This window comes from Sinohyriopsis cumingii, unplaced genomic scaffold (assembly GCF_028554795.1).
Source record: "Sinohyriopsis cumingii isolate HCF-2022 unplaced genomic scaffold, ASM2855479v2 utg003021l, whole genome shotgun sequence".
NCBI classification, from domain to species: Eukaryota; Metazoa; Mollusca; class Bivalvia; order Unionida; family Unionidae; genus Sinohyriopsis; species Sinohyriopsis cumingii.
The window spans coordinates 40,789-102,500 of record NW_028316369.1 but is presented as its reverse complement, the minus strand read 5'-3'; the positions used below and the strand labels follow the sequence as shown (position 1 = coordinate 102,500).

Sequence of the window (61,712 nt, the reverse complement as noted above, 5' to 3'; positions counted from 1 at the left end):
AGGGATAGGCTGAAGTTAAAAATAAACATTTTAACATATAAGAAGTATGGACTATATTTTTAGCTAAAAGAGGGAATTAATACTTGCAGAGTCATAACACTTCCAGAACAAATGAAAAATTGGATGAACGGATATAAATGTTCGTGTGCTTCTAAAACCTATCACTTCTGATTTTCAATAAAGCAATCGAAATGTAATTATCACATTTTAATCATATTTCAAATTATGTTTTTTTTTTTTTGCAGGATGGAAACCTGAGATATATGCTAAGGGAGAAAATGTGACCGTACTTAAAATGAATGGAAAACAAAATTTAGAAATAACCTTCTTTGGTTTCACCAGTAAGCTACATGTCACTAACGTAATGGTCTATGACTCAAGGACGAATGTTAATGCGGTCATATCTATTAACAAAAATTACACTGGACGTATAATCGAAATGAACAATGGCACTCTCAATTTTCTCTTATTAAATGTCAATTTTATGGACAGTGGAAATTATACAGTCTCTACAATGGACAGTTCCGTGGAGATAGGGAGAAAAAGCATTTTTGTCCCACGTAAGTTTTCTTATTATTTTGTATGCAAGGTAGCCAGAACAGGGGCGCCAACTGTTTTAAAACTATTTTGTAAATAATATTTATTGATGCACCACAAACTCATGGGATAAATATTATCCTGCCCTAATGGAAGTCTCGCTCTCTCACCGTTTGCTCCTGGCTGCCCATCCCACTGTTTCGTCGCCACTTGAATGGTAGGCACACATTTAAATCAAATACAGTCCCGTTTCAACGGATTAAAATGTACATTCATTGTTAAGAATCAATTATAACTGATCACTCTCACATCCCGATACTTCAGTAGTTTGTACCAAAAATAATTGTTTTTATAAAAAAGGAAACGTTCAACACGTATTTTTTCGTTCCTACTGGATATGAAATGGCCATATAAAGATACAAGAACCATAGTCCCGTTTAAAGCTGAATCGACAGAACCAAACAAGTTTAATCGTCCAACGGATGCTAGTACCCATCGACTTCCGACAAAGCAGAATCCATTAGTGGTAACGGACCAGCAGATAATGGAGCCTATTACAACTTGATGGGTCCATAATGTTATGTTCTCTGCTCAGATGCGAGTTGATATTCGTGATAAAGAAGACGTTGGACACTCCTTTGCTGTTGGTCCTTATTTACTAGTCAGAGAACGCAGCCATTTCATTGTATCTTTCAGCTTTATCCTTTGGTACGCTTGATTTTTTTAGATTGAAATGTGACACAGAAGCAATTGTGCAATATTCCTAAATGTCCCGAAATATTTATATTCTACATACAAAATTTATCAATTATACACAAGGACAGTAGTTGCTATAACTAGTGAAATGTCGTGTTCCCCCCACCCTTTTCACTTATTTAAAATACATGTTAATTCACTTAATTATAAAAATATATGTTTATTTCGTTTTTCATTGAAATTGCTTGCATTATATTTTGAGTTGAAATTTTATTTTGGTCTTTCTTCTATGAAATTCTGACATAACGTTATGTATACTCATGTTTTTGTCATTTTTATTTCTATCAAAGGACCTCGATAAGTGAATTATTGCTTAGTTAAGCAATAATACAATATGTTTACAAGCAACCCTTAACCAGAGTATCATAATGGTCATTCACTCAATCAGAACGATGAGAGACATATACGATTCAGAATACGATAATGTTAAAGTCAACAGATCTTTGAAATTTTTTACAGGCTGTCACACTTATTACTCTTTAAACAAACATTCGGTTGCAGATATTATTTGTTATAATACCTTGAATTTTATGTTGTAGGTACGGTGATACGTGTACAAGACGGTGCATCGTTGATTGTTCAGTTTATGTGTAACAAAACGAATATATCTTCAATTAAAATTGAGATGATCGATCCTACACATCTTCTTATTGCAATCTATGACGTGAAACAGGCAAACTGTTCAGAGTATCTGTATACGGATCGAATAGAAAACTGTGTATTGAATGAAAACATTTTTTCTTTAACGTTGCAAAAAGTATCATGGTTAGACATTGGCACGTATGTTACCTGGGATGATAAGGGATTTCTTTTGGATTCAATACATCTCGCCCTTCAAGGTAAATGTGTCTTGCAAATTATATGATGCACCTATTAACTCTTTGCTCGAAGAATATCACATAGTACAAGTTCATTTGATACATTTTCCATGACAATTATAGTGGTAAAATTTATAAAGTGTTAGTTAATTGTAAGAGATTAACGACATTATAATAGTATTTTAAATGTTTTGATGGGTGTTTGATATTCAGTGAGTCAATATGTAAATAAATAAATAATTAAAAAATCTATTGTTAAAAACTAGGCGATAAGAAAGATGTGAAATTAGTTTTATGCAGAGGAAGAAGGTCTTTGAGATATTTGAGTACATTTTTTAATTTACTAGTGTCCGGTTCATAAGCAATTGGTATATATATATATATATATATATATATATATATATATATATATATATATATATATATATATATATATATATATATATATATATATATATATATATATATATATATATATATATATATATATATATATATATATAAAATCTCGTTTTAATTTTGTATTCGCATATATTTGTCCCTCTACCGTTTTGTTTAGTTATGTATTTTTCTTCAGGTATTTTCTTAGCTTTTAAAAGAGATCATTTAATTTGTAAGAAAAAATGAATGAGTTTTGTCTTGGCTTTTTCATAGGGTTATGTCCCTTATGTGATTTACACTTGACTGCTTGTTAATTAAGATATTTGGAACAAAGTAGGATCGTTTCAGATGTGTTGTGTCTATACTAAGTGGTATGTTATTTAATTTGTACAATAATAAACAAGTCTGTATGCAGTATTCCTTTATATTCTTTAAATTCTCTCATGATTGGCAATGATGCGATGGGTTGTGGTACATCTCTTTACCATACAAACAGTTCGATTGAAAATTACTTCCACCATCACCCCTTTTACAACGAAAAATTTAAACACGGACTGTCTTGATTATTACACGCAGTCAAATCTAAATCATGTAAGGGTCATAATCCTATGAAAAAAATCAAAGGAAAACTCATTCAGTTTTTTTCTTGCAAACTAATTTATATTAAAATTTGATTTAGGGATTCTAATTTATTTCAACAAATGAGGTGATACCTGTAAAAAAAGACGCAAACAAAACGATAAATGAACATGATCATTGTACTAAATACCCGAGTTAGAGTGGATCTTTCAGGAATTCTTTTTTCCCCATTAGTATAATTCTTTAATTTTATTTTCGCTTAGAAGACACCACAACATCAAACCTGGAAACTACAAAAGGGTATGTCACTGTACCGTCTACTGCAAATGCAAAACAAGATGGTAAGTATTGAAGTTGAAACGAAAATTAGTGTCTTGAACATTTGTTTTTCTAACTGTTCATTTAAAGAAAAGAACATAACGCCTTAAAACAAATAGGTAAAGAACTATAAACATAGAAAGAACTCAAAACGGGCACAAATTAATGTAATTACAATACAACAAAGACCTTTATTGCATATTTTTCAAACATGATCATTTATATCTTCATTATACTGGTTGAAATGTTGTAATCTTTAACATAAACGTTTATCTCTTAAGTTATCTATATTATCATCCACTGCATTATGATTATTCTGAGCAACTTGATAGCTAAGTCTCCATTTTGAGAAATGTGGAATGCCCATTAATAAATTGTTCAGTTTATGTGTAACAAAACGAATATATCTTCGATTAAAATTGAGATGATCAAGCCTACACGTTTTCTTATTGCAATCTATGACGTGAAACAGGCAAACTGTCCAGAGTATCTGTATACGAGTCCAGTAGAAATCTGTGTATTGAATGTAAACAGTATTTCTTTAACGTTGCAAAACGTATCATGGTTAGACAAGGGCACGTATGTTGCCTGGGATGACAATAGATTCCTTTTGGATTCAATAGACCTCGACATTCAATGTAAATTTGGCTTGCAGATGAAATGAACCATGTATTAACTCTTTGCTCGAAGAATGTCACATAGTACAAGATCATTTGATACACTTTCCATGACAATTATAGTGGTAAAATGAGTAAAGTGTTAATTATTATAAGAGATTAACAACATTATAACACTATTGTAAGTGTTTTGATGGGTGTTTGATATTCAGTGAGTCAATATGTAAATAAATAAATAATTAAAAAAATCTATTGTTAAAAACTAGGCGATAAGAAAGATATGAAATTAGTTTTATGCAGCAGAAGAAGCTCTATGAGTTATTTGAGTACATTTTTTAAATTTTTTAGTGTCCAGCTCACTATCAATTGGTATGTATATATATATGTATATATGTATATATATATATATATATATATATATATATATATATATATATATATATATATATATATATATATATATATATATATATATATATATATATATATATATATATATATATATATATATATATATATATATATATATATATATATATATAATCTCGTTTTAATTTTGTATTCGCGTATATTTGTCCCTTTGTCGTTTTGTTTAGTTATGTATTTTTCTACAGATATTTTCTTAGCTGTTGAAAGAGATCATTTAATTTGTAAGAAATAATGAATGAGTTTTGTCTTGGCTTTTTCATAGGGTTATGTCCCTTATGTGATTTACACTTGACTGCTTGTTAATTAAGATATTTGGAACAAAGTAGGATCGTTTCAGATGTGTTGTGTCTATACTAAGTGGTATGTTATTTAATTTGTACAATGATAAACAAGTCTGTGTGCAGTATTCTCTTATATTCTTTAAATTCTCTCATGATTGGCAAATATGCAATAGGTTGTGGTACATTTCTTTACCATACAAACAGTTCGATTGAAAATTACTTCCACCATCACCCCTTTTACAACGAAAAATTTAAACACGGACTGTCTTGATTATTACACGCAGTCAAATCTAAATCATGTAAGGGTCATAATCCTATGAAAAAAATCAAAGGAAAACTCATTCAGTTTTTTTCTTGCAAACTAAATTATTTTAAAATTTGATTTAGAGATTCTGATTTATTTCAACAACTGAGGTGATGCCTGTAAAAAATACACAAACAAACAAAACGATAAATGAACATGATCGTTGTACTAAATACCCGAGTTAGAGTGGATCTTTCAGGAATTCTTTTTTCCCCATTAGTATAATTCTTTAATTTTATTTTCGCTTAGAAGACACCACAACATCAAACCTGGAAACTACAAAAGGGTATGTCACTGTACCGTCTACTGCAAATGCAAAACAAGATGGTAAGTATTGAAGTTGAAACGAAAATTAGTGTCTTGAACATTTGTTTTTCTAACTGTTCATTTAAAGAAAAGAACATAACGCCTTAAAACAAATAGTTAGAGAACTATGAATATAGAAAGAACTCAAAACGGGCAAAAATTAAAGTAATTACAATACAACAAGACCATTATTGCATATTTTTCAAACATGATCATTTATATCTTCATTATACTGTTTGAAATGTTGTAATCTTTAACATAAACGTTTATCTCTTAAGTTATCTATATGATCATCCACTGCATTATGATTATTCTGATCAACTTGATAGCTAAGTCTCCATTTTGAGAAATGTGCAATGCCCATTCATAAATTGTTTAGTATATGTGTAACAAAACGAACATATCTTCGATTAAAATTGAGATGATCGATCCTACACATCTTCCTATTGCAATCTATGACGTGAAACAGGCAAACTGTTCAGGGTATCTGTGTACGAGTGGAATAGAAAGCTGTGTATTGAATGTAAACAGTTTTTCTTTAACGTTGCAAAAAGTATCATGGTTAGACAAGGGCAACTATGCTGCCTGGGATGACAATGGATTCCTTTTGGATTCAACAGATCTCAACGTTCAATGTAAATTTGTCTTGCAAATGAAATGGACCAAGTATTAACTCTTTGCTCGACGAATATCACATAGTACATGATCATTTGATACATTTTCCATGACAATTATACTGGTAAAATGTATAAAGTGTTAATTATTATAAGAAATTAACGGCATTATAACAGTACTTTAATTTGTTTGATGGGTGTTTGATGTTCAGTGAGTCAATATGTAAATAAATAATTAAAAAATCTATTGTTCAAAACTAGGCGATAAGAAAGATATGAAATTAGTTCTATGCAGAGGAAGAAGCTCTTTGAGATATTTGAGTACATTTTTTAAATTTATTAGTGTCCAGCTCACTATCAATTGGTATATATATATATATATATATATATATATATATATATATATATATATATATATATATATATATATATATATATATATAAAATCTCGTTTTAATTTTGTATTCGCGTATATTTGTCCCTTTGTCGTTTTGTTTAGTTATGTATTTTTCTACAGATATTTTCTTAGCTGTTGAAAGAGATCATTTAATTTGTAAGAAAAAATGAATGAGTTTTGTATTGGCTTTTTCATAGGGTTATGTCCCTTATGTGAATTACACTTGACTGCTTGTTAATTAAGATATTTGGATCAAATTAGGTTCATTTCAGATGTGTTGCATCTATACTAAGTGCTGTTATTTAATTTGTACAATAATAACCAAGTCTGTATGCAGTATTCTCTTATATTCTGTAAAGTCTCTCATGATTGGCCAATATGCGATTGTTCGGGTATATTTCTTACTATACAAACAGTTCGATTTAAAAGTACTTCCGCTATCACTCGCGTGTCAAAAAAAGGTTAAAAACGGACTGTTTTGAGTATTACAAGCAGTCAAATCTAATTCACGTTAAGTGTCATAATCGTAGGAAAAAATCAAAGAAGAAGCATCATTCAGTTTGTTTCTGGCAAACTAAATGTGTTAAAATTTGATTCAGAGATTCTTATTTCTTTCAACAACTGAGATGATACCTGTAAAAAATACACAACGAAACAAAACTATAACGGGACCAAGCAATTTGGATGAACAGAAAAAATATAATTTCAACGCTTTTGTGGAAGTGATAAGATTGCTAATGACCTGAGTTAGAGTGAATCTTTTAGGAAATCTTTTTTCTTGATCCATATAATTCTTTCATTTTATTTTCTCTTCGAAGACACCACAACATCAAACCTGGAGAATGCGAAAGGGTATATCACTCTATCGTCTACGGCAAATGCAAAAGAAAATGGTAAGTAGTGAAATTAAAAAGCAAATTAGTGTCTTAAACATTTGTTTATCTAACTCTGCATGTAAACGAAAATGAAGTAACGACTTAAAACAAATAATTAAACAAATATAAATGAAGAAAAAAACTCAAAATGGGCAAAATTTAATGAAATTAAAATACAACGAAGTCCTTTATTGCATATTTTGCAAACATGATTATTTGTCAGTTGTATAGAGGGGCGGTATAGGGTCTGTCGAAATCACAGTCAAAAATGTGTCGCAAAACTATGGGGTCTATGGGACTTTGACATAGTTGGGTCTGTATAGGGTCAAGGGGAATTTAACATAGGGAAAATGGATTGAGCCTGTATAGGGTCAGTAGGATTGGAACAGGGGTGACTCCACGGCAAGTGGCTGACTTCAATCGGGACCAAAGAGCGGGAAAAAGCCTAGAACGTTTGGCGGGACATAGACATATATAACACATACAACATACAACATACATATATAGAATATCAATCCATCACACAAAGAACTATTCAACCGACTAAAATATTTTTAGGGTAGAAAGCAAATTTTTTTCTAGGCATATCAGTGTCCCTTAAAATTGCATTTTGGTTCTTCTTCTGTTTTCTCCCCTTCTGTTTTCTCCCCTTCTTCCACCATCTCCTCACTCTGTCTATTAACCCCTTCTTCGTTTCTTTCTCTGGCATTCAGTCAGAATGTCCTATGGATATAAAAATTTCCTGCACCTTGATCCAGTTTTGATTCAGTCTTTCAAAGTCCTCTTTTTCTTTCTGTTTTCTTTGTCCTTTCTCTCCTTTGAACAGTTATCTTTTATTTTCTTCACTTCCTCTTTCAATACATTTCTCAGCATTTCTTCAGCTTTCTTTAATTGGTTTAATCCCCATTTCACAAAAGACCAATCTGTCAACTTTTCTATATGCTTTAAAACACACATGACTTTCATCACACCATCAAGTGCCTCGTTTACTGTTTCCAACTCTAATATACCTAGGGTGAATGAAGCCTCTTAAACTCTTCACTTCCTCGTCTATCATGTATTTAATCAGATCTCTCGCTACTTTCGGACTGGTCACAAAGTCTAGGCTACCTAGATACTTCCATTCATATGCAAGCCTTTCCACTACACAAGCCAGCCAATACCATCTCTCTTTTAGGTTGTTAAACAAATCCATTTTCCAGACGTGTTGACCAGTCAACGCTGGGTAGCCAGACTGATTGACTGACTAATTGGATTTAAGTGGTTTTTCGTACATATGCACATGTACCGCTGATTTCTACCAGCAATGGATGTTAATTAATTACTCCTGAGGGACGGAGTTAGTTCCACATATCTCAGGCATTTATGTGCTCACAGAGCACAATTTAATTTAGCCTTCTGGCCGTGGGACTAAATGTCTCTAACGACCTGAATGAAGGACTTTCATGAGTGGGAATGGACCCAACACACACTCATGTTTAAATATGTCATTTTAGTCTGGTATCTACTTAGCCAGGAGTCTACCAAAGCAGTATGTGACGCCCGTAGCGATTGGTCGCTACTATAACGTCACATCGGGACACCTTTGTCTGGAGGGGTGGAAATGGTTCCACATCTCCGTCACGGTACAGGAAGTCCTGGAGAGGGAAGGGAGGAGAGGTACACGGTAGCAGGCGAAAACGCACATAGCCCTATCATGTGTTCATATAAACACGTTTTTCCTGCCTTTCCTGCCTATGACCTAGACAGCCCTCCTAGTAAGCCGGTCCTGCTCGCTCTGTGTCCATTGCCTGAATGGAATGGAATGAACGGAATGGCATTATAGCTATTCCATGATGATGATATTTGATTAGCGTCGCTTGCGTGCATAGTGCATGCGCGACGATTTAAATTTCGCAATAGCGGACTAAATTAATTTTTCTAGGTGGATGGAAAAAGAGCCTCATCCCCCAACGCTTTAATGCATACAAAGTGTATTACATAGTTGTGTGGGATTTCGGGATAATGTAATCCCACGGGACAAACGACGAGTGGGAATAGGAGCACCCAATCTCGGCGTTTTTAATCTGTCTCAGTTGCTTTGCTTATTGGGTGAATTCCACACCACATATAGCGCTACCTCAGTTATTCCTACGACGGCTATGATTTAAATACTTCAAGCACGGACGGGAAGGAAAACACCCCTTACACTCAATTCACATATAATCTACTATCCACATTCGATTCAAGACCACTGAAGGGAGTTGACCGTTAACCAGACGTTCGGACTTCCGGACTTTAAATTTCGTTATACCCGTCTAGGCGCGCTCTTGTCTAGATGGATGGTTGTTTGCCTGAAGTTGTGCACTTTTTTTTTAACCGCCAAATCCTGCAGATATACACGCAATACACAAGAAAGGGAGACGAACAAAGCCGACTATAGCCGCTATCTTCAATAAAGGAAAACCAGCCAAGCAGCCTGCCTAGCAGCCCGCTCAGCAGTTAGATAGGATATATAACACCTTGCTTTATTTAATTCATACATAGAAGGTAGGAATATTATTAAGCCTGCGGGCAATCAAAACCTCTGTGCTATTATCATACTCTCTTTTCCTAAAACTAAAACTCCAACTAAACCATTTCTGGTAATTTACCGACTATTTTTTCAAACAGGATCTAGGAATCATACTAGAATGCCCTGGATTGGATCCGCACTCGATTAAGCACCATAACCGCTGTGCGATTTTCAATTAGAAGAAATAACCCCGGCAAATTACACTCTTCTTTCGATATAACGCATAACCCACTCTAGCTGTTAGCACCATTCCGAAAACAGGCACTGGGAACCAAACTAGTACATGCCTAGACAGAATCCTTACAAAGTACAAGCTGATGTAATTTTGCAAGATTTTCTGTCAAAGGATATCAAACAGCCTTACTTCGCCTTTCTCTACACTAACAACATACCCGTAATTAACCCTCAATCTCTAATCGCTTCACAATTAGTCAACAAAAAATGCATAAAGGAAAGAAACGTTAAAAATTACAAAGAGAGCAAATTACGAAAAAAAAATGACAACCCACAATGCCTCATCCACTAAAACTCCAGTAAATCCGACAAACATAGGAAAACTAAATCTATTTCATAACCCACACAAAAAACAGAGATTTCACGAGTTGCCATTCACTTTCTCCACTCCAGATTTTGCATTAATTAAAGAACAAGCGGAAAAATTGAACCCGGATTCACCAATACTATTCCATCTTTTTGACAAAACTGTGGGGGAGGAAGTATTGGATGCATCCTTGCCTGTAGAGTTCAAAGAACTCATGAAAACTCAATCCCCCCCCCAAAAAAAATCACCCGCCCCCAATTACATAACACCGGCGCTATCACCAAGGAACAAACCCATACCAATTAGCATTGAAAACTCCGGTATGGAGAGGAAATAACACAAGGGAGAACTCTTCTTACGATAGGAAACCTATAACCACACAGGTAAACAATGGCAGCGCTGTAACAGCGCCTAGAGGCTCAACCCCAACAAAGAAGCTAATCCAGGACAAAGTAAATGACCGATATACCACAATGGTCAAACCCCAGGGCCATCCAAACCATTAACGGAGCAAGACCTGATATATGACAATTGCACTAATGAAGATCATATCAAACAAATATACCACACTACATCTGGCATTTAAACAAAGAACAACAAAGGGACATGGAAGGGAAGGGACGGGAAAAGGCTCTCATAACGAAAACAAAAAATTAGTGGTCAAGAAATCAACACAAAAACCCGAACCTTGGAAAAATACTTCCCAACCCCCTAGCATGCTAATACTCACAAATGGAAAGAAAACCATTAAACAGCCCCACACCAACCCACCGATTATCACAACAAACCCCCCTCAGGCAAAACCAAACAATAAACCAAACAAATTTCACCCGTTGGAACTCACTCTATTTATAAAAATATCCCTCATCAAGATTGTTAAATTTAACCACAAGTAGCATCGCAGGAGCACTTCAAAGAGTAAAAACAGGGCAATTTAGGATTATCAGACCAAAAACAGGATATATTATAATCCATTGCAATAATGAATCGCAAATGGCCAAACTCTTAGAAATAGAGACAATCAACAAAATTCCAGTAATTATCGAAACACACCATAAAGCCAAAAACAAGCAAAACAATCATTCCAGAGGCAATTAAACAAAAACAAACCACTTAGAAATCCACAAAGCAACCCAAAATCCCAACAACACCTAAACCCAGTTCTAACCCACTTTCATACAAAGCAATCCTTAAACTGAACGGTAGAATTACAGAATTAAATAATGAACAGATAACAACACAAGTTAAGTTAGGTGGGTCACCCATCAACATGGCATTTAGGCTTAGGGACTATAAAGGGCAGGAAACGGACACAGTAGTGCTAGAGTCCCAACTCCCACTTAAATCACCGATAAGACTGCACCCCTATGGGATACGATACCGTATCGAACCATTCATAAATAAACCAAGGCTGTGCAGCAACTGCCAACACTGGGGTCCAAATGTAAATTCAAAAAAAAAACCTGTAAACAATGCGGGGGGAACCATCAGGGGAAATGTAACAGAATCCATCCTAAATGCACTAGTTGTAGAGGCCAACACTTACCTCAATCATTAGAATGCCCTCATGCAATCAGAGAAAAACAAATTACTGAACACATGAATGCAAATAACCTCCCTTATTATATGGCAAAAAAGGAAATTTTGCAATATCAAACCGCCCACAATATAAACATTAATACCACTAAACCAAAAACATCAAAAACACTAATCCCACCTAAAACTAAAAGCAACCCACAAATTAGTAAAACTAAACAAACCCAACATTCAGAAAAGTTAAACCTCAACCACAGTGCAGGACAGGAAACCGTAACAAATAACCCAATTAAGGAAATATGGACAGTACTCCTAAACAACCCGATAGTACCTGAAATCAAAATAGGACAAATAATGACTGAAATTGAAAAAATCCTGTCCAGAAAATAATCAGCACGCCAACAATCAACCAGCAAATAACCCACACCAATATAACTATCTACAGTAGAAATATAATAATATGGCAATGGAACGGTAGAGGGCTGTCAGGAAACATAGATGAACTCAGAATTAAATTACAAAACCTGACTGTAAAACCTGATATAATCTGTATACAAGAGACTAAAATCACTAATAACATCATGTCTCTACCAGAAATTCAGGGATGCGCCCCAGGTTTTTTTCAAAATAGGATTAAAGGGCAAGGTGGAGGTTTAGCAACCTATATTAACAATAACCTACCTAACGTAATCCCCGTCCCCATCTTATCTATGCCCAACAACAAATACTTAGTAGAAATACAATTCCTGATAATTAACATAGGCCAAAACAATATACAGATTTTTAACCTCTATGACCCAGGTGGTAGCTCCAAGGACGCAAACCTTAACACATATAAATTAATTAATCAAAACACGCGAGTTTATCAAATAGTTATTTGCGGAGACTTTAATGCACATAATGAGCTATAGGGAAGCAATCGAACAGATAAACGAGGCAATCCTCAACAACGGCACCAAAACTCGATTAAATCCCGAGGAAGGATCACTCTCTGTTATCGATCTCACCATATGCTCTCCAATAATCTGACAGGTGGCCGCATGGGAGGTGGATCAAACCGATACTATTGGAAGCGACCACTTTCTATTAAAAACCACCCTTCAAATAACCGTTCAAGTAAACCCGCTTAAAAGCAAACCTAAATGGAAATATGAAAAAACTAACTGGGGCACATATAAATCACACCTAAACCAAGTAAACACAAAATAAATTGAAAATGAAAATATAGACATCTACTACGAAAACCTTATCAACACCATTAATCAAGCAGCTACTATTAGCATACCAAAAACTAGCTGTATCCCAACCAAACAGCCGGTACCATGGTGGAATGAACATTGCAAAATAGCGCATAGGGAGAAAAAGCACGCCCTTAACAAATTTGGAAAAACAGGAAACTCTGTAGACTTTAGCGACTATAAAAACAGAGAAAGGAATCTCAAACACATCATCAAACAAGCTAAGGAAACAACATGGCAAGAATATTGCTCCAGCATGGACATCAAAGCTAGCACTAATCAAGTCCGGGACAAAATTAGAGCAATAAGAGGGAAGAAAACCTGCACGGCCTCAAAGATACCTGGCGCTAACTCTAACCAGGAAAAAGCTAACAAATTAGTAACCTACGTCTCTGAAATGAGTAACAACTCCAATCATACCAAACCCTTCCAGCAACATAGATCCAAAGTAGAACAAGTACACACAAACTTATCTCTAGACCTAGTACTTAAAGACGATGGGACCTAGCACTAAGGTCCAAAAAGGATACATCACCTGGAGAGGACCAAATTGGATACATAATGTACAAAAACCTACCAAATAATATTAAACAAACCACACTCAAATAAATAAACAAAATATGGTCAACAGGCATACTACCAAAAAATGGAACACTGTCGTACTTATTCCCATCCTAAAACCTAATAAAGATCCCAATAACATTAGCTCCTACAGACCCATCTCACTAACAAACAATATATGCAAAATCATGGAAACTATAATTACCAACAGACTGAAACGTCACCTAGTAAAAAATAAACTGATATCGGAAAACCAATGCGGATTCAGAAACAAAAGATCCACTAAGGATCAGCTTATACGATTAGAAAGAGCGACAAAAATTGCATTCAACTCAAAAAGAAAATCAGATAGGAATCTCATAGCGGTATTTATTGACTTAGAAAAAGCATTCGATCTAGTATGGACGAAAGGCTTACTAGCCAAATTAAACCACTACAACATAACAGGCCGAATGTTCAAATTCATTGAAAACTTCTTGAAAGACCGCAAAAGAATAACCAGAGTAGGGGAAACTTACTCCGAGCTACACCCCTTGGAAAACGGAACTCCGCAAGAAAGTGTAATCAGTCCCACTCTGTTCAACCATATGATCAATGATCTCGACAAAAACCTGGCATCCAACCTAATTGAAATCTCACAATTTGTGGACGACAGTGGACTATGGAGAGCAGAAAACCCCTCCAACCACAAAATAATGAAATACAAACCAGTCTTAACAACATAGGGAGATGGGCTGATAAATGGGGATTTAAAATATCTCATGATAAAACAGTAGCGGTAATATTCACTCCCAAGCGTAAAATAAACCTGTACTGCCCTAAATTCACTATACAAAATCATGAAATAAAATATGTCAAAGTCACACGATTCCTGGGTATGTATTATGACGAATATCTTAACTGGGGACAACATATAAATGAAGTAGCAAGAAGGTGTAATAAGAATCTCCACCTCCTAAAAAACCTAAAAGGTTCTAACTTGGGATCCAACCAGAAAACGCTATTAGCACTTTACAGGGCACTAATTCGATCCGAACTTGACTATGGCTGTCAAATATATAACTCAGCACCTAAACGACACCTTAAAAAACTCGACTCTATACAAAGAAAGGCCCTCATAACCATCACTGGGGCACTCCCCTCAACATCACTGGCAGAACTGCAGGTAATAACAGGAGAACTCCCACTCCATCTCAGAAGGCAAGAACTAATTCTGAGATACGCAACCAGACTATCATCCCACTCTGGTAGCCACCCCACAAAAAATAGCAATAAACAAGTGCAATAAACCATTCAGCACCAAACTTAAACACCTAATCTCTACAGGACAAATAGTGCATGAACTTACAGAGCAACTTCCCACAAAAAGCATACAATCAGAAACGAACAAATTCGTAGATGTGGCACCTTGGACAACCGAAGAACCTAAAGTTAACATCTCAAATCGCCAAATATGGCAACAAAAACGAACAAGAACACCAATCGCACACAATTACTCTAGAAGAAGTCCATTCGAAATACCCAAACTACCTCAAAATTTACACTGATGGATCACAAATAACAGAGCCACCAAAAACAGCAGCTGCATTTGTCATTCCAGAACTAAACATCAAAATAGGAAATAGACTACCAGATCACTGCTCAATATTCACTGCAGAATTCTGGGCCATAAAGGAATCACTCAAATGGATAGAAAAAAATAACTCTCCCAGAACTGTCACCATTAGTGACTCGCTCAGCGTCATTTCATTGATACTCAGCAATAATACTAAATTTAGAGAAAACTACCTAAATCAAATCAACCTCACATTAAAAAAATTAAGCAACAACCATCGACACATAGAATTCATGTGGACCCCGTCCCACATCAACATCCCAGGAAACGACCTAGCTGATCAAACAACCAAACAAAAACTGAATGAAACCAATTACGTACCACCAGACTACAGTGTAAGTGAAATATATAGCCTTATCACGGCACTAATAAATAGAAAATGGCAGGAAAACTGGAATGACAACAAAAAAAGTAGAAAACTATATAACATCATAAAAGAAGTAAGCAGAAATACGATACCAACTTTAGCTAAATACGAAGAACAAATGAAAATAAATAGAATTCTATCAGGACAAACTAAGCTGGCTAGCAGCTATGGAAAATATATACGACCCAAGCCACACAACACGAACTGCTATCACTGTCAGGTCCCAGAAGACTTACCACACATTTTCAACGTAGGTCGTAAGCATAAAAAAGATAGGGAGTTATTCAAAATTGAATAAAAAATATAAAAAAAAATAGGATCCCCAGACACATACTCAGAAATCCTAAACAAGGCCAACCCTAACCTTAACAATGCCTATACAAATATAATATCCTACTTACGAAAAACAGGTTTAGACAAAAAATATAATAGCTAACAATCAACATATCAATAAAAGGTAAAATAGGGTAAACCCAATAGGGACCAACCAGATTGGATGTCCTTGAAACCTCTTAGAAGGTTCGATTAATCGACAAGGAATAAAACCTGGCTCAATAATAAAGCAGACCAATTAACCTCAAATAGGGTACAATGAAAACATGAAAAGTCAAAATCCATTTAGCTAACCATAAACTTACAAATAAATAGCAAAATAAATATATTATAACTAAAACAAAAATAATAAGCTTACAATTAGGAAAACTCAATAAGGACCAACCAGATAGCATGTCCTTGACTCCTCTTAGAAGGACCGATCAATCAACAAGGATGACTATCTGGGATAAAATCTGACCAATTAGCCACAGATAGAGCATAATATAACATTTTAATATCTTTAATAAAAATAAATAAAAAAATAAAATAAAACAATAATTAAAATTAAAAAATAATAATTAAAAAATTATTATCTTAAAAGATATGGACCAGCCAAACAATCAATCTCTCTCCTCCTATCATAGCACTCTATAACAACATCCAAAAAATAACAAACGTAACTACTCCAAACAACTAACACCACCACCTAGGTTACAGCACCATTAAAGTACGTTTTATTATCAACACCCCAAATTAATACGTATTAGGTGGTGAAAAAGCCAAACCATCAAGGCCATCCACATCACAAGATATGACCCAAGTCTAATTATATAAGGTAGTCTAAGAGCCCAAAGACTATCAGGCCCGGCAGCACAAGGCTGCAAATTAAATCGAACTAGGCAGAAGGACCCCAAATTAGTACACATAAGGTAGTCTAAAAACCCAAGACTATCAGGCCCGGCAGCATAAGGCTGCAAACTAAATAGAATCAGGAACCAGGACCACAAAACAACCGATTAACAATAACCACTGCGCTCTTATCAGCAAAAAGTGGACAAAACATCCAATATCAGCAGGGCCGCCACATCAAGTGGCAACTCTTACAACCATAGCTGTCAACCTATACTCTAATAACCTTATTCTAACCAACTCTGTACAAAACAGCACAGAGGTTTTTATTCAAAATTAAGGCGGAATTTAGACCATGGATACCCGGATGTCTAAGCACCACCATCCTGTGCCATTGGCTTCCTCCCGGACTGCAGCCTGACCTCCTTTGCCACGAACAGACACCAATACGTGCAGTGCACGCCTAACAAGCAGCAATGCGACCATAGGATGGGACCATTCCCCCTAGATACATATCATATCATAGCAACTGAAAACTGAGTGTGTGTTGGGTCCAATCCCACTCATTCTGGCCCTACACTCAGATCGACAGGCACACAATAGTACCTCGATCTGTCGGCCCAATTAATAGTACTCCGTGAGTACAGTAAAGCCTGGGGAGGTGGCTCCAATTCCTTCCCCCAGGAGTAATTAAAAAGATGCCTCTGGCATCAGCAACCAGTGGTACATGTTCTATATGAACGAACACCACTATAATTCAATTGACTTGACTTACCAGAAGGGAAGGAAAACTATTATATACTATCCGCAAACTCCAAATCTACTATCCACATACGGAAAGAAGAAAAAACTTATATACTGTCCACAAACACCAAAATATGCTATCCACACGCGGGAGGAGAACAACACCTAAAATATAAATATCCACAAAGACGTACGCGCACGCATACAAACACAATTATATTATCCACACAGAAGGGAAAGGAAAAACCCAATACTATCCACACAAACGTACGCGTACTCATACAAACAGACACTATACTATCCACACAAACGTACGCGCACTGGAACAAACACACACTCTACTATCCACACAAACGTATGCACACTCATGCAAACACACACTCTACTCTACTATCCACACAAAGGTACACGCGCTCATACACATACACACACACTATCATATCAGTAAAGGAGTGAGTGTTTCTAATCACAATACTTCACACTCATACAAAATGGCAAATTTAATAGTCTGCTTTCAAGATATTTGGGTAGCTTTGAGAAGGGCTGTTTCTTTTAACTCCAAATACACCTTTCTTAATGCTTTAACCTCCAAGGCCGGGCACCACAGGCAAAACACCGACTCCAGTCGTTGTCCCAGTTGATTGTTGTGGTTGGACGCGCAAACGGGACTTGAGTGGCTTCACTATTCCACTCCTCTGTTTAAGGGGTAGTGAAGACTTTTTACCTTTATCCTATACCGTACTCGTGGATGCTGTGGCCTTCTTATTTAATTTTCATTGTATTCCGTGTGGGGGATAACTGCTCTTGGTACTGGGGGTAGTGGATGGTGTGGCTGTTGTGGCTGTGGCTGTAGCTGACGTGGGTGTGGTAGTGCTGCTATTGCCTGTGGAGGTATACTGACCATTGGCTTCACCTCACACGGAGGTATTATCTTCAGACGAGGAAGGATCTCTCTCTTCTTTTCCTTCTTGTCTTCTTTCTTCTTTTTTCCTCCTCCTCTTCTAGCCTAACTCTTTCCTGAATTGTCTCTATAGTCAGCTTGTCCAGAAGCGCCTGGCATATTTCAGGCGCATCTGGAGTTCCAAAAGCTTGGTGAGTCTGCCCATTTTCTTTCAGCTGATGAATCAACGATGGTAGCCAGACTGATGAATGTTTTCGATCTATATTTGTGAAGGGCGGACGTGAAAGAAAACAAACTCGTACGGTTCATATGATCACCCCAAAAACATGGAACGCGCGGACCTAAAATAAACATTCACTCACTTTTTCTTTACAAACACTAACTACAAACATAAACACAGACTATCTGACAAGCTAGAGAAACAAAGTGCTTATAGACACACCTCTATCTTTACATAAAACATAGAAACCAATTAATTATATACACACTTCCATTGGCAAATTAACTAGGATGTATTTTTTTATAGAGAATTTGGGTAGCTCAGATAAGAGTTATTTCTTGTGGACGGGGAATGATAGCAATCTTTTATCGTCTAAGATTGTCCCAGTCTGACGACAGGCTTTCCCACATGATATGGTCTGCTTCTTCGGAAAGAGAATGAGAAATCTTTCGTGTCTACACGGCAGTCAACAAATCCTCTGTCTTGTTGCTGTTGTTGTTGTTGTTGCTGCTGTGTATATTTTCTCTGCTCTTTCTCCCTCTGAAGTATGTAATTCTCCGACCACTTTTTTTTGCTCTTTCTTGATTTTCTCTTTGAAGACCTCTCCTATCAGGTATTCGACCACTTTCAACATTAGGATAGTCCCTATCTCTTCCGGTTTGGGTATCATTTTCTTTCCCTTTTTAGCCAGAGAGTGGTGTGCACTTTTTTTAGGGGACATCTTTGGGGGTTCAGGACCGCAAAACACTAATCCCCATTCTTTATCGTAAATATTTGTTATGCTGGAATGCGTCGCCACTGATTGTCTTTACGTCGTATGAACTTGATGACGGCATCGCACGTCGTGGAGGGGTTCGCAACGGACTAAATTGGGACAGTTCTTGTTTAGCGAATCCAGTAAACTCTGTAACATACCCGATTTCTCTTGGACTTTGATTTTGGGGGCAGGTCCTTCGTGAGCAGGTGATAATGCAGCTGAAGAGGAGGAAGGTATTTCTAAACATCCCTCACATTTCGATCCACAATGCTTATTCGGCTGTCATACAAGGCTGTGCAATTAGTAAAGACAACTTTTCATTCACCTTTAAGGACGTATCATGGTTAAAAGGGACCATAATTGCTGCCTATAATGGCAGTAAGGTTCTTTTGGATTCGATATTTATTGATATTCAAGGTTTAAACCTGGAAACTAGAAATGAGTATCAGACATCATCAATTTTGGCAATATTCAGCCATGACCCACCAAGATCCAACAGTAGGTAGGAATACAAAAGTTAAAATTATGGAATAGAATAATACTTTTAATCTCAGATTTGCATTTGAAATACAACAATGTATACAACTTAAGGGACCTATTATGTTCAATACTATTAAATGGAATGTATCGTTTCAATGTTGTTTTCTTGTTCAAAAATGAATCGCTACATCGATTCTTAGAATGAATTTTTCACTTTTGAAATGAATGTATATCGTGTCTCCAAAGTGCATCTTCTGTATGTAATGCATTCTATTTTATTCATTAAAGATAAAACTCTTTGTTTTGGGACAGCCATGTAATATGTGTAGATCATTTATTCAAGCAGCGTTTGGTGCTACTCACATACACATAAATGAACATACAAGTGCATGTGTGTGTGTGTGTGTGTGTGTTTGAATGCCTATATGCACGTTCGTAGTAAAAAAGGTTTTTAACCTATTGCATTTATCGATCTCTATTAGTCTATTTGCAATACCAGCATACGTTATATTTATTGCCTTTCAGACAAGTCAACATTGCTTCTAGTGTCTGCGGTAGTTGTTGTAATTGTGGCGGCTTGCCTGGCCATGATTGCCCTCAGAAAGATTCGACATGGGACAGGTACAAATTTGTATTAATAATGATATATCTTGTTTCTAAAATGCTTATGGAAAAAACAAGAGTGTTGAAATATGTTTGCAATTATTGCTACGACCCTGCAATAGTAACACAGAGTACTGGAGAATCTTTCCTAAAATTGGTAAACGCTAACGATGTGTTGAATACAAACCCCAAGCTGGATAACAATAAATAAAATATAAAGATCAAAATCAGTCTTGTGAAAATACGTCCAGTAGATTTTCAGCTTTACAATACGTGATACTTTCAATAGAAACAAGTAAGAATCAAAACAAAAGAAACCAAACTGAGATTTATGCCATAACACATGTCCATTCATTGTTACGGTTATAAATCTGAAATTGAATGTATGTTGCAAAACATATATAAAATTGTCCATTTTTCCAACGTCACGTTTGAAAAAATTAATAGCAAACATTTCAAGTAAATTTCACAGATATCTACTTCCCGCTTTTGAGAGGCCATGACGCATGGTTTGATTATGAAAACCCACGTCTTTCTTTTTCTACGATACTGCATGTAAATGAATTAGTCCGTATATGGTTGATTGATTGACCATTTGACTAGTGTTTAACGTCACTTGATTACATGCTAGATTATATTGTGCAGAAGAAATTGGAGCAATATGTCCTTGCAATAAATAAAACATGGCGACCGAGAATAAAATAAATTAATGAAAGTATTTTATTAAAAAATAAATAAAATATTTGGTTATATTTCAAAGGATGGCTGATTAAAATAAAACTTTTACATTAGAAAATACATAAACAGCAAAATATGTCTTGAAATCGGCGTTGCCGATAGGCCAGTTCTTAAGCCCAATATTTGAGGCTTTGGAGAAAAAAATGATTTTTAACTTTTAACCTTTTCATCCTTTGCAGTACCAAATACCGAGAGTAAACATATCACATATAGAAATAGAGAAGAACCTACCGCTAACAGTTCTCAAAATTTGTACCAGAACGTCCAGGAAGCGATTCCTCCTGAAGAAACCAGAATGGTTTCGGAGGAAAACAACGATGCGGATTATCTGATCGATAAGTCGAGCAATAAAGGCCAGGTCAAAGTCAGGCTAAATAAAGAAAATATTTACCATAGAAGATTTGACTACGCAGGCTCCTCCCCGAGAATAACACGCAACTTTCAGATAAATTCTATTGCTCATGTATATGACTATATTCATGAAAACCATGATCACTGTTTGTCATATAAATCAAATCTGCGTTCAAGTCCGAATTCGACAGAAAGCATCGCAGAACCTTGTTTTCAATACGATTACGTGGTTCAGCATAGTTTTATGACTTTACGGCCACCAGCACCGGACCCCGTTGTAACCAGGAAGACCAGGGATCGAGGTACAAGGGCTGATTCCATATCGTGGTATCAACGATTAAATATAAAATCAGCATCCAGAGTAGATCCATTAACATTATACAAAATAAGGTCCAGAGAAAGTAATTGCACAGTATCCAGCGCAGAGCCAGGAAGCCGTGATTTTATCAACCAATTAGGTCCTTCAAGATATTTCGAGTTAGAAGGTATTCGGGCAACGGACACCACTATGAATTCGCCAGGTTGGTTAACATATGGTGGAGGTCCAGACTGGAGGAAGGTTGAGAGCGTGAACTCAAGCAACTTTGTTCCACGATCAGAGTTTTCGGAGCTTCGAGGTATGGCATTTGTATTCACTGACTCCCTATTACTTTAAGAACTAATGAGTGTACCATTTTGCTCCATACCAGTAAGAATAGGATATTTTAGCTCTAAATTAATATATAACGATGTTTACAAATGATGTAAACCTGCTAATTGCGAATATATATATATATATATATATATATATATATATATATATATATATATATATATATATATATATATATATATATATATATATATATATATATATATATATATATATGGAACAGACAGATCAGATGTCTTTTTGTTGAGTCTAATTATTTCTACTAAATCCTAGATATTTGTTAAACGAAATATTACTAAAGTAAGAGACAGTTTCTATATAGAAACTTTAGACATTTTAATTATTGTGTCCTAATTCTTACATTTTATTCACAGTTTGTTTTGTTTTGCTTCAGCCAAATCGAAAAGCGGAAGAGTTGCCCAGTTTTGGAACTATGATTATCCTCGAAGTTATTTTGACCATCCCTCTGCCATGGATAGAAGACATCGAAGGAGTCAGTCACTTGGTGATATGATGGCTATAGCAAATGTCCGTTGGTCGAAGAGAAAATCAGCCAGGTCTTGTAATATGACAGATTGTTACGATTCCCTTTAGACATTGATCGTATCATCTTTAAGAGAAACAAAGAAGGGAAAAAGAAGGAAGAGGGCAAAGGATCATATCTGATCGTGAATAGCATTCGGTTTCTTATTTTTATGGACTAGAAAGAAAGAAAGAACGAATCAATTACAGAAAAGAAATGCAAAAACCCCTTAAGACATTTGTTAAGACAAAGTTGTTGTGCACACGGAAAGAAAAGTTTGTTCTGCTGTTAGTTTAGCAATATAAAGAACTTAATTTCTTTGTCAAAATATTAAATGCTCATGGGAGTGGGCCATAGCAAGCTTGAACTGTAGGAAACATTGTCCCGATCATTGGAAAAACGCATCACACCAAGTTTAATTTTTAAATCTATTAATTAAAAAAAAGTTATGTTAATAAAAAAGACGTAAGTTTATTTAAGCAAAATACAAAATAAAGAACATGATCCGGGAAATGGCGCACCGCCCTCATCTACTATCCCCTACTTGGAGGTTCAGTCGATTATGTTTAGAAATCACCTTTTGATCTCGGATTAATCTTGCACGGTGAACATTACAGGGAAGACGTTGCTTTTAAATCTATAATTTAGCTGAGAGTAGAGCATTTATCTTTTTTGCATAATTAGATTCATCCAATAATTATTTAACTCAGCGTGAAACATGCAGGAGTTTTATGTTTTCATTATGATGTAGATATTTTTCTTGCTCCTATAGAAAACTGTCGATCGTATCAGAGATGGAACTTCTTGTCTCTTTTTCAAATGTTACATTTTATGTATGTATGTATGTATGTATGTATGTATGTATGTATGGATGCATGCATGCATGCATGCATGCATGCATGCATGCATGTATGTATGTATGTATGTATGTATGTATGTATGTATGTATGTATGTATGTATGTATGTATGTATGTATGTATGTATGTATGTCTTCAGTCTGAAATCTAGTTGCAATATATGATAGTAGTCACAGCAGAATATAAATATGTACCCCCACATCTTTGTATAACCTGCCAATTGAAGACTTCCCTTGTGTTCCTATAATTGCTATATCGCTCCATAGTTCTTGTTTGGATGGGAAAAATTCAGGAAATTTAAACGACGACCTATTAATCGAACTTGATTTCTAATAATACTACTGGATCTATTATTAAAGTCACGTGAAAAAAGATTTATTAACCCTTATTTACAAGATATGTTTATTTCTGGTGCATTTTACAATGTGTTGGTGACAAATACATTTAATTTGGAACACATATTGAAGAAGTTTCTTTGCGATCAACTTTTTCGATTATTTTTGCAAATTAAAAAGATTTCCATGAGCACACCCAAATCTTTCTTTGCAGAAGAAACTTTATTTTGAGCGAGATATTATAGTTATCCTTCGGATACATTGCCCGATCACATTAAATTATCGATATGAGCTTTCTACCACCAGATCCAGTCCTAGTAAAGGACGCAATTAATCTTTTCTGTCTATATCATATAGACAAAGGGCAATAACTCGTTGCCCACTAGATCCTCTTGCCTCAACTGTTTAAAGCTTGGCATCCTTACAAAGACATTGTACGAGACACATCCCGTCAATCCAAGCCAAATTTGTACTCAGTGCAAACCAGTCATATATGATTTTGGATATTGTTGGATCAATATTCATTCCTCAAAAGATCGTATATATTTATGTTTGAATTTTGCGAATATTTCGTCAAATAATTCACTTTCTCTGGCTTGTTAAATGTTGGACCACGTGGTACAACAGGCTATCGTTGTTGCATATTAAAATCCACTATTTCACGCACATAGCCTATTGCCCGCTCACTTATTAACGGATGGTGTTTAAACGAACTTTTAACACGCTGCATCGTTATAATTTATGCATTTGTGTGGGTTTTATTTTATCTTCTCATTTTAGTTAAACCTATCATCGAAATGTGATAAATGCTATTAGTTCAAGGCCATGAGAAAAAACGTATGCGTCGTAAATTGCGTGTACAAAATGTACTTAGTGGCATGCAGTGTATGCGCCATATAGTCTGAAATAAGTAATTACTATAGAGTATAGGGACAGTTCCCCATTTTTAAGCAGCATAGGTGGCGTAAATCCCCCTCTCCCATATCCGACTATGGCCGGCGGGCTAGTAATTTCGGGACCATGAGGTTTTGACAGATCCAACGGATCCATCCTCTTCTCTCAGGAACCCACCAGGATCTTCCAACTAGTTGAGCTGGCCGTCCAGACTGTCCAGCCTCTCCAGCTGTCTTAATCAGGGTATCTTACTGAAATATCAGTCCGTCTAGCCAAACTCTCGGCTTCATCATTTTACAATAATGGAGATGTCAGTGATATATTTGTCAGTACTAACATGTTACGGCTATTTACAGTTACAATTACGGGGATCTTAGTGACAGATCTGTTCACCTCGCCTAACGTTATTTTACGCAAACATATTTTGAAGTTAGTGATTCATCCGACAGTGCAACCGTGTTTGGTACTGGCAACCACAAGGCAGCATTCTGAACGGCAGGTAACCGTGCCGACCATATTCCCGGCAATCCAGCTGTACATACCGGCATGACAATATTGTTTGCCAGAGCATGATTTTCCGATATTCACTGCTTAACAATTGTTTGTTTGTTGTTTAAATGTGTGTTTGTTTTTACACACACACACACACACATACACACACAGATATATATATATATATATATATATATATATATATATATATATATATATCTTTGAAAAGTGCAAATGTTTCTCTGCACGAAATTGTCAAATATATATTATTTAAACTATCGATCATTTATTTATGTATGCGTGCATGCCTTTGGATGATAAATATTGCATTTGTGTTACGTTATCTTAAAATAGGCGTAGACTTGCAGACTTGCATGTAATCAGACGAATTTTCAAATGTTTTCTGCCTAGTGTCATATACAGCATTTAACGTTGCTTCTCTGAACAATAAAATGTCACAAAATTATTCTGTGTTTTTTCTTTAATGCCAAATTTTTCAACAATATAATATCATTGGAATAATTGTTTAATGAGGATACATTTCAGGGAAATTAATAGAATTCATAGATCAGTTAAAAATCGTTGTTTGCAAAAAGATTAAAATAATTTTAATGTCCATTTTCTACAATAAATTTCTCAGAATCAACGACATTACCAAATGTAGACATGCATACTCAATACTTATATTGATGTTCTATCAAAAGAACGATACAAAGTTAACTCTACATTTACTTGTCAAAATTTCGACCTTTGTTTTATTCATATTCAAACCTCGTTATCATCCAGCTACAGACTAAACCAAAAATTACAGTAGCACTGTGTAGTAATTTGAATATTCGCAATTAATGCACAACATCTAAATTCAGTTTGATTCCGTCTCATTCTCTGTTCTTGGCAAATCTTGTGCATTGCCCATCGACGAAAATATTGATTAACTAAAAGACATTATCTGGCATATCAGGACATTAAAGCACATAAGTAATTGTAGCAAACTACCTTGCTCCGAGACACGCTACCTCAGTCATGGCAGGGTGAAAACATCGACCATTCTGATAGATTATAAGACATGCACACAGAACAATGACCCTACGCGGCTCCAACGCAGATTTCGAGTAAACCGAAATCAAACTTTGTCATCATTACAACTAATACAGTTTAAACTTTGTGTAGTTTGGTTAAATGTTACTATGACAAAATGTTTATAAGATATATCTAGAGTAAAGTTGAGATAGTTTCATGTATATGTCGTCAAAACAATGCTTTGGACACAGTAGTGTTTAAGATTGACAATGCTCTATGCCAGTCTATTCTCTCCATACTTCCTGCCATATCTAAGATGCATTGTTTGCTTTAAAACGAGTTGCCTCCTGTATGTAATGGTTTCACTGGTCAATGGTCAAACGTGACATGATGAATGCATTGGGTTGAGGGACATTGCATTATTATTATGTTTTACGGAAGTTTACTTGGTGATGGTTAGAATCAGCAACACATCAAACTGAGATCCACGAAGTGAGCAAGGAAAACTCTCCAACTGCAATACAACAGGAACAACAACAACAACAACATCAAAAGATACCAGTACAAATGAAACAACAACAACCAAAACAACCAAATAAGGAACAAGAGGGGTCGCAAACTTCAAAACAGGAAAAGAAACAGAACGGACAAAAACAGACACAACACCAACAGCAAAAACAACAGGAAGAGAATTAGAAACAAGAACGACGGAAACAAAAACAAGAATTACAACAACAGCAGCAAGAACAAGAGGAGGAGCGATGAAAAGAACAACTACAGCAACAGCAGCAAGAAAAGGAGCAACAAAAAACAACAAAAAGAACTTCTACAACAACATCAACAACAAAAGGAGAAACAAGAGACTGAGAGAAAAAAAACAACAAAAAACAAATTAAAAAAAAATGAAAACACAAAGCACCAACAAGGATAACAACAACAATAGACCAACAGCATCAACAACAACAACAACAAAAGAAAGTAACAGGAATACAGAAACAAAAAGACATTAGCCAAGAAAACAAAGAGAAGAATCCAAAAAACAAACATAGCTGACCACAAAGAAGGTAAACACACTACAAGAAACATCACAAATACAACCACAACTACAATCAGCCCAATGGACATACGATCAAAGCAACGAGTATCTAGAAGATTTCGAAGACTATGAAAGATACGAAGAATACATGATGGAAGATCAGCTAGAACTACAACCATCAATGTAAATAGAAGATGCAAATAGAGAGAGACAGATAAGAACAGCAAAAAAAAAAAACCAAGAAACAAGACAAGAGGCAGAGATGAATGAAACTTACAAATTGTTCGACGATGAATGCCTGAGATATATTTTTTAAATATAAAAAAATATAAAATTACACTAGAAAATTATATGTATGTATGTATGTATGTATGTATGTATGTATGTATGTATGTATGTATGTATGTATGTATGTATGTATGTATGTATATATATATATATATATATATATATATATATATATATATATATATATATATATATATATATATATATATATATATATATATATATATATATATATATATATATATATATATATATATATATATATATATATATATATATAATAACATCCAAAAAATATAGCATTTACACAAAAACAAGTAGGGCAGGAGGGCCTACCCAAATGCTATGTGAAGATCAACCGGGGAGAGCAGCCTTCAAAAACAAAAATAATAGAATCATCTTGGTGTTAGTTTCTCTGTTGCTAGTTATGCTACTACTGCTTGCAATATATGTATTTTTGAGTTGGTCATATTCACATGTCCATCTATCCGTCAGCATATCCATATGTGAGACAATCATTAGCTTTATGCCACAAAAACAACTTTTTCTAAACATAGGTATTGTGGCAGGCATTTGCATTTGCATATGTAGATTGGAACTGATGATATATATTAAATCAATGTTTATTTTTAATTCAGTACATTCTGGAATTGTAAAGGCTTAAAGACGCAGGTTCATGCTCATGTTCTATAAACATAAATGAAATTTTTCGTTTCTTCAGTTTTGATCGGCACTGTTGATCACTTCTAATGATCATGCATGTTTCCGGGAGGAAATTATATATATATATATATATATATATATATATATATATATATATATATATATATATATATATATATATATATATATATATATATATATATATATATATATATATATATATATATATATATATATATATATATATATATATATATATAAATTATTGGATATGATATGTGACTGGTAAATGCAAATAAAAATAAAATGCAAGCGGGTACCTACTGATGTTTGTTTAGTAAAGACTGATCTTCACAGAATAGAATATTTTTTACGGGCAATTTATATGTGTACAAACTTTGGGACAGAATGCATTCAGGTCAATACAGTTTCACACACTTGGAAAAAGAAGACAAATATATAATTACTTTATTTAGTTACTTTTGGTACAATCACAATCGATGAAACAATCACCATATTAACTTAAGTAGATGCACTGTCTACTCATCCCACTGAGTCATATATACACGACTACATACATACATACATACATAAATACACACATACATGCACATCTACATACATACATACATACATACATACATACATGCGCACATACATGCACACATGCATACATACAGACATACATACATACATACATACATACATACATACATACATACATACATACATACATACATACATACATACGTACGTACGTACGTACATACATACATACTCACACATACATACATACATACATACATACATACATGCACGCATACATGCACACATACATACATACATACATACATACATACATACATACATACATGCATGCATGCATACATACATACATACACACATACATACATACATACATGCAGACATACATGCACACATACATACACACATACATACATACATACATACATACATACATACATACATACATACATTCATACATACATACATACATACATACATGCACACATACATGTACACATACATACATACATACATACATACATACATACATACATACATACATACATACACACACACATACATACATACATACATACATACATACATACACACACACATACATACATACATACACACATACATACATACATACATGCACACATATATGCACACATACATACACACATACATACATACATTCATACATACATACATACATACATACATACATACATACATACATACATACATACATACATACATGCACACATACATGCACACAGACATACATACATACATACATACATAAACACATACACACATACATGCATACATGCATACATATATACATACAAACATGCACATATACATGCACACAGACATACATACATACATACATACATACATACATACATACATACATACATACATAAACATACACACATACATGCATACATACATACATACATACATACAACATACATACATACATACATACATAAACACATACACACATACATGCATATAGAGATACATACATACATACATACATACATACATACATACATACATACATACATACATACATACATACATACATACATACATACATACATATTCCATTGATCCTGCCTCCAATCCATACAAAGTTACAAACGATGAATTATTGTTAACAATTTAAAGTATGAAATAAAATTACAAAATGGATTTTGTTGGCAGCTGCTTAGACCTAATTTATAATTCTGTTATTGGGCACGGAAAGTAAATATTAGTGAACAGTGGTGTAATTACTAGCTGGTAGCCAACATTAGTAGGTATTAAACACGTAGGAAATATAGTAGGTAGCTCGCACCTGTTAAGGTAGGTGGTAAAGATGTCGATAGTACAGGAGGTAAAACGCTCGCTTTAAAGCTCTCTGTCCAGAATCGTATAGACTAGTTCCTTCTACATGCTTCGGTTTATCTTCACCTTTAGAAAAACATAACAGAAGTTAAATGATACTGATATGCACTGTAAGTCTGTTTTCATTTGTTGTGCTTGGGTAGCGAAAAGAGACGCGATAATGGATTCATAATACAGTTATTTGGTATTTTCTTTTAACACTTCACGGCTTTAATACATATACGTGGTAACATCATTTTAGCCATTGTATAGCCAAGGACAAGGCCATCATTCAATGTTTCATATGTGTAACTTGGTCGGCGAAATACTTTCTCAGGTAGGGCTGCTCTTTCCGAGGTAGAATGACTATCTAAATGCGAGTCCAACGTTCTTGAGTAAACGACATCTTCCTCATTTATGTTTTTTGTTGTGGTCAAAAGTACATGATAAATGCATACTGTACTGGATCATGACATAACATTACAACGACGATATCGGCACAATTACGTACACAATTTTGATCACCTTTGGTATAGGTACCTCTAAATAACTTGGTTTTGAATTCAGGAGATAGGTTTTACCGTTGAGAACTCTTGGTCTACCTGTTGTTTGTAATGTTTTAGCAATAGACCTGATCTTATTTGCAACTTAGAATATTCTAGAAATGAACTTTTGACCCACATCCTGGTTCTCATGTTGTGTCTTAAGCTTTTATGCAAAGGGAAATTAATCATATATTTTTTATTCCTATCCTAACACCTGAAGTGGAAATCGCATATTAGTTACTTTCCTTTAGCTAATACCAACTGCTATAGATAATTTAATTTACAAGCTATTGATACATTAAAAATGTTTAAGTTTCTTAATGCTTAAGTTGGAATCTTGTCAGCAAATGTTGTTCTGTGATAAGGTAATTGGGGTAAAGCACCTTACTCCTCGATAACCACCTCAGTCTGGGTAGAGTTCAAACATGGACACCATGAATTGCAAGTCTGAGTCACGGCGGCTCAAATGCAGATTTTGAAGCAAGGAAAAACACAAAAAAAAACAAAGCAAAAGTAAAATCACAAAAACAAAATACAAAGCTAACTGATACTAAACTTCACTAAAATTCAAACAGACTGAATGTAAGATATGCATAGAATGCGTAAATGTGCACGTAGCTAATCGTCAGTACATTTGTATATTTTTATAAGAAAATATGTAAATTAAAGTATAGATAGTTTCATTTATTTGTCATCAAAATAGTTTCTACGAAAGAAATTGTTTACTAAGCTAACTACTACACTTCGTACGTTCTGCTTCATCAAAGTTGCATTGTCTTTCTGTTAAATTACCTAACATGATGTCACTCATATAACATGGTAAATGCGTTGCTTTGGGTTTCGTTCTGTAATAATATATTCTACAATAATTTACTCAGTAAATTGCTAATTACACTAGAACCTTGTTGCAGCACGGACATTTTCATTTAGGCTTGTCTGTCTTTCTATCCATTCCCGGGTACATGATCTGATTTTCAGTATATCCTGAGGCACATTTGTAAAACAGATCTTTCAACAAAACACTTGATGCATAGCAACATAAAATTGGTAGGTTATGCACACTTAATGAACATTAACAGCTTTTTACGGAGCAAAAAATAAAATTATTGTTAGATAACAAACTTTCTGGTTGCAGTACATTTTTTAAATAATAAATCTAGATTTCTTTTATTAATTTTACTCAGGAATTTCATCATTGTGCTAATGATGTTCGTTTTTAGTTAGAAAGTTTGATTTATGTATCAACCTTTGGTCATTGCGAAATGTTTAAATTAAGCATCTTAGGAAACAATAACATAAGCTTAAAATGTGAGAGAGCACTTTACCTACTGTATATTTGTTACAGACTGAACGTCACTGAATTGAAATAAATTTATGTGAAATTATGGACAAATTCATAATTTAAGGCTTAATGGAAGAAATAAACTTGGCGCAAAGCATGCGTTGATTAAATCAATATACATAAAACTATTTTAGTATTCATGGGAATAATTTACATTTGGTACCTAAAAACATGTATCCAATTGGAATTACCTATGACAAATCTTCAATGAGCAATGACAACAGCCTTATATTGTTCTGTGTTAATTTAGCAGTTGTAGCATGTAATTTACTGAAACATTCAATTGGAATTATACGAATAATTTGTGTCAACTTTTTTCATATCCTTATGTCATTGTTGCAACCAAGTTCTATAACTGCTTCGTACTTTGAAAGGTTTTAATACTCTATGCCTTCCCCCTCCATGAATGGTTTATCCTCATTGAAACAAGACACAGGGGTTTCAAATATTGTAGAAAAATGACATTCTTTTAGAATCGAAAACATCTGCAGTATCAGGCAAGAAATAGAGCTGTGAACAGATACATAGTCTGGCAACCATTTTGTCTTTCGAAACCACAATACTCGGTAGAGAAGTAAGCACTAGATTTCACAACCTTCCATGCTTTTAAGATACATAGAATATTAAATATTGATATTAACGTCTTTATCATCAAAGTCGATTATATGTAAATGCTCTAAGGAGTGTTGTTTGTCTCGTATTTTAGTGGTCTGATGCCTGTATATTGTTTTATATAAGAGATCTATTTTATCTAAAAAGAACGTTGAGGAAGAGGACTCGAAACCAATATGGGGGCATTTATTCTTACCTCGTCTTGAGCACAACATTGGTTTCGAAAGTTATTGTTTTCATATATAAAGTTTATTGATGCAGTCATTATATAGGAGGGCTTCTATATCTAAAGGAAACGTTATTTTACTTCGCCTAATGTGTTATCTGACTATGGGATTGAATGCCTCTTAAGTGTTTGTTCGTTACTTGTATGGCACTTTGAAAATAGAATGGAGCTATATATTTTCAAAGAATGTAACGATACAATATTTTGTTACTCTATCAACCTCGCTCTCAAGCAACATCCCTTCCATACCCCGATTGTCTGAGGTATCTATTCCATTATTAGTAATAAATCCATGAGCATCTGCAGATCGGGAGATTGTCTTGTCATGCTTTGCAATATGAGCTTGGAAGAAACAATATTTTCTGGTGATTCGTACTCGTACAGTATTATATACTAAATTGATTTAACTGATTATTTGTTATTATTCAGTCTTATCTACTACACGTATCAAGGAATCAATTCCTGAAAGCACGTTCCTTTGCAGAGCTAGCTTCTAACACGAAAGATAATCTTTTGGACCAAATCTTTCGGTGTCTGAGAGCAGGAAATCTCAATTAATTGCCAATACCTTTTACTTGTTTAGACAGAAATTAATGTTCTGTATAATGTATAAACATGCATATAAACATATAAAAACAGCCTCTCTACCCGTCTCATTAATGTATTAGAAATAAATAGACGTGAGAGTGTATTATCGACCTTTAGGAATATATATTGACCAGACCTGATTTAAAATAAATATCTTGTCGCAGCATTTTAGTTAACACTACAATTGAGTTTCTCGCAAAATTACCGAACGTGTATCTAAAATCAACCAGACAAAATAGTTCCAATGAATTACATATACAAAAAATGTATGTCAGTCTGCAAAGCAAAATTATTTTCCACATGTATTATACCAACTCAGAACTCGGCTCATTCAATCGGACCGTCGCACTTGTTAGCCCATGAAGTCAATTTTTTAAACCAAAAAAGTTAGGGAATACTTTTCAAAAGGTTTTTAGAATATTATGTAAATACATATATTTCAAATGTAAAAAGTGGAGAGATACGTATATTAAAATTTGTTTCAATGGTTCTTACTATGAAAATTACTGGAGGTCAGACATTGTTTTCTTGTTTTTACGTCATTTTACATTCTAGAAGAATCATTTTAAAACGTGGGCACGTACCAAAAATACTAGCTTAAGGTCGAGTTCAACTGCAAACTGCAGAGACCCAGATTTACCATCAAATAATGCCTAGCAGATCTAGGTCTATGCAGTTGTTCAAAATAATCAAGAGAATAAACACTAAAGACCATGATATACTAGCTCATCATGTGACGGCATATTTAGGTGCGTGCGGTTGTACTCGACTTATCAGCGGTTATACACAGTATGGTCTCTGGTAATGTTGGTTACTGTTGGATCCGATATTCAGCTTGATTCTAGGGTATGTGTTCCTTGACCCATTTTCTAATATTGCTGTAACCAAACCACTATACGCAATCAAAGAAGGAATGTACATTATATAATTAAAACATCCAATTATAATTCATTGAAAGAACTAAAGGAAGGAATCGAATTCATTGTGCAGTGATATAAATAAAGTGAAAACCGTATTAAGACTAGGTTTATGGTGGAGCTAAATATTTACTATTTTTATGTATTAATATCATGTTTGGACCATTATGTTATGTTTTAGTGAACTTTTGTTTATTCAAATTGCAAATTATATGTAAAGACAATCACATGGTGCATAAGAAGAAAGATTCGACTGGGAAAAATAATGTAAAGAGGGTGCACTCGAAGGTAAGTTAAAACCTATTTTAATACTTCTTACACTTATTGGGACCGTAGCAAGAATTGGAAGTCAGAATTCGTTTTTGTGACGGCATCACTTTAAATTCTAGACGTACCATTGTTAGACTTGGACATGTAAGCTTCTTGGAATTGGGCTGTATTTGTCTGTTTTCAAGGAAACATTTGCTTGACAATGGGCCATTGTCATTGAGCAGTTGTGTGATATGGAGCAGGAAGATGTTAGTACGCAGTAGAAATCTTGGGGTTTGCCATGACGAGTTATTGAAATTGATCTAGTTAATAAATTCCTTCAGGTTCAGATATTTTTCTTCTTACGCCACTTAATTCTGTTTTAGAACTAAACAATAGCAGGACAAGAGAGAGGATCGATGACGCATTTGTTTATATGCAATAAGAAAGGAACGTATCTTCGATTATAATTGACATGATGTTAGCTAAACAAAAGTCCTCTAAAATAAGTTTTCATGTTGGAATCCACTATACAGTGTTTTGTATAGGGGACTATACAGTGTTTTTGAAACCATGATCTGAGTCGGATACAATGTTGTGTATTGCGTGGAGATATTGTTCCTTTCCAGTTCGAAACGTATCATGGTTAGACAAGAGTAGGTACATTGTCAGGGATGACAAAGGTTTCCTTTTGGATACAGTTCCTATCGACGATGAACCTAAATATTTTACAAACAATTGCTCTTCTGTAAGATAAATTATCGCTAAATTTATTAACAGAATTTAGTGGCTGAAAGCCCCCCCCCCCCTCCAGTCGTCACCAATTATAAGAGTACTTTAAATGAACATGCTGCAATAGCTGTGCGGCAAGATCAAAGGCTTTGACTGGTAGCTGGGTGGGATAATCGACTGATATTTACAGTGCTTGAATCCAGAGGCAGAATGACCCAGAGATGAACATGTGGTCATTTATAAAAGTACATCAAATAAACATCTTTAGCTTTCCTTATTGTATTCATTTCCGAATGTAACGGAATAAGCAGTGCACGTGACCTCGGAATCATGACATGTCGAGATTTAAACTTGAATGAGTATTTTGGGGTTCAACGGCAAACTGACGAAGATTTAATGAGATTCAGGAGAGTGCTAAAGTTGCTAGAACTGGTAGTTTGGAAGGGACAGTAGCCAAGTGTAAGAACGTGTGTGATGGTTAGCTTAATGCTTAGAATAAGACCTTCATTGGATGGAAAAAATTCAGACTCACTCGGATGGACAAACAAGAGCTATGTCAGTGTTATAAAGAATGTAGAAATTAAACTCTATGGCAACCAATAGTTCTTATAATTTGCATAGTTTCCTGGGAGGGGACTGCAGCTTTTGCTGGTGGGACTCATATTTTTACCAAAGTGGGAGCCATTCACTCTTAGTTTTAAAATCCTAACGAGACCTCTGCCTCAAAACTTTTCTTTTGGAACAGAGATATCCAAGAGAGAATACACATTGGGCCATACCTGTGAGATGTTTGAAATTGCACAACCATAAAGAACAGTAACTTGTTCAAGCTAGTTATGCATATGCGTTTCAGACAGCAGGCAATAAAAGGAGTTCACAGTGCATAATAATATTCGTACACAGAGGAGGAGGATCATATTAAATTCAGAAACAATCAACAAATTAATGCCCATAGGGAACTTCAGGAGTCCCCATACAATACAATTAAGTGTGTGTAGATCTCTAGTTGGCAGAACCACTATGGCAACAAAAGAATACAGATACAAAATTTTATTTCATGCGGATGTATGACCAAATGAAGTACATGCTCTCTATGTGCAAAAATGAAATGATATTAAACATAAGAGACTGACTGATCTTTGTAAACTCAAAGCAAGATGGATGAAATTTGTCCTGTTTGTGTTCGGTTCTTCCTATGCATATTTTGATCATGGTGGTATTTTCTGCAGACCTTTTGGCACTTGGTTCCAAGCCATCATTTGGTATTCGTATTACAAATTTGATAAATATAAATGTCTGTTATCTAGTACACTACATTTTGAAGCAGTGTCATTAATGATGAAATTGAAGCAGTGTCATTAATGATGAAATTGATGAAAAAATACTTGATGTCATTCTGATATATGAATTCTTTGTTACACTACTAATCTCTTGATCTTTACCATCTCATTTAGTCTTACTGGTACCAGTGCTTTTAATAAAATTGTAAGTTCTATTTTCTTGCAATCTAAATATTTGTAATGATGTGTTATTGTCAAAAGGTAAATTGTGCTTAGGTTTTGTAAAATCTAAAACTATTAGTCACGGAACTAAGATAAAAAGTGGGCAGAAATTATTGCCATATTACTGTGTTGTTAGAAACAACAGAATAGTTGTACAAGATGTATTTTGCAAAGTTGTACAACTAGCGCTTGTATTGTCACCACATATTCTACTTAAATAATAATATCATTTTGTCTGTATATTCCTATCAGTATTTTCCCAGTGGTAGTAATTTTCTGATCTGATGTTGTTCGTTTCTTGAGCAATTTTTACACATCAAGAATTCTCACAGTATCATTAAAAAACAATGTAATCTGCACCAAATTGAGTTGTTTGAAAAGAAATTAACTTTTTTAAACCCAAATATCACTGAAACTACGAATTCTGGCATTAAAGTCTCACATTAAATAATATTTGAAGTAGCCATGATAGGAATTTGTGATGCAACTGTTCTAATTTCACCTTTGGTATATCCAAATCTTGAATGTGTTGGAGGAACATAGCTCCAAAATAAACACATCAATTTTTAGAACCTGTTCATTGACTATGAATCATGTATTCGAGTCCTACTGAATTGTTAGAAATTTTTTAATTCTTTTGACAACATCGTAATTAGCTGTTAAATATGGAGTAAGCCAATGGTCTTTCTGCCATCCCAACCAAGACCTCACCACGACCAAGTGACCATGCCCTGTGACATCACAGTAATAATCGCTATACAACTAGAGATGACATCTCTTCGAGAATTTTGTTTTCAGTAGAGCCTTATTAGAGGGGAACAGTAAGAAAGAGTGACAGATATTTAAGTGTTACGGAGATATTTAATAATGGCTTTTCCTCCCGTCACCACTTCCTAATTGGAGATCACACACACACACAACTTTGAGTAAATCCTGAAACCCTGGCAGCCTCCCTGCAGGGGAGGTAACCTGACTATTCTATTTGATTTTACTGGTCTCTGGGTATCCCATGGTATTTCTGTCACTTGAACATTATCTTACAGTGTGTGCAGTCAGCATAGTCGAAAAAGGCTTACAACCATTGAGAGTTGTTAAAGGACTCACATTACTACAGATGTGAAAAGAACGAGAACCATACTATAAATCAGTGAAGAAAAAATAGAGTATATATGGGTTTGACTGTCCCTGATTGGTTGATCATGAAAGTAAGATTTTAGTAAAAGCAATCTTTTGAGAGCTTGTCCTACTTGTAACTGAAAAAAGTGAGGGACATTGTTTTATAAACATAATTTCCGTCTCTTTACAGAACTGAGTTTGGACGGCTCATTACTGAAATCAGCAGCTGACTCTTTGGAGCAGTATTGAAAGCACACATTTCAAATTGTGTTGATCCAGAAAATGGTGCGGCTGTTATGGTTTTCTTTTCACAAACGCTGTCGTCATAGATGTGTCTATACTGATACAAATTTGATCATGAGCACTTGCAATTTTAAGTTATTGAATTTTAATATCATGGTATTTTCACAGGTTTACAGTGGGAACTGAATTAGTACAGAGAGTCATGAACTCTTGAATTTTGTGCAGAAATGTGAAATCCAAGCAGAATACATCCAGAAAGATAAAGGTTTTCAGTATTGGACTTAGTCTCCCCGTTGCGTTTCACACCGATATGCATATTCACAGAATATTTGTATAGTAGTAGGAAAAGTGAGAAATTTAGATACATATCATAAACAAGACAAACAGTGTGTGTGTGTGTGGGGGGGGGGGACAAGATCATAAGAACAGGCTGGAATGGAGAAGTATAATAAAAACAATAATGAGTAGAAGTGTGCCTCTCTTTTGATGTGCGCAACATCATTTTCTCAGCTTCAGTAAGAAATTGCATCAAAAGGAAGACAATAAAGGGTATACAGTTAACTAAACAAATATGAATTTAGCTACTGAAAAGATGTATCAAATCGATTTTAACCTTCTGGTTATATCTGTTCTGGTCTGTTTCTGTCCATTCTGGTGATATGTCGACTGAATCAGTATAGTTGGAAAAATATTTGGCAAATTTAAAAATTGAAAAATCTTTTGGCAGATTATGAGTATACACTACTTTTGCCTGAGACATGTGAATACTTTTATTTCTTGGTTTGTTGATTGTGGTTGTTGCTCAGTTCAAAAGCATCATTGCAAAACATTGATGCATTCTCATACTTTGTTACAAATATTTATTACAGATGCATATCTCCAGATATTGTTGAATATAGCTTGAATAAGTTATAACAGTTCTAGTTGGAACAATGAACATTGTTAGAGAAATTGTAAGGGAGCTAAAATGTAAACTTTTCGGCAGTGTGTGATGCAGGATTGCTCAAGTCTCTTCCATCTCATATGCTCACCATGAAAAATCCATTTGTACCAACTGATGATGACTTTTAGGAGAGGTCTTGCTAGAATTTTAAAACTAGTAGTCCAGGACTCCCATGTTGGTAAAAACAAGAGTCCCACCATCAAACGTTGCAGTCCCTCCTTTCCTATAGAATTAACACCGACGTAAGTGCATCTATTTTTAGATGGAGAGGTTTTCGTAATGTAATCACTCACTTTAATATAGCTTCATTACAACAGTCCATTGACAGGATGGCAAATTTATGGTTTCTTTATTTGTCTACGTACTTGTAGTAATTTTAGGCAATGGTTAAATAGTATCTGATTTGCTGTTTATTTCCGTATTTTCGCAAATACGTGTCAAGTCAGAAAACAGCTTAGACCTTAAAGGGTATCTCGCGAATTCCACAACATATCATTGTCCCATACGTTTCTGACCTTCATAATTTGCATTTTAAAGTTAAATCTTTAATAAAATAATGCCTAGGCTTTGTTGTCAATGATTTGTATATCTTTCCGAATATCACTGGACAACAAATTTTTACAAAAGTCATGTTACTGAAATAAAATTAGTCAATTCTTATCAATTTTTATGTGCTGAACACGAATATGACAGTCAAATTGCAAAATTGGCTCTAGTTTTTTTGTAATCTGCAAGAAATTAATGTTTACATAACGAAATGCATTCCAATAGTAAAAGGTCAACTGTAATAGCCTACCTATAAAAAATCAAGTCATTGACTACATCTTAGATTTCTTCGCCTGTCTCTTGTACAGCTGTTCGGGAGCATCTCTGAGGAGTGTCCAGCAGTAGTCAGCCAGCATTGTAGTGGACCATTTTCCCTGGTATCTTTGTTCCATTGTTGCGATATCTTGATGAAAACGTTCGCCGTGTTCATCACTAACAATACCACAGTTTCTAGGAAAGAAATCCAAATGGGAATGAAGGAAGTGAATCTTTAGAGACATATTGCAGCCAAGTTTCTTATACTTATCAACATGTCTTCTACTAGTTCCTTATAGTTTTCTGCCCTAACATTTCCGAGGAAGTTTGTAGAAACTAGGCGAAAAGCATTCCATGCTTGTTTCGCGTCACCTTCCAGCAAGTTGTTGAACCGGTCATCTTTGAAAAGCTCTCGAATCTGAGGACCCACAAAAACTCCCTCTTTAATCTTTGCTTCGCTGAGTCGAGGGAATTTTTCATGCAGGTATCGGAATGCTGGCAAAGTCCGGTCAATGGCTTTCACGAAGTTCTTCATCAAACCTAGTTTGATGTGAAGGGGTGGTAGCAAGATTTTCTGAGCCTCAACCAGAGCTGGGTGTTGGATATTCTTCTCTCCAATGGCTACATTCTGCCTGTGAGTCCATTCCTTCCTCATGTAGTGCATTTCCCTTGCTCGGCTATCCCACTCGCATAAGAAACACATGTATTTTGTATATCCTTGCTGCAGTCCCATTAAAAGGGCAACTACCTTCAAATCACCACAGAGGTGCCAGCTGTACTTGTTATACTCAATGGAATTCAGTAGCTGCCTTAAGTTATCGTATGTCTCTTTCATGTGGACAGCATACGCTACTGGAATAGATGGAAGAATGTTTCCATTGTGCAAAAGCACAGCCTTGAGACTCAGTTTCGAAGAGTCCACAAATAGTCTCCATTCTTGTGGGTCATGAGTGATTTTTAAAGCATTCATGAGGCCCTCAATATCGGAACAGAATATCAGATTACTTTCCTTTCTGAAGAAAGGCTCCAATTGCTGGTGGCGCTTTCGATATGCAGTAATTGTGACATCTTCTTCTAGAAGATTCCATTGTTGGAGTCTTGATCCTAGCAATTCTGCCTTGTTCTTTGATAAGTCCAAATCACGAATCAGGTCATTTAGTTCTTCCTGTGTTATTCTGTGTGGGGTTGATGATGCACCACAGTGAAAATCTGGATCACTGCATGCTGATGGACCAGGAGAAGAACAGGTCGACTCACCTTTGTCTTCGTCAGATGAATCAAGAGAATATTCTGCTGGAGGTTCTGGAATAGGAAGTCCCTCACCATGTGGAACTGGTCTCAATGCAGACGGAATGTTTGGGTAGACTATTCTCGACTTCTTTCGCTTCGTTATTCCGCCGGAAAGAGGAGGAACCAAGCAGAAGTAACAGTCATTTAGGTGGTTGCTTGGCTCTCTCCACACCATTGGGACTGCAAACGGCATTGATGACCTTTTGCAATTCAACCACTGTGAAAGCTGTGTTGTACATGTAGCACAGCATATATGCGGAGCCCAAGGCTTGTCTAGGTCACCAACCTTGCATCCGAAGTAAAGATGATATGCCTTCTTCACTTGAGAATTGATACTTTTCTTCTGGTTGGCAAATGTCACTTCCCCACAAATATAGCAAAAATTGTCCGCGGTATTAACACACTTTCGAGGCATTACTGTTCTTTATTGTACGTAAATGGATAAAATAATAAGTTTTATGTAACAGTAGCTTGAACTGTCTCGCACAACGTCTAAAATATTTTAAATGCTGAACCTATCTGATTGGGCTTTATATAGTACACTGCTTACGTCAGCTTCAGCAGCCGCCTGGCATTAGTATAATAGGCCTACACATGTATAGTACACTGCTGACGTCAACTTACTTCAGCAGCCGCATGGCATTAGTATTGCATTGCATCAGAAAATGATGCAATCAACTGTGGATGATGTGAGCATGATGGTATTATGCAATGTTACATCATTATTCCGGATGTTGCTGCAGTCCTACTGGAGAAATTTACACAGTGAAACATAGAAAATGAGGTATATGAATATCTTCAAAACGAGAGCCAATACAAATTTTTCACGGTTATATTCGTGTTCGGCACACCAAAATACTACAGATTAGGGCCTTTTCAAGTCAGTAATGATTTCACTGTTGACCAGTGATATATTTGCCCGATGATTTACGAAAGAGACAATCTAATAAACTGGTACATCCCAGACTTAGCGAAGTCTGCCATTATTTCCCTTAAGGCCTTCTGGTTCACTTACAGTTTCAAACTAATTTTATGATGAAATAGTGTACAAGAGGCAGTTAATATATATCCAGATCACCGATTCTGATCTTAAAACACAAGTTTGTATGTTTTTATCATCAAATGATATCATGCAGTAAATTGATAGTTGCTACCTTACTCGGAAAAGGGTTAATGGTTAATCAGCTATCAAAACATGGTTGTGAATGGGCAAGAGTTTGTTTGTCAACGTAATTGATATCAAAACTAGGCCTAGCTACTGATGTCTTGATGAATACATTTCGCTACAACACTAGAACTAACCGGGCTAAGGCGTTAGTAAGCGTTTCCGAGACCGCTGCTTAGGTAACAGTCAGAAAGGCATAATTGACGAATTTCAAAGGGCTACAAAAATTACTCGAGTCAGAAGTTATAAACGCATACAGCTGTGGCAAAAATGATTGACTAGTACCTTTGCTGCTGTTGCCACAGTTGATTAGTTGGTTGATTTAGTTTGGTTTGATTTGATTTTTTGGATTTTTTTAAACAATATATTAGTTGGATGAAGAACCCCGAAAGACCACCAACCTAAATTGGTTGATCTATGACACAAACTCACTCTGTGAGATCTGCAAGTGATGTAAAAGCAAGCATGGGCACATGGAGCCTCTGTTGATTTGACGTTTATCTCCAACAACCAACGTCATTTAGATATGAGATCTCGGGTTTCGGTAGATCATTATGGCTTTAACACCATTTGCAGATGAAGAGAATCTATATTTGGCAGCCAGTTTTATCGCTGAAGAAAATCCAAGTCCTTTTGAGACACCAAACACCACTAATGTAGAACCACTGACCTTCCACAAGTAACTGGCAACATTCCTATTTACACATTGGAGGAAGTAATCACAAAGCCCATCAGGCCATATGTATGTCTTATATGTAGGACTAGAAGTGGGAGATATAACCTGTGACAACTGGATTGTAAGTACAGAATGTTATTGCTAGGCCATCAGTGATGATGATGCTGCTGTTGACAATACAGTTAACTGCAATGACATTGATTTTATGAGCACTCTGGGAAAACTGATTCCTTGACTTTCATCCATTTTTAAAATCTAACATATGATATAAAAAATGTTTGACTTGCTATATTTGTTTTATAACTTTATATTAGTCTTGCAACAAGGCATACAAATAAGACATCGGTAACTGAAAAAGATGTTCTTACAAGAAATGATATAGCGTAACAGTAGGCAGAAATAATGCAACATCACTTCCACAGGCGTTAATGTTTTTTTTTTTTTTCTTCTGACAGATCATGTATTATATGTTTACCAAAACATTTATTCAAAAAAGTAATAACAAGGATTCATAGCATCTGACCACACATTTAAAGCAATACAAGATTTAACTACTATTTTAATCAAAAGCAGCAATCCTGAGAACAAAGAAAAATAGCAAGACATAGTGATCACTTTAGTAAACACACAGTTTAATAAGGATACAAATTCATAATTTCTGTATTAGAATATAAATATCTATTATAAAATCTGTATTCATGGATGTTAAATTAGTAGGTATTAAGGGACTGATCAATGACATCTACAAATAATAGGCCACCATGAAAATTTGTGATTTCACAGTATCCGAGACATACTTGGCTGACAGACAAACAAACAAAAGGACAAAAGATTGATTATAATGAATGAATACAAATACAAATATGCAGTAGATTATATGATCTATAAGAATTCAGTAGATTTCCTCCAACCAGCTGTCATTTAAATCGCTTCTGTCCCCAACCCTATATTAAAATCGCTTCTACCGCCCACTAATCTATAGCCATAAATTATGTTAAAAAATATGCTTCTGTAGGGGGCAGTGTTTTTCGATTAAAACATATCTGACGGTGGAACATAATTTTTTTAAATTGCTTCTGTTGTGGGTTGGTTGAATTTGAAAGTGCCTTTCCCCGGGGTATATGTTTTACTGGAACAGCCCTAAATTTCAAACTAGAGGTTGTCACTTGAAATATCTACAAGGTTTCAATATGGATTTTTAAAACGTAAATAGTTATTGAACATTTGTTTCGAACGCCAAATCAACCTTTCTGGATTAAATTGGTATGTAAGGAAAATAATTTAATAGAAGTTATAATTTTATCCTAATTCGTGAATGAGTGGATGTTTTAAAAAAGCGGAATAAAGTTGATAACTTGTGTAGCGAATTATCAATTATTTGTTTTTTACTGCATCTACAGGAGCTGCTTTATTGTCATGAAATACATATATTGACAACAACAGTTACTAAATTGCACTTAAAGTGTTCGCTTGATGTTGCATACAGTTTATAAATTTCTTAGATGTTACATATTCTTGTTGTTTTAGCCTCAGTTAGCGTCATTTATTTATATGTCTAGCCGTATGAAATACTAAAAGTGTCGACAATTTAATGTTTGATCGTTTGGATATTTTATTACTTAGCAAAATTAATTACACTTAAAGAAAACAGTTGTTATTCTTAGCTACTGAGACCAGATCATAATAATGTCAGAAGGTTCGGATGTTAATATTTAGAAATAGGGTTCTAAAGGGTTCTATTAATTGTTGACAGCCTTAATGAGTCGGTAATAAAAGCATATATATAGTAGAGTAGGTAATAATTTCTATTTCACCCCTTTTCCAGTTTTGTCCATTTGAAGACTTTATTTAATCTTGGTGCTTTGATATTCCGTCAGCTTTTTTTCAAAGTCTGCTAAACATTACGATTTGAGCTAATATCATTTATATGAATAAGTAATATAATTTGAGGAAATGTGTACTAGTTTGGCGTGCATAGGTCAATATATTCATCTACTTGTCTGTGAATGAAAGCTTCCTCTGATGACAAAATCCATCTCTGACGAGAAATACTAGTTATATCCCTTTTCGTTAGGGTCAGGGACATACAATATTTTAAAATTTGTGGATAAAGATAGGAAATATTCTGTTCACATGTTATTGACAACAGCAAAATAAGGCTTTTTTAATTCCTTCGTCATCTCATGCCTTTTACATAAACCGTCTATGTTATGATCTCGGCGAGTTGAATAACTGGTAATCTATATACTTTTTCGCGTGTGCTGAAGTGTTTCAAAGGCTAATAAAACAACTTGGCGTTTTGTCATTTTTCCCCAAAAACTGTGAGCAGGGACATTTGTTGACCGATTGCTAATGATTTAATTTAGATGATAGGTTAATGTGAATCGGTTACAGTAATGTTGTTTGCAACCTAAGTGTATGTGACAACACATTTACATATGTATTTTATGATTGTTGACTAGTGCACGTAACTCAGTCTGTTGATAAAAATACATGTAATAATTATAATAATAACAAGAATATTCAATGCATATTATTCAAGAAATAAGAACAAGTTGAAGGTGTGAACCCGCATACAGAGGACACGTGAGAATATAGGTCAGTTTGGCTATTTCCTTTGGGTGACCACTGTTGATCGGATTGGTTGTTTTCTTGCAGTTTTGTGACAGTGCTGTGAAGCTTAGCAGATATTGTGGTTATCAAAAAAGATATACATGCTGGACAATCATTGTACACACTGTTTTCGGAGCAGTCGGTCGCTTTTTTGCTCCATAGATTCATCTCCATGATAGGGAAGGAGTGTGATGCAAGAGAGTTAGGGGTATATTTATGTGAACAAATAGGTTTGTATTCCTCCAGTTGTTTCTTTATATTTCGCCTTCGGTGACCATACTGACTTAATATCTACTAGGTTAATATTTGTCGTAAAGTAATCGGAGACTGTTTTGACTTAATACCAGCCCGGTCATTTGTCATCTCTGTGCCATCAATGACTGTACTGACTAAATGTCTACTGGAGCACTAGTCATCTCAGTGCCATCAATTACTATACTGACCCAATGTCTACAGGAGCACTAACCATCTCAGTGATATCAATGACTGTACTGATCCAATGTCTACCAGATCACTGGTCATCTCCGTGCCATCAATCACTCTACTGACTAAATGTCTACCGGATCACTAGTCATCTTAGTGCCATCAATCACTCTACTGACTAAATGTCTACCGGATCACTAGTCATCTCATTGCCATCAATGACTGTAATCACTTACTGTCTACCGGAACACTTGTCAACTCATTTTTGAATATCGTTTGGAAAAATCAATATTTTAAAGAGTTTTTTCGGATAATGCGTCATTTCTCCACTTTTTAAAGGTTATTTGATATAATTTTTCACGAACAAAAACACTGGATTTTCATACATGGAAGATTCCAAGTTAATTTGAAACATATTTAATCCAATGGATATATTAGTACAAAAGACTTACAAATAGAGTGTTGCTGAAATTTATTTCTTTATGTCTTAATTGTATAATTGAATTGTTTACATTATATTCAAAACAACATGTAAAGTAAATATACAAACAGTATACCAAATGTATAAAGCAGACAATCAAACAATAATATAAATAAACTAGCATATTTCTTAATTTGGCTTGATTACATACATACCAGATATATCCGAAAAGAAAGATATTTGACCAAATTGTGCATTGGTATCTACTCAAGATAAATATATAGTTGAACTTTCAAAAAGATGTCCTGATGAATATACAGAAAGATAGCATCAGAGAGGGCGGACAGACCAACGTTTTTTCCATGAATAAAGGTTCCTGCGAAAAAATCTTTTGTAAAAGTCTTTATTTCCTAAATAAAAGGCTTTTTTAAGGGTATTCAAATTGCATTACACACATATGAGACCATACCAATACATGATTCTTTATGCAGCAACAAGGACAGACAAATCAAGTTTTTTTCCATGAGTAAAAGGTTCCTGCGAAAAAACCTTTTGTAAAAGTCTTTATTCGCCAAATAAAGGGCTTCCTTAGGGTATTAAATTTGTATCAGTCATGTATATGACCCAACCTTAGGATGGTCCATCCATGTCGCTGTCGTGGTGAGATTATTTTAAAATATTTTGTCAAGACCAATCCGATATCATGTTCATGGATCATGTAAATTTATCGTTACAAATCCATGTGGAGTTGACTGAGCATGACTAAATAAGTTTTTAAATTTAATAATATCCTTGTCACCATTGCACCAAGTTTGGTCAATATTTCTCAACGTGTGCGTGTCAACGCCGTTAAATACAGCTAAAATATTGCTATAATCTCTAATTACTTTTGGAATTTGTGCATACCGTTGAGTAACATAAATAACGTCAGTATCTTTATGTCTGCCTCGAGAAAATATCCTTGCAGGATTTGATTGTTTGTCTAACATCACGTCATCGTACACAACTAAATTATTAATACTCCAGTCGAGATCATCAACTGATGGTGTATCAATAATATCAGTGATAAATTCAATAAGATCACCGCGCTCATTTAACAGTGGCACGTTTTCATTAAAATCTTTTAGTACCTCATTACATCGCTGGTCATTAACAGACGGTGCAACTAAATATAATTTATCCCATTTTAGCCATCTCATTATCAAATTAAGCAACAATTGAGTTTTTCCACTGCCAGATTTACCTATTATTTTATCATTCTAATAGAATTTCACAACGCAGCATGGTGTTTAACTGGTTCTTGTTTTTTCTGTAGCGGAAGAATTAATTACATTCATGATACAAATATATTATGGATTTATATTGTGTAAAATGTAATCACGCACATCAACTATTGATCCAACTACAGTTACAATAAAAAATAACAGACCGGTAAATGCGCTGTTTGTGGCACAAAAAGTTTAGATTCATAAAAAAAATACTTACAGAGGTGATATCGCCGCAAAATTAGCAAAATTGCCAGAAGTTCCCTGGGCTAAATATCCTGAAGAAGAACATCTTCCCGGATATAATTATTGCGGCCCTTTAACCCGACTCGATATTAGACTCGACAATGAAGATCAACCAAAATTAAACGAGAATTCGATAAATGCCATAGACAGAGCATGTTATATTCATGATATTGCTTATCGAAGCAACGATCTACAACAAAGGCATCTCGCAGATGTAAAATGGATTCGTTCTATTCCTGGTAAATCTATCAGAGAAAGATTAAAAAGTTGGTTAATAAAATCAGCGATGAAAGGTAAATTAGCGTTAGGTGCTGGTAATTAATATTATGGAGTCGATTTATTATTCTCCAGCTGGAGTTTGGAAAGGTAAATCAGCAATTAATAAACTTGCTAAAGCTGCTCGAGTAAAGATTCCTACTGCTGCATCATGGTTATCCAAACAGGCAGTGTGGCAAATTGATTTACCACCACCAAACCAAATCCCTTTTGCGCATTTTGACGTTAGTGTTCCTAATGAGGTTCATCAAGCCGATATAATATTTTTGCCCCACGATATTATTGGTCTAAAAACATACATGCTAACGGTAGTTGATATTGCAAGTAGATATAAAGAAGCAAAGCCGCTAACAGGAAAAACTGCCGTTGACGTTGCAGATGCGTTTAATAAAATGTATCAACGAGGATCTTTAAAATGGCCAAATTTACTTCCGGTTGATCCTGGCAGAGAGTTTTTAGGTGCGGTATCATTTTTAATGAAACAAAACAACGTTAAAGTACGACAAGGACTCACTGGAATTCACCGCGATCAGGCTTTTGTTGATCGATTTAATAAAACACTCGCTGAGAGATTATTTCGATATTAGTATGCAAGGGAATTTATTCAGAATTCAAGATCATATGAGTAGGCAGAAAGATTACCAAATGTGATATCAACGATAAATAGTGAACCAACACGAGCGATAAATATGAAACCGTCTATCGCGATTACAAAAAAAATTATACCAATAAAAAGACGCGATTTTTCAACACAGCCAGTTCTAGGTAGTATCATCGTAAGATATTTATATAAACAAGGTGAACTTGAAGGTGGCAGAAAAAGAGCAACTGATCCTATTTGGAGTATTACAACACATGAAATATCTACCGTGACAAGATCAACCGGTAGACCAGCAATTTATGTACTTGATTCAAATTCTCCTCAACGCGGTTTTACCCGTGAAGAATTACAAGTAATTCCTTCAGATACTCAATTACCCCTTAAATCGCTTCGGTAACACGTCTATTACATTCCAAGCAAGCCAACGTGACATTTTCTCGTGTATGACCGTAAGTATTGTCTTTTCTGTCAACGGCAAACTGTCTTGAATCATTTTTTCGATATTTCCAAAACATTATACAATTACAACCCGAGCAATGATTATTTTGTTGTTGTTTCAGTAACATTACAAGCTCAACATCTAAGTCAAATTTGTAATTATTTTTTTTATCAAATTGTTTATAGTTGGATAATATTTTCTTTATTGTGTCATCGCAGGTTTCGTCATCGATTATCAGCGAATCTAAAATAATTCGTCTCAGTTGAGATAGTTTTCTAACTCTAGACACAGCTAAATAAACTAAATTTGACCATTCTATGCGATTATCAACAATCGAAACAACTGTATCAGAAAATTTTTAATTCTTGCGACGAGTGAATTGTCATTGCATATCCTAGCGTCCACGGAGATTTATCCGCGCTTAGTGCTTCCTCAACGAAATTAATATCAACGGTAACAATATCATTTAACACCAAATTCTTTTTTCCTTGTCCCGGTACATCAACGTCAATATATTGTCGTCGCGCATTTGCTGGTCGATAACATAACGGTACCGGTAACATAGAAAATTTCTCTCGTTGTAGTTGAAATAATTCCCGTTGAAGCATATCTCTGACTATTTTTCTGCTGGCAACTATTAAATCACTTGGTTTCCATTTATTTAAAAATCCATTATAGTTGTTTCTGAAATTACTTCTCTCATTACATTGCACTGAATTTTATTTGGTTGTAATCGAATTAATTTTTTAAACTCATTTATTTTTTCATCAAGTGATCTGTAATCGGTATCAACTTCCTCATAATAATCAACAAAATTTCTCAGCCAACCATGGGGAGACTTCCCATCAACAGGGTTAGGTTGACCGTGATCGCTGCACATTATCACGGCAGTATTTTTTAACAATAACCAATCGAGAAATGTTTTTAACACATCTAATGAAACAGTACAAATTTCATCCCAAGTAATAATTTTATTAATATATTTTTCTACCATTCGCGAAGAAGCCCATGTTCCCCCGCTGTATTTGAAAAAGCTGTGCACGAATTAACTCCTCGCTGCTTCATTTCTTTCGCTAGTCAATGTGTTGGCGTTAGCACGATCACGTCAGAGTTTTTAAATAATTCTATAACCCGCGTCGTTTTACCTGAACCACCTGGCCCATTCACATATACTGTTTTGTAACGCTGTATTAGATCATTCACAGATGGCGCCAGAGATATTTCTGATATTTCACCGCGATAATAGTTATCGCTAATTTCAACAGCAGCTGATTCACAATAACTAAGAATACTTTCATCCTTGATTCTCCACGTGCCCCATGAACCATCGCTAGTTAATTTTGATACCGTTTCTAAATATTTACTATCGATATAAAATGAATCAGTAGCTACTCTAACTGCGTCACAAGGGAATTTATTTATCATTGATAGTAAATTTATGCTTATGTACGCCAACATCGATGATCTTAAATGAGTATATTGCGGTGATTCTCCTTCGATGTAGCTGACAACGGTACCTAATTTTGTTCCATCGGATAAATAAACATTTTCTCGATTACAAAATATATTTCTCGCAGCAGTATCAGCAATTATAAAATCTAATTCAGCATCATCCATAATTAATCTAGAATGATGTCGTTGATGATCATACGCGCCGCCTTGGGTAAATTTACCAATTATTTTTCTACTTAAATCTTTTGCTGTTTTCTCATCATGATCCATTGGCAACCAAACTGATGTTTGTTTTTTATATGATATAATTGCCTCACTAACTGTCAGCGACGTTAATATTGCAGAATCTAGCATATATCGCAACAACTCTGTATGAACCCAATGTCACTCCGAGAAGTGTTTTCCAAACCAAATATAACAAATCCTATGGAGACCCTTAGCAAACTCAAACGATAATACACGAGCGAATCCCGTTAACGGAAAATCTCGCAACGGACCATTGATTGCTACTCGTGTCGTTTCGCTACTAGGATGTCCAAACTGCGCAAAATATTTAGCACACAAGCCCATCCCTAAAAAACATCCAGGATAACACGCAACCATGTCAACAGATATCATATCGGCGCAATTATGTTTAGTATTCCATAAACCGCCGTGTCCATATTCGATACAACTTTGTTCTACATCTTTAAGAAACTCACTTCGCGTTGGTTTCCACAGATTTTTTTCCCTGGAAGCGTGAGCAGCAACTGATGGAACCGTAAAACTATTAGCTAGTAATTGTTCAGCTACTGAGTATTTTTCTGCTAATTCTTTCATTGTACCGTGTAATAATTCATCTCTATATAATTCGCGATTAGGCCTTTACAAACTGATTATACCTTTCCTCGCAGCTTTTAAACAGCCACACTGACACCGGATCGGATTTACTTATTTTGTGAATAAAATCAAACATTTCTGAGGAGTAAAATTTAACGACACGCTTTTGCGGAAATATCGTTACCTCAGATGTCCAAGCATGACAATTATGATCAATTATTTCGATTGATGGTCATCGTGATTTACTCGCTGACGAGTATACAATTTTTCCTGATAATGTTTTTACTGTTATCGGAAATTTTAACTTCGTTGATAACTTAGCAACATAATTTATAGATGCTCCATCAGTAAGTGATTCAGCCCAGGATGTTATTTTTTCACGTCGCAAATCAGTTAAACCCGTTCCTCGTTTCGCTTTTGTGAAGTGCTCTATTAGTCGTTTCACCACACAATTTAGCTTTACTGACATTTTCATCGGAGCAAGATTTTCAATATCAGGTTTATCATTTAGTTTGTAAATACCATAAGCAACGGCGGTAGCAGGATAAGATCGATCGTAATATGGTTTGTCGATACCGGTTAATAACCCCGGCTTGGAATTTTTATGCAAAATTATAGTTTTTTTTTTCTTCCCACCAACAATAGGATCACGTTTATCTCGAATTATCCATACATCTGGGTCATTTGTTTGCACAATAAATTGTATTCGAAAAATATATTTTTCATCGCCAAGACTTTCAAGTATTGTTTTTGCCCGTTCGTCATTCATTGTATTATCAATATTACTAGTTTTCCAGGTTGACCATATGTGAGATGCTCCGTCTTTGTAGAATTACTCCTTGGCAGGATCAATCTCATTCAAAGTCTGCTCAATTCCGTCAAGATCAAATATTTGATTCATGTTATATTTTAGACAAATATCTAATTATATAATGAATCAATGCAAGTGGTTAATGGTCGGTTCTCTGACTTGTTGTAATAATCATGCACAAGTGACTTCTGCGGGGAACATCTACAGTCTATTAGCAAAGGTCATTTAGGACCAACTCGCTATATAAAATGCGATGTTGGAGTTCGAGGAAAAACTCGTTTATGCACAAATTGTGGCGCAAAACGCTATCGAGAACTTAAAAGACATTACGACAAAAAAAATAATACCAGTGACAAAATCAGCAAATCCGAAGAGGATTATCTAAATAGGTTTTCAAGCAAAGTTTGATTTATACAAATAATAATTAGTATATGAATCCATCATTCACAAAGAATCCAATCATTGATAACTATGAAGCATCTTGCGATGGCATTGTTAGAAATTGTAAGTCAAAAAATATAATTGGTAACGCCAACCAATTTGGTTATCTCCATTGCAAAGCCGAAGGGAAAACTATTTATGTCACCGTTTCGTGTTCGAATGTTTTAACGGACCAATCAAAGATGGTCTAGTAATTGATCATATTAACGGAAACATACTAAATAATAAATTATCTAATTTAAGGCCCGTTACTCAGAGTGAAAATTGCAGATTAGGAAATACCGGTGGACGTAGAGAATCTAAGGCGGTTAAATCAGTAAACGTGGAGACAGGTGAGGAGATAATATTTCAGTCAATGTATTCTGCTGGTAATTATTTTAGCATTAACACTGCTTCAGTGCGAAAAGCTGCAGAAAAATGTACAAATCAGCTTTCTCATATAAGTTCGGAGAATGGATTTCGTTTCACTATATTCCTCTGATACTTGATTGATAACTAAAATTGTTTTATTTATGTAATTTTTCAACATTATTTTTTTGCCTCAAATATTTTACTTTTAGACAAATGATATTTACAATAAATGAACAACGAGAATATCACTGACGAAATTAATGCTATTGAAAAACTAAAAATATCAGGAATAAAATTATCAGATGAACTAATTCCTGAGAAAATAATTCCTGACATTGAAACAATATTACAAAATAAATACGACGGTAGATACACTTTACCGTCCGAATGCAGGTTAATAAAAACAATTCAGTCTGCGGTTTATAAATTGCTGGCTACCGTAGATGAATCGCAAATAAAAAAATTGTTAATTTATCTCGCACAATCGAAAAAATTAGATCGGAGTTATCTAACGAGTATGAGTCAGCAAGAACAGTTAGTGTTCTTGTAAGACAGCTAAAAAAACTGATGGACTGCGAAGAAGAAAAATCAACAACAATCTAAAATTATTTATTTACCAAATTATTTATTTTACTGAACTTTTTTTTAACTGAATTATTTATTTTTGACTGAAATTTGTAATTTTTTACTGAAATTTCGTGTAATTGCCGCATCAAAATTAACAAATTGCAGAGTTTTATAATTTTGACTACCCAATTACTACTCAAAAAAAAAATCATTCAAATTTATAATTTTGACTACCAGATACCTTATAAAAAATCGTTAAATCGAATATTTTTCAGTAAAAATTTGATTATTTATTATTTTAGTAGTTTTTGCTAATTTTTCCAAGGTTTTTATTTGTTCTTTTTGATGTCTTTTTTACCTTACAGGTTTAAGATTTTATAAGTAAATTAATACTTAATATCGCGCCACGCAGATCTAATAATTTCCTTTTTGGTCTGTTAATCTGAAATTCGTTCTTGATAATGAACGATTATGACATACAGATTAATCGGATTGATTGGTTCCTGTACGATTAAAAATCCAGGAGGGTCTTTTGGTGAAAATGAGTAAAAAATAAATCCTTGACTTGCTTGATTTGATATTGACGCGTCGGCTCTGTATTTGTTTTCGACGATATCGCAACCAAGATTAACCGCGATAACGGTTGTAATATTTACAGGTTCGACTGATATGTGTCTGCCGATTCCATTATTCATTAATGGCATCACTGACAGATTTTCTTAATTCAGGTACGGAATATCCGGGAAATTTATAATTTGGCAGCGTTGCCGCCGTCAGCGAATACGCAGTTAAAAATTCTTGTTTCGCGCCTGATTTATTATCAATTATTGCCTGAATTATTCGCTGGTTAATATTGTCCATGTCTGTTCCAAGCTGATTCAGTATTTCTACGCGTTTAATAATTTCGCTTCATGAACCTGATGCATTAAAGACACAATCTTGAAAATACTGTTGTAGCAGCTGCAGCTGTCGTTTATGTTCTTGATTAATATATTTAAAATATTTAATAATATCACTTAGATTAGGTACATATTTTTTGTGATTATATTAAAAACGGCAGCAATTGTCGTTGTTGCTGAAATAAAGATCGTAACGGCTACCGGAGCTAGCATTGTTACCGCGAATAATATAACACCTGCAGCAACCAGAACCTCAGATATCGAGTAGACAAGCACATCAGCGATAACTAATCGCCTTTGATACTTTTTTATCTTTATCGTGTACACGTCGATGATATCTTTTAATTTAGTTTGCCACTCACGTGCTTGATTGTACCTGTATTGTATTTTTTATTATGATTTAAATGATTAAGATTATGTTTTAGCAATAAATTCTAACGTGTACAAATAAGATGCTCTGGATAAATCATCGTCGGTTGGATGTAGTATGAATATTTTTTCGATATCTTTTTGTAATTCGACAGTTACCGGAAAAAAAGACTCACTGGTTAATCATGATATGATTATTTTAAATTCCAAAGAACTAATCACAGATAATCTGTATACGCCTGTAATTGTTGGGGTATATTTTATGGTATTATCTGTTTTTGTCCATGTTATGGATCCAGATGATACTAAATGAACTATACTGGTAACACCAGAGGTTAATCGATTAAATTTTCCGTTCGGATCCTATAAAAATAAATATCTTCAACCGCATTTTTTTAATAGCACTAATACCGGTTCTAATTTCTGTGAGTTTTATACCAGCTATAAACGGGTCTCCAAAGAACTCTTCAGCGACTCTGTTTAATCTTGAAAAATTTCTTCTGACATTTGCAAATGCGGTCATGTGAACATCATATTCGGTACGTAACGTAGCTAACTTAATATTTACGTCATCAACGTACTTTTTTGTTGCTGCGTCTTCTGTCGTTGTTGGGTCTCCAAGAACAGATATTTTATTATTGTTCATATTAAATTCTCCTGACATTGTATCGCCAATGATTTTTACGCGACCAGATACTGATCTATTAATTTCATCGCTGATAGTCGCAAATGACATTTTTGAGTCTTTAATTTTACCATCACTGGTAAGAATCGGGATATTATTTTCTATTGCATCTAAAACACGTCGAATTATATCATTCCATGAAATATCGCTTGTTACTAATTTACCCTGTTTGTCCTGAAATATAACAACCTCGTCACGATCAACGTCAGCTAGACTAAAAATACTAAATAATTAATCTCTTGATGCGTATTTCGATAAATCCACGTCGATGAGTTTTTTTTTAGTGTTTGTGATAGCAAAGATCTTCCATAAATATCAACCATTATTTATTAGTGATTTATTTAATTTATCAGACGTGTACTCGTGAACAACTTTATGATACGGTTTAGTTGATGTTGATATCGCATCAAGGATATTAATTGCTTCACGACCGCATATTGGAGGATCGGTTAGTGTCTGCGTTGGTAACGTTGAATACCAAATTGGAGTGTGTAATTGTTTTGCAAAATTAAGAAATTCTCGTCGTGGTGCTAACCCGTACGAGTCAAAATAAATAATTTCACGCGGATTAATTGCATAAGCAAACCAGTGTGTGCCAGGACCATCACTGTTATCAAGATTTATTATACCGGTCTCGTTGACGTTTGGTTGCTCCGGTAGTTGATTTCTCATAAACACGACTCTGAAGAATTGTATTTTTAGTTTTTTAGCGGCGTTGGTTAAATCAAAATTTGACATCGGCGAGATAGTTTGTTTTAAAAGCGTTTTGGGTACCATGACGGCGGAGGTCCTGGTAATCGAAGGCCTTTACCGTACCACGATGGCGGGTTCCCGGTAATCTTAGTCCGCGTCCTTTTTTTTACCGTACTTTCCTCCTGTTATTTTTTCTGCTACCTTGCTACCAGCATATCCAGCAGCACATAGCGCAGCATCTTTTCCTACTATTGGGGCAATAGTAGCTATTTTTGCAATCAGTGCTGGTAATAAACCTATAAGTGGGAAAAAACCACCTATTTTAATCATATCCTTGATGGAACCTGGAGAAAGATTAACCTGAATCCTAGTATTTGCTAATTTAGCTTTATTAAGATTTTTATGTTGGGTTTTAGTTAGTGATAATTTATTTGGACCACCGTTGGAAATCTGATCGTGCTTCAAGGTTAGTTTTACCCCACAATTTTTTGTTAAATTTGATTGGAGTTTTTTAACCTGACCCGGAGTCAGAGTCACACTATCATGATCGTATGACATTAATATTAACGTGATTGATCTAATTGTCTACATACTTTCTACTGGTGCAACAATTATTCTAATTTTTCCACCGGTACCTTCCTAAATCATGGTTCTATCGCTAAGTATAACAGCAACCGCTCTGAATTCAGCAGGAACTGCATTATGTATTCTGGCTTTAAAATGTATGTCAACCACGGATTGTTTTAGTAAATCAAGATGTTCTAGTGAAAAATAATAAATCGGATATAATGTTGTAAAATCCAATTGTGACATTTGCAAGCCAGTATCAACATTTTGATCTCGCCCCATAAAACTCAACAAGCGATGATATACATGCGCTACCGAATTATCAACAAAATTTAACGATATTTCCTCAGATTGTTCTTGATGTCCATTTATTCGCAATGATACTTCACTGGCATTAAATTGATCAAATATCAAATGACTTCTTTCTTGATTATTTGATCGATTAATTCTTTGAAGACCATTAAAGATATGTCTAGGTGCAGAGACACCTTGCTGTGATGATATATGCCAAGTAAAAGCATCAGTTACTCTGCTAAGGATACTATCAGTGCTTACTGCTAACCACCATAATACTAACTTACCACCTTGATCCATAAAGGAAAGTAATATTTGTTCCTCAGCGATTGATGGAGTCATTACTGGCATCCATAACACAATTTTAGATAATACTACCCTACCAGCATTACCAGCATCAGTATCACCATCAACACCCTCTCGCCAGATGGAATCATTGCTGCTATCTTTTCGATAAAGAACAACCGTGTGTTTGGCTCCAAAAATAACTTTTCTGATATCTCTGCAAAATCCAGATATATGAGATAACGGAATTGCACATGAAAATCTTCTACGATCACCTGATAACATTTTTTTACGCGCAGAAAATCCTAGATTACAATTAGGATTAGCACTATGTGCTACCGAAAACGCATCACCTGGTCGAGCTATCGTTCCAGGTACGGCAGTAACCGAGGCATCATGAGACAGTTGTACAAGATTATATGGTCTATCATCAGCTTCATTTGTATTATCCTTGGCAAACATCATGCTAGGGCCAGCTGATCTATTAAAATCATCTGAGTACCTTGCTAGTCCTATAACTGTTGTAGCAATATCAACATCATCATAAACTGACTCAATTTCTTTTCCATCAATCATATATATGGCACTTTTAAATAATGCCATAATTCCATTATTAACAAAACCAACTCTGAAATTGGCGTTGTAATTTTTTATTATCTGCCTTTACAAGTTCACCTGTAACTTCAATAAATGCTTCAGATGGCAAAAAATACCTGCTTGTGTCGCGTACTCGTAATTTAATTCGACTTGTTGCATTTGGAGCTATTGCATCATATGAATAATATTGATAATCACGTACTGATTCATCTTTACGTATTTGTTCATCCATGTTAAAAGCTGGGTCAGATACTCGCGCAAACATTTTATTTAATTTGTTATCTTCTAAAACGAAGACCATTTCCCGATATCAGGCTTGTATTTGTTCTTTCGGCTTCTCGATTTATTAGCTCTCCTAATTTTTGATTTTTTACGTCTTGATTTATCAACGATGTTAGTTTTTGATTCGCTGCATCATTTATTACTTAGCTGATATTGCTGGGCATCACTGCGGTGCTTGGTAATTTAACCGCAGCGACAGGTTGTTTTTTTCGGCGTATTAAATTTGCTATTCTGTCTTTGATGGCGCTAAACGCTTTACCGGCAACGTTACCAACAGCACCAGTAGCTTTATCGCGAAAACAAATCCATTGCTTTCATTGATAACTGCTTCACGATACGTCCAGCTTTAGGAGCTATTCTTGTAATAAAACCACTAACAGTATCACCTAATCCGCTACCGTAAGTAACTTTGTACATGGGTAACCGCGCGTTTACCACTCGAACAGGCACAGGTTTACGATAATTTTTGTGCACGATCATCTTATTTAATTATTTATTTATTCATCAACTAGTCACTATAATCGTCAACGAGTTCATCAATGAGATTTTGATAAACGCTAATATCCATAATACCACCTTGAAATAATCTTCGACAAATATCAGTTGCTTCATTAATTATTTCTGATGAGTTATTTCCAGCTCGCTTTCCTCCAATAAGAATCTCTAATCGTGATATGTCATTAATAATACTATCAGGGCAAATATAATTATTTCCAAAACCACTACCGGTAGCACCAGGAGATTGTGGTGCATCTTGAAATTCCTCTTCTGGTGATTGTGGTCGTTGAAACTGTTTTGTTCTCATTTTTTCCACATTCTTCGTAAATTGCAGATAATCTGGGTCTTTTGATTGAATAATTTTCATTTTTAGAAGCAAAATATACTACTGGATTCCAATTTTGGGGTGTTATTTTATCAACATAATCCTTTTTTACGTATTTACCTCTATCATTATACCCAAACGCAGCAATATTAATTAATTTATCTCTGTCCTTAAATTTATCAAGAGCATCATCGGTGAATATCTACACAGGTGATAATAATTTTTCAGGCTGAGGTGATTTTTGTTTTCCTTGTATTTGCGCAGGTGGAGATTTTTGTTTTGATTGTAAAGGTGGAGGAAGTTTATATAAAGGTTCTTGTTCTTCTGGTGCACCTTCCAGTTTCTCCACATCTTTTTGAAGAAATTCTTCATGCTCCTGTTCCATTATTTGTCTTTTTGATTTCGTTTCTTTTGTCCTTTATTCTTGATCAATTTTTTTCTGTAATTCTATTATCACATTAAAAATATCATAAACATCATCACTAACTGAACGAGGAATATTTCGTCTTAATTTATTCAACCAATCAGCCCAGGTCTTACGATTTTTAACGCTATTAACATACTTGAGTTTTAAATATCCTGCTCTACATGGAAAACTCGAATGTGCAAATGCACCAAATTCATCTATACTTTCAGGATCCTCAAATGGAAGTTTCATTATCGCAAATACACCAGTTTCAGTAATTTTTTCTTCAAGAGGAACATCTTGTTCATGTTCAGCTTGAGCTTGAGGTACAGGATAAGCTTGAGCTTGAGGTACAGGTTGAGGTCGAGTTTGTTCCGCAATTTGTTTTAATACCGGAAGGATACCCTTTTTTCTTTCCTCAGGATCTTCAATATCTCCTAATAGAACCTTTTCAGTGGTTGTTGTGATAGGTTTAAATAGCAACTCAGTTGACTCTTCAGAACCTTGCTTTGCATCCTCAACTGCTTGTATTTTTCGCTTGACAGAATCTCTCAGTGGGAGATATTTCTTTATTGCTTCTAGTCGCTCTCGTGCTAATCTAGCAGAATGTGGTTCTCCTATATCCATTTGTTATTGATATATCAATGATTTTAATTTATAATAATAAAAAATTTCACGCATCGGTCTTGACAAAATATTTTAAAATAATCTCACCACGACAGCGACATGGATGGACCATCCTAAGGTTGGGTCATATACATGACTGATACAAATTTAATACCCTAAGGAAGCCCTTTATTTGGCGAATAAAGACTTTTACAAAAGAATTTTTCGCAGGAACCTTTATTCATGGGAAAAAAACTTCATTTGTCTGTCCTTGTTGCTGCATAAAGAATCATGACCTGGTATGGTCTCATATGTGTGTAATGCAATTTTAATACCCTAAAAAAGCCTTTTATTTAGGAAATAAAGACTTTTACAAAAGATTTTTTCGCAGGAACCTTTATTCATAGAAAAAAGGTTGGTCTGTCCGCCCTCACTGCTGCTGAAGGATACATTATTCTAGACAGATACAAATGAACCAAGATGGTAACTAATTAAATTTATGAACAACTGATTTATGGCATAAAGTAGTCTTCTCAACGGAATTATTATACCATTTCCAAAGACGTGTGAACAAATGTCAGTTGCAGTTTTATTTGTAATTTTGATTCATAAAATCTGCAATAAGGTTTTATAAGTAAGTTATTTGATTTTATGTTTCAACATTAGCGTAGCGTAAAAATGATTTTGATCGGTACCTAAATTCAGAGTTTTGAGGATGGGGTTGATTTTTATACATAGAAAAGCGACCTTTATTTGGTGTTCATATTTTCTGTTTGCTGCAATCACAAAATCAATAACATTTTGTATACTAAAAAGTGAATTTAGAGTCTGTTGACATAAAAATTAAAAATTAAACAATTTAAGATTTTCGTTTATGTATATCTGTAAATTTACTTTCCAAATGCAAACTACAAAGATCCAGATCTGCCACCGCATAATGAGCTATCAGAGTTGTTAGGAGTAACGGCATTACGAGAAAATACATTTTTGGTACCTGACTATAATCAGGTGGAGCTATCACAGAACCACACTAGATATCTGTCTAGCATCAATCTTTGAAAAACTATGACCTAGATTTGCTGTCACATAATAAGCTGGTAGCTCAGGCCTGGAGACCGTAAAGCTCATCAGCTGTCATTTGAGCTTCAGATTTTGTTTCCATAAATCACAAATGGCATTACTTTCGAAAGGTCGTTTCGCTGATACATAAACCTCAGGCTATAATTCAAATTTAGATTGTCTGCAAGGAACACATAGTCTCACACTTATCCCCAGAGTTTAAT

General features: G+C 34.8%; 1 protein-coding gene across 2 annotated transcripts; it reads left to right on the top strand.

Moving 5' to 3' along the window:
* Positions 1–1,775: 1,775 nt before the first annotated feature.
* LOC149769923 (uncharacterized) lies at positions 1,776–25,802 on the top strand. Of its 2 annotated transcripts, XM_089949655.1 has the most exons (7): positions 1,776–2,132; positions 3,335–3,412; positions 5,270–5,347; positions 7,156–7,230; positions 20,416–20,511; positions 21,411–22,199; positions 22,629–25,802. In XM_089949655.1, exons 1-7 carry the CDS (start codon positions 1,880–1,882, stop codon positions 22,826–22,828), a joined length of 1,569 nt encoding a protein of 522 aa, XP_089805781.1. In that variant the 5' UTR covers positions 1,776–1,879; the 3' UTR covers positions 22,829–25,802. The 2 variants fall into 2 exon arrangements, with proteins under 2 accessions (XP_089805781.1, XP_089805782.1); XM_089949656.1 differs by lacking the exon at positions 5,270–5,347 and having other exon boundaries at positions 1,777–2,132.
* Positions 25,803–61,712: the final 35,910 nt, after the last annotated feature.

Excerpts from the sequence above, each read along its gene's own strand:
- LOC149769923 (XM_089949655.1), top strand. The coding sequence starts at position 1,880 with ATGTGTAACAAAACGAATATATCTTCAATTAAAATTGAGATGATCGAT. Across the intron at positions 3,413-5,269 it reads TGCAAATGCAAAACAAGATG|AAGACACCACAACATCAAAC; the intron begins GTAAGTATTGAA and ends ATTTTCGCTTAG. Across the intron at positions 22,200-22,628 it reads AGAGTTTTCGGAGCTTCGAG|CCAAATCGAAAAGCGGAAGA; the intron begins GTATGGCATTTG and ends GTTTTGCTTCAG.